General features: G+C 37.7%; 2 protein-coding genes across 2 annotated transcripts; both read left to right on the top strand.

Moving 5' to 3' along the window:
- The first annotated feature begins 16,286 nt into the window (after positions 1 to 16,286).
- LOC107764611 (spermine synthase) lies at positions 16,287 to 24,200 on the top strand. Its single transcript, XM_075255515.1, has 12 exons — positions 16,287 to 16,674; positions 17,080 to 17,189; positions 17,899 to 18,153; positions 18,249 to 18,293; positions 19,106 to 19,182; positions 19,292 to 19,414; positions 21,562 to 21,666; positions 21,752 to 21,824; positions 22,171 to 22,242; positions 22,628 to 22,820; positions 22,986 to 23,115; positions 23,830 to 24,200. The coding sequence occupies exons 3-12, from the start codon at positions 17,946 to 17,948 to the stop codon at positions 23,920 to 23,922; spliced, it is 1,119 nt and encodes a 372-aa protein (XP_075111616.1). The 5' UTR covers positions 16,287 to 16,674; positions 17,080 to 17,189; positions 17,899 to 17,945; the 3' UTR covers positions 23,923 to 24,200.
- A 1,613-nt stretch (positions 24,201 to 25,813) lies between these two features.
- LOC107786824 (protein FAR1-RELATED SEQUENCE 5-like) lies at positions 25,814 to 26,539 on the top strand. The gene has a single exon (XM_016608329.1). It carries the CDS (start codon positions 25,814 to 25,816, stop codon positions 26,537 to 26,539), a length of 726 nt encoding a protein of 241 aa, XP_016463815.1.
- The last annotated feature ends 45,550 nt before the right edge of the window (positions 26,540 to 72,089 follow it).

Genomic DNA, 72,089 nt, shown 5'->3' on the forward strand with positions numbered 1-72,089 from the left:
GTTTTTCCAATTAAAGGACAATCGAAAGGGGATTTATTTGTTTATTTCAGAGTCGCCACTTGGGAGATTTAGGGTGTCCCAAGTCACCAATTTTAATCCCGAATCGAGGAAAAGAATGACTCTATATTACAGTCTGCGTACCAGAAATCCGGATAAGGAATTCTGTTAACCCGGGAGAAGGTGTTAGGCATTCCCGAGTTCCGTGGTTCTAGCACGGTCGCTCAACTGTTATATTCGGCTTATTTATCTGATTTTTAATACAATTATGAACCTATGTGCCAATTTTATCTTTTATCCGCTTTTATCGTTCACTGTTATTTTTATAGGACTTGCAACGTCGTGAAAACATATCTCGAACCACGTTACATCAATGCACCCGTGGTTATTGATATATCTCGACTCGGTTGAGATTTGGATTTGGGTCACATAAATGTGCACCCGAATTAAGAAAAATAAATTATTTAAGACGCGCCTAAAGCAACTAACGTATGGTTGTTTTGGGGAGGGCCGTAAAATTCGCTAAATGACCTGTCCCGAATTCTAAGTGTTTTAATATATATACAGTTGGAGGGCCCCGTAGCTGTGTACATTTTTTATTTTTGACGAGGCTCGTCTCGTTCTACTTTTAAAAGGAATTAGCGACGTCATGGATATGCCTCTCGGATCACGTCACAATCAATGTACCCGTGATTAGAAATACATTTCGAATCCGTCGAGATTTGGATTTGGGTCACATAAATGTGCACCCGAGTTTTTAAGAAGGTAAGGCTTATTAAAGCGCATCCTAAAGAGACTAACATATTGTTATTTTCGGAGGGTTGTGAGATTTGCTAAACAACCCGTCCCGGAAACTAAATGCTTCAATAATATACATTTAACAAGGGCCCCGCATCTGCGCGTTTTGTTTATTTTCGTCGAGGCTCATCTCGTTCTTATTTTTAAAGGATATCCTATAGCAACTACGTTTCTTGTCGTGTTCGTCTCTATCAATTGAAAACAGTAGATAGTCCTAATTAATTACATGCTTGCAAGTTGTTTGTAATGTAATTAGGAAATGCTTAAAAATCAGGACCGAAGCTGCGTGCACAGTCGGCCAAACGAATAATCATGGGCCCAAATCCAGCCCACGCGCGGTTGGCCAGACCTGGGCCGCTGCTCGTTCGATGCGGGCCTGCCTGGTCTGTCTTCGACCTGGGCTCGACCCTTGTGAGGTTGAGGCCGTGAACTTGTTCTGGGTTCTATTGGCGTGGTATAAAGGGATCGCCTATTAAAGGGAAAGAAATTAACTAGTAGTGGATAGTTTTCATGCTTGGCCTACATTAAAGAATATACTACACAGTTAAACTAAGTCTAAGATACAACCTATTATATTGGGAATATTTTCACCTAACAACATACATATATAAACTAACATTCAGCTAATCTACATTGATATATACTGGGCATACAGGCTACTTCCATTGTCAAAACAGGAATGAAAATTATTATACAGTACATGATATCTAATGTAACAATCTATGTATAAAAGTCACTCTTCAGGTCTTTTCTTTTGTATTCATGCTCAACTTTCCAATTACATTTGACAGAGTATTAGTCATGTACCTGGTATAGAGAGACAAAAGAAGAAGGAAATGATCAGCTGGGCAGTATGCAGTAAATACAGCAGCAGCAGACACACAGCAACAACACAGCAACAACCAACTAGACCAAGTGTTTTCCACAGCCACAGATAACCAACAATATCTCCCAGAATACAAGGACTAGCAGATAGTCGAAACCAAGCCAGCAATCCCAGGAAAGAGTAAGGAAATAACAGCAGTAACTGAGGGTTCAAATGCAGTAAAACTAACAGTTCAACAACCAACAAACAACTCAGCCAATGCAAGCAACAGAACTTGGCCAAGACAGCTTTGACCAATATGCACTCTTGTACAACTTTCAGGCAGTGTTTGGTTACAATGTCTATTGGAAACTACCTTGTGTTTACGCTATTGTGATTTGGGACTCACTAGACCTCTCTTCAGACTAAAGTTTTTTCTTTCTGAAGACTCAAAAGTCCAGCCTAAGACTCAAAACTCCAGCCCTCTCTTATGTTCTAAAACAGCTTATTTATAAGCTAATCGACCTAGTGCAGCTAAGCTGCCTGCATCCTCAACTTTGCAGTCTGCCCCTCCCTATTAAGCCCATCCTAAGCATCTTTTGATGCCAGCCCTTTTGTTCCCCACGCCTGGCTTTCTTTAATCAAGAGTTATGGGTTCATTTTAGTATTCATTTTAAATTCCCATGCTCTTATGTCTTGTTCCCCATTGGCATTAATTTAATCCCAAATTAGTACCCTACTTGTCAGCTCATTTAAACTAATCATTTTTGTTCTTTTCAAACCCCAGACTACCCTTGCTAGCCCTTGATTATCACTGCCCTGCCCATTACAGTATCAGGGCACTTTGGGCTTTAACCATTCGATTTCAGAATTGCCCCAGCCTGGCTTTTTTGATTGTTTACAAGGTAGTTACAAACTAATATTCATAGGCAATGCCCAATTCAAACCACAATACAGGCTCATTAGTCACGCGACATTATTAGTTCGTTCGATTCATTAGTTATAGAAAACTAATCGACGACATTTATCGAGTCGACTATACTAATTATAGCAGGTAATAATCAATCGCTCACATAAACAATACATTTAGGGACCTAAAGGGCATCAGCCAATTTTTGTTCAATTACTGGGGCCTATATGAGTTAACTTATCTGACGATTAAACTAATCGACGATCATGTTTATCACAGAGCACATTCAGAATCATACACAGAACACAATCGACCAAATAAAAGGTCTTTACAGAGATGAAAGAAATCCGAATGAAAAAAAATAACAAAAAAATAACAAACAAACACAATGAAACATGTTGACCACTTAATCAAAACTAACACAAAAGAAAGGAAAACTTACCGAAAATGTTTAAATCAAACAGACCCAAATCTGATTCAACTTCGAACTTTTGAGGCCGAACAAACTTTAATCAGGGTGTTCTCACATGAGAACGCCTTGATTAAGGTCTATTAGACCTCAAACCCATGTCCAAACCGGCCGGATTCCCCAGGTGCATGTGTTCTAAAGTCTGGATTTCCAGATCTGATTTTTAGGGAGTTGTGGGTAGATTCGGACCAAACCAAGTTTGGTTTGGTCACGAGGAAGGTCGGGGGAGTGTCTGGTATGAAGATGGGATGGTTTGGCATAGATCCGGGTTCGACTCAAATCTTCAAATGAAGATTCGAGACGAACGAAAGTGATTCGAGGCTCGTGGTTAGTGGATTCGTGTTCAGGACAGTGAGGTGGTCCTAGGGTGTTCAGGAGGTGGTCACCGGCGTTCGTGCCGCCGGCTTTTGGTGGAAGGGAAACTAGGGCGGCGTTAGGGTTTGGGGGTTTCAGGGTTCGGGGAAGGAGATGACTGAAGGGTGGGGTTGGTATAGGGGGTGCGGGGTACGATAGGAGGCTTATATACGGGGAGGCTGATTGGATCTGAGCCGTTAGATCAGATGATCTCAACGGCTTAGATCTGATACTGAGAAATGAGACGGGGTCGTTTGGTAGTTAAACGGGGTCGTTTGGTTTAAGTGAGGGGTTGGGTCAGGCTGGTTATTTGGGTCGGGTTTGAACATGGGTCGCTGAAAGAGGTCCTGAACCGTTGGATCGGCTGGGACGGACGGCTCAGATTGATTTGCCTGAAACGACGTCGTTTCAGGAGGTGCCTGGGTAGCCGGTTTTGGACTGGACCTGATCGAATTGGTTTGGGCCTATTTTTGGTTTATTTCCTTGGCCCAAACCGTTTTCTTCATTCTTTTCTCCCTTTCTTTTTTCTCCTTTTTCTTTTCTTCTCTTTTTTTCTAATCTTAAGACTAAAAATAAAATGAAATTCAAACAAACATAATTATCAAAATATTTAAATAGGTTAAATCGCACCCTAGAATATTTTTGTGAATTTTTCTTTTACTGAATGAATTATGGTCTAATTACCAGATCATACACATTTTGTACTTTGTTTAATAATGTAAAAATGGACAAAATGGACAGACCCACACATGACTAGCAGCACACGTTACGGAAAATTGAAAATTGTACAGTGAGGTCCTTTGTTACTATTTCTTTTGGAGTGACTGTCCGTGAAGCAAAAATCACGTGCTTACAGGTTTCATATGAAAAATTCTTCTTCTCTTGTTTCTTCTAAAATTATCTTTCTTCTTCATTTAGGTCTTCTTCTTTCAACCAAACCATACTTTCTTAATCCCAAATCTTGTATTAAATTATAACTCCCGATGAAAATGAAGGTTATTGGGAAAAATTCAATGTTTAATTAAAGTTTAATGGTAAAACTCACGATTGAGACATGGTATAGCCATTATCGGAGGAGATAGAGAGAATATTTTTAAAACAAATGACCATGTGTTTATCCTTTCATCCTCTTCCTTTGATTTTTTAACCCCCCCAGACATTTACCCATTTAATTTTTTTATTAGTTAAAATTCTTAATTAAATTGATATATCATATTAGGCTGAATAAATAGAAGGGTGTATCACACTCACCACTAAAAAATCGACGAGGGACTTTTAATATATAGGTGTATATAGTTAAGGGAGATTTTAGGAACACTGGTTAGTTTAAGTAGATAACTAACAAAACGTAATACTTTAAGGTTTTGTTTAAGGTATTCACTTTATTTAATAATGATGGTCAAAGTTGATGCAATCTATAGACACAAACTTATAATTAAACTTGTTTTGTGGCTTTAAAGATACGTAATTTAGTCCAATACTAACTAATAATCAAGAAACCAAACGTGTAAATTAAAGAAGCAAGTTGAATCAAACCAATGCTTAAGTGAGTCTTGACCTCGAGCTATGATGGCCTCGAGGTAGGTCAATAAGAACAGTAAATTAAGGACAATAAAGTTAAGAGACAATTCTGATGAATAATGAGCAAGAAAGTAAGAGTTTATATTCTTTTGCTAATGATTAATGATCCGTTACAAATGATTTGGGTCCCCTTTATATAGTAGGGGATCCTAAATAAGGTACAATTCCAATTTTAGTAAGGAATCTTATTATACAGCTGTCTAACCGCTTAGTACAAATCCGTTCCGGAATTTACGTCGTGATTTTAGGGCCACCGCGAGAATCTCGCTCTTTCTGTTATAAAATCATAATGGTATTATCTCGAGGTTGATCATACTCGGCCCCGGTATTCATCGAACACTTTGATCTTCGAGCTTTGTATTATGCCTTCGGGCTCGAGCTCGGTCCATATCGAACTTGTTTTTGACGCGACCCCTTGAGCCTACAAAATCGAGGGCACGTGATTTTGACAGTATACAGATAGTTCCTGCATTTCTTAGAATAAAATGATAAGAAATGACTTGAGCCTCGATTTTCCAGAGTCCTTGATGATGACGTCATTCCCGTGAAGCAGGCACTCGAAGTGACCGAAATGTCCCGTCAGTTCGCTTTCCCAAAACATTAAATGCTTCACCAGTGGTGGTCAGCCACGAGCACCAATCGTCGCCGCTTGCCTATAAATACACGGTTGGATTTCGGAAAAAACTTTACTTCAATCTTCAAACCGCCTTCAAACTCCTTCTAGACTCCCTCTCTTCATCTCTCTCCCTCACTACCCGTTACCTGATTCCTATTAGTGCTGGAAAAACACCAATTTCCGCCTACTTCCGCCTCTACTAATCCAAATCAATGGCCAAAACTTCCAAAATAGTTCCTCAAAAGGAGAAAGCTTCCTCCTCCTCTTCCCGACCGGCCGGTGATAAAGCGCCGACCCTTCACGAGATCATTCCCGGCCCCTGTGTTATACAGAAAAATTTCATAGTTGAAAATTTCCCTGTGATTCCAGGTCGATGTGAGCATGCATCGAGGTATATTTTCTTGATAATGGAGAAGTACCTCAAGGCTATGAAGAAGCAATGTGGCTGGGGGGGACAAGGTCGTGGTACAGATCCCTGCCCCCGAGGAGAGTATTACTACTCATGTGGAGGGGTTCTTAAGTGTTTACACTTACCCCTTCATGTTGGCTCCCCTCTATCTAATTGTGATCGACTTCTGCAAGAGGTATCAGGTCACCCTCGGCCAGATCCATCCTTTTTTCTGGTGTATAGTGATTATGCTTCACTATTTCTCCAGCAAGGCCGAGAGGCTGGAGTTCACCCTCAACCACCTTATCCGATTGTATTGGCCTCAGCTTTTCTGAGGGTTGATCAAGCTCTAATGTCGATCGAGCAAGGCCTTCTTCGCTAGCAATGCCGATGATAATGACCGGGGAAGTATGAGCCGGTTCGTGCGAGTGAGGACCTCGGACATCATTCCCGAGGGAAAAATGTCATTCCCAGAGAAATGGAACCCCGATCATTAGTGAAGTCCTTTTCTCAGTATCCTCTTATATTCCATTTTCGCATTGTATGATGCCTTCATCTTTTTTGTAGAGGTTTCTTGGACGCCTCATGCGATCCCCGTCCTTGAAGACTGGGTCCGAAAATTTGCTGCAACCTCCTCGTATGATGAGCGCAAATGGCGTGACTTGTCGAGGGGAAAATGGGAGGCCAAACATCACGGTAAGTCCTTCTCTCAAGTTTTTGATGCTTTCCCCTTTATGGGAGATATCTCCTGATCTTCATTCATGTAGGTATTGGAGATGCCTCTGAAATGAGGCCAGCCCCGCCCGGGAAAGAGACCGAGTCCCCGATTCCAAAATTGGGGAAAGATAACAAGAGAAAAGGGTCTTCGAAACACGAAGACCCCCAAGACAAGAGGGCCCCTACTCGAACGCGAATGAGGAGACTCATCCATGTGGACATAGACTCAGTCTATCAACTGAATGATGAAGAAGAAGACGAGGGCGAATAATCGGCGCTGGTGACCCGAGCCAGGAAGCCAGTTGAAGCCATCAAGCCCTCCAACCGGAGACCCTGCCTCATGGTGAGGAGGCTCTGAAGAAAGACTTAGGCAAATTCCCTGAATTGCCTAAGGTCGAGATTATTCCTTCACCTTCAACAAGCACACCAAAGGGGACAAGTCCCGAGATCCCTAGAGCTGAACAGAGCGCCCCGAGCAATATGCTCGATGCCATGACAATAGGTCACTCTCCTCCTCTACCAACATATTCTGAGGAGGCAATAAGGGAAGCTCAAGCTCTACGAACGCCTGACCCAAGCGGAGTCATCAGTGAAGAAGATCCTTTCCGGGATTGCTTTATGGGGGTCGATGATGATGCCTACCTCAACAACACATATTCCCTCTTTGAAGAGGCTCACCGTATTTTCTCTCGGGTAAGCATTATCTCCTATCGCTGCAATTTTTTTTTCTCCCCTTACCCTAACTGATATCTCCTTTTCTGTGTAGTCCATTACCAAGTTTAGGGACGAGCTGAGCCAATGTTAGGCTGAGCTCAAGAAGTCCTCGGATGAAAGGAAGGCCCTGAGTCTCCTTTGCAACCAAAAGGAGGAGGAACTCAAGGACCTTCGGGCAGACTTGGCAAAAGCTCATAAAAATGAGGCCAAGATAGACAAACATGTAACCATTATTTTGAAAGAGTATGGTCTACTTGAGCCAACTATGGAGGCTAACACTTCAGTATCTTAGCTGCAGCAAAAATTTGAGATGATCGGGCAGCTTCGAGGGGAGGTCGACCAGGTTAAGGCTGACTGCAACCGGTAAAAGGAAAGTATGGACCGGTTTGCTGCTGAGAAAGTGGCTGCTTTAGCCAAACTAGCCTCGGTTGAGACCCAGCTCCGGGGTGCCAAAGAGAAAACTTCGGCCCAGGGAAAAAAGATTGATGAGCTCGAGGCCAAACTTGCCGAAATCGGAGCTGAGGTTACCGAAGCTAGGGCCAAGGTCGAAAAGACAAAGGCCACAACTGATAAAACAATCGTTGTATACTTAAGGGATGCTAAGGTTGTTCAAATGGAGCTAAGGGAAGCCTCCGACCGGGAGAAACATAGCAATGATTTGGCTAGGTGCCAATCCCAGAGGGAGACCCTCAAAGAGATCCATGCTCGAGGTTTCAACCTCACCGAGGAGATAGCCCAAGCAAAAGCGCTCGAAGATGATGCTAAGTTTCTCGTCTCTTCTTACCATGATGATGATGAAGGTACCCAAGGCGGGTTCGATAATAAAGTTGGGCCCGAAGATGGAGCTTCTCCTGAGGAAGAGACCATCCCTGGGCGTAGATAGAATTTTTCTTTCTCTTTTTATAAGACCTTTCATCGGTCTTTTGTACATATCATTTTCCAAGTATATAAAAGAAGAATTTCCTTGAATGTTTTTTTTATGTTTCCTACCTTACAAAATTCTTGTAATGACTTCATTCTTTGAACTATGTGTTTTGAGGTTTTATCTCAGATGTTTTCTTCGAAATTGCCATGGTCGAGTTCGAATAAGGTTCGAATTTTGGGGCATAGACCCTTACGGGTTCGTGCCAGATAATGGTGAGTCTCTGAGCCATAATCAAGCTATTATTTATTTAGGCTTGGGATAATAGAAACCTTGGATTCGGATTGTGTGAGAACAAGGTCTCGAACCCTAAGTGTATTGTCCCTTAGTCTCTTTTAGATCGAACCATTATGGCCTCTAAGAGATGGCTATCATTTCCCTTTTTTGGCTTAGAAGAATTAGTAAAAATTTACATATGCTTTGGCATGCATTTTTTTTACCCATTGGGTTTTTGAGGTTTCGGTGTCGATTGGACCCCTTTTGTTTTTAGTGCCTTAGCACAAATTTGTATTTGAATGATTCGATACCTCTTAAGGTTTTTCGAGGGCTGATTTTATCGAAGTCATTTGATTATTTTGCAAAGGGTAACCTTTATTTAACCGGTTTTCTGAGAATTTGAAGGCCTATTTTCATTGTGGAATTTGGATGTCTCCGAGCCACGTTATTTCGGTCGTAGCCTTTAATATGGATGTAGCCTTCGGGTGTGTCTCTTGGACTTGTTTCCCGACAACCTTTCGAACTTGTTCGAAATGTTAGTCCCCGAGTATGATGGCCTTGTTCTTTGCATTGAGGATGCCTCTTTGAGGTCTTATAAATTCGAGTTTAGATAACTCGAATATGTTGATTGTCGATGACAGTTCCCGAGTATTCGAGGTGTATTTGCGTTTTGGCCCTTGAGCCATTTTTCACAGAATCACAAGTATGAAGCTCGTATAGTAGCAAATTTCTTTGGGACACAAAATGTTTGATATAGAAAGAATGCTTTTTTGAATAATTCATATATGCGTACATGTTTTTCCATCGGGGCTTGACTATTCTATATGGATACGGTTCATCTGACCGTTTGGCCTATTACAAGGTTTTTTCAATCGAGGCCCTATTTGGCATAAAGTATTTTTCTCGAAAATATAACCTCCGAGGATGATGCCCCCCAATATTCGAGGTTGATTGAAAAGAAGCCTTGGATAGTGTTGAATTCTCCCTAGGTAGAACATAATTGTTTCCTCGGTAAAAACCTCGTCGGAAAAACCCATTTGGGATAAAACCCGATATAAGGGAAAAAGAGTGCAATGCATACTTTAAAACCTAAGATCTTCATGTAGAAAGGTGCCTTCGACGTCTTCGATCGAACATCTACAACGAGTTAGTCTTAAATACAAATGGAGAAAAGGAGAAGGTCATACCTTAGCAGTAATATCGTTTGAGTAGTGATACATTCCAATTGTTTGGCAATTGTTTGCCTTCCATCGTGCCAAGTTTGTAAGATCCTTTACCGATAACTCTGATGACTCGGTACGATCCTTCCTAATTCGGGCCTACTTTCCCTTTATTCTGGTCTCGAGTATTGAGGGTGACTTTCCCTAGAACTAAGTCCCCGATTACGAAGTGTCTAAGGTTGGTCCTTCTATTATAATATCTCTCGATTCTTTGCTTCTGCGCAGCCATCCTAATCAGCACAGCTTCCCGTTTTTTGTCTAATAGCTCGAGGCTAGTATTCATAGCCTTGTGATTTGATTCCTTCGATGCATGTCAAAATCTGGTGCTGGGTTCCCCGACCTCAACTGGAATCAAGGCCTCTGAGCCATAAACTAAGGAGAACAGGGTTACCCTCGTGCTGGACTTCGATGTCATTCGATATGCCCAAAGAAACTCGAGCATAACTTCTCTCTATTTCCCTTTAGCGTCGTTCAACCTTTTCTTCAAGTTTTGAATTATAGTCTTGTTTGTCGATTCGGCCTGCCAATTTCCACTCAGATGATATGGCATTGATAAAATCCTTTTTTATTTTGTGTGCTGTGAGGAACTCCGTTACCTTGTTGCCGATGAATTGATTGCTATTGCCGCATACAATTTCGGCAGGTATCTCGAATCGACACACGATGTGGTCCCAAATAAAGTCAACAACTTCTTTTTCTCTGACCTTCTCGAAGGCCTATGCTTCCACCCATTTAGAAAAGTAGTCAGTCACAAATAAAATGAATTTAGCTTTACCTGGGGTCGTTGGTAGAGGGCCGACGAAGTCCATTCCCCATTTCATGAAAGGCCACGAGGACAGGACTGAGTGAAGTTGCTCTCCTGGCTCATGAATCATCGGTGCGAACCTTTGATATTTATCACATTTTCTAACAAACTCCTTAGTGTCTTTTTCCATGCTATCTCAGTAATACCCTGCTCTAATAATTTTGCGAATCAAAGACTCGGCGCCGGAGTGATTCCCATAAGTGCCTACATGGATTTCTCGTAGAATATAATCGGTGTCCCCCGGCCCTAAATATACCGCCGGTGGTCTATTGAATGTCCTCCTGTAAAATGTTCCATCTTCATCCAATGTGAACCTAGCAGCCTTGGTTCGTAGAGCCCTCGACTCTTTATGATTCGATGGGAGCTTTCCATTTTTCAAATATTCGATATACTTATTCCTCCAATCCTAAGTCAAGATTATAGAATTTATCTCGGCATGACCCTTCTCGACCACAGATCTCGATAATTAGACGACAGCCCCCGTGATAATATCATCTTCTTCAACTGATGATCCCAAGTTAGCAAGTGCATCGGCCTCACTATTTTATTCTCGAGGCACATGATCTAGAGTCCACTCCTTGAAGCGGTGCAAGGTTATCTGTAGCTTGTCCAAATATCTTTGCATCCTATCCTCTCGAACTTCAAAGCTTTTGTTTACTTGGTTCACCACCAATAGAGAATCGCACTTGGCTTCAATGACTTCTGCCCCCAAGTTTTAGCTAGCTCGAGACCTGCAATCATGGCCTCATACTCAGCCTCATTATTAGTCAACCTAGAAGTTTTGATAGACTGTCTAATAGTGTTACCTGTAGGTGGCTTCAAAGCGATGCCAAACCCGGACCCTTTCACATTTGAGGCACCGTCCGTGAAGAGGGTCCATACCCCTGATGATGTACCTGATTTTAGCAGAAGTTCTTTCTCCACTTTGGGTATGAGGGTTTGTGTAATATCGGCCACGAAGTCAGATAGGATGTGAGACTTGATGTCCGTTCAGGGTTGATATTCGATATCGTACTCGCCAAGTTCGACAGCCCATTTAGTCAACCGGCCTGATAACTCGGGATTATGCAAAACATTTTAGAGAGGGTAAGTGGTTAACACACATATTGGGTGACGCTGAAAATATGGCTTTAGTTTTCTAGATGTGCTTATTAATGCAAGTTCTAATTTTCTAAGTGTGGATATCTAGTTTCAACATCTCTTAAAGTCTGACTTACGTAATAGACAGGGAACTGCGTACCTTGCTCTTCTCGAACTAGTACCCCACTTACCGCTATATTGGATACTACCAATTATAAGTAAAGCTTTTCATCTACCTTCGGAGTGTGAAGCAGAGGTGAGATCAATAAGTATCGCTTCAATTCCTCTAATGCTTGCTGGCATTCTGGGGTCCATGCGAAATCATTTTTCTTTTTGAGTAAGGAAAAGAACTTATGACTTCGATCTGATGTCCTCGAAATGAATCGGCCTACAGAGGCTATCCGTCCTGTTAGCCTTTGTACGGCTTTCACACTATCTACGATAGTGATATCTTTGATGGCCTTGATCTTGTCGGGGTTGATTTCGATTCACCGATTTGATACTATAAAGCCGAGGAACTTGCCCGAATCAACCCTGAAGGCACATTTTTCTGGGTTAAGCTTCATGTTGTACTTCCTCAAGATTTTGAATGTTTCCTGCAAATGAGTTAAATGGTCCTCTGTGCGCTAGGACTTAACCAACATATCGTCAATGTAAACTTCCATTGATTTACCTATATGTTCCTCGAACATTTTATTATCTAGGTGTCGGTATGTAGCTTCAATATTTTTTAGCTTGAAGGGCATTACATTGTAACAATATGTTCCGAACTTAGTGATAAACGAGGTCTTCTCCTGGTCCACCAGGTTCATCTAAATTTGATTGTACCCGGAGTAGGCTTCGAGAAAGGTAAGGATCTCGTCGTCGGGCATGTCATCGATCATGTGGTCGATGTTAGGCAGTGGAAAGGAGTCTTTATGAATGCATGCTTCACCTCGGACTAGGGCCTTCTTTTTTGTTTTACTGGTTTGAACCTGGGGTCAAGGCTTAGCCAGTGTGTTGTTATTTTTGGTGGGATCCCTGTCATGTCTAAATGGGACCAAGGAAAACAATCCATGTTTATAGATAAGAAATTGAATGAGTTTTTTCCTGAGTTTGGGGGTTAACCCCGTTCCCAGATATACCTTTCTCTCAGGCATACACTCGATTAGTATGACCTGTTCCAGCTCCTCGACCGTTGACTTGGTTGCATTTGACTCTTCGGGAACAACAAAAGTTCGAGGAGTAAGGAAATCCTCTTCTTCTTCTTCTTCTTCTTCTTCGATTACTTGTTTCTCCGATTCGGTCGAGGCTGGGGACGATGATTGCTATTTGCCCGTTTGCTTATCTTTGGTGCTCGATTTTTCCGAGGTCGAAGGCACTGGTATCGGTGTCAACTCATCGACTGCAAACATTTCCTTTGCAGTGTGTTGTTCCCCGTAAATTGTGTTCACACCATCCACTATTGGGAATTTCATCATATGGTGAAGGGTCGACGATACTGCCCTCATGTTGTGGATCCATGGCCTCCCGAGTAGTGCATTATATCTCATGTCTCCTTCAATGACATGGAATTTTGTATCTTGGATGGTGCCGACCACGTTTACTAGTAGGATTATCTCCCCCTTCGTTATTTCACTTGCCATGCTGAAGCCGTTTAGGACCTGAGATACATGTACAATTTGGTCTTGTAGGCCGAGCTGCTCTACGACCCTTGATCTGATTATGTTTGCTGATCTACCTGGATCCACTAGAATACGTTTAACTTGAATTTTATTTAACAAAATAGAAATTACCAGGGCGTCATTGTGCGGCTGAGAAATGCCTTCCGGTTCCTCGTCATTGAATGATAGGATGCCCTCGGGCACATAACTCCGAGTCCGATTTTCTCTAGTGATCGATACCTTGGTACATTTGAATATAGGCCCTTGTGGAACATAGATCCTGCCAACGATCATATGAATTATATGATGTGGTTCTTCCTGATCATTCTTCCTGTTGGCGTCTCTCTCTTAGAAGTGATTTTTAGCTCGATCACTGAGAAACTCTCGAAGATGACCCTTGTTGAACAATCGAGCTACCTTCTCCCTCAGCTGTCTGCAGTCTTTAGCCCTATGGCCATGTGTGCCATGATATTTACACATCAAGTTCGGATTTCTTTGAGAAGGATCGGTTTGTATAGGTTTGGGCCACCTGGTGTCTTTGATCCTTCCGATAGCTGATACGATCCTCGATGCATCGACACTTAAATTATACTCCGATAACCGAGGTGTTTTTGCGGGATCGGTATGTTTATCAAAACCACTCTTACTCATAAGTCCCCAAGAATTTTGCCTTCGATCTTTTCTTCTATCATTCCGAGGAGGATTACGCCCCGAACCGTTATTTCTTCGATCTGCGACATATGGCTGATACCGTGCGCTATTTGATCTTGGTTCCTTGTCGGTATCTCCGAGGCCTTAACTGCTAATCTATTTGGATGAACTGAACCCGAGGGGTCTCCCAGCCGGTCGTCCTCGACCCTGATCTTCGATTGGTAACGATTATGCATATCTGCCCAAGTTACAGCTGGATACTCGATCGAATTTTACTTCAAATGTTGTGGCGCGATCGAACTTCGCTCGTTCTACCCCTGAGTAAAAGCTTGCACGGCCCAATCATCTGAGACCAGTGGTAATTCCATTCGCTCCATTCGAAATCGGGATACGAACTCCCTTAGCATTTCATCACCCCTCTGCCTTATCTTGAAAATGCCCGATTTCCTTGTCGCAACCTTTATAGCCCTGACGTGTGCCTTTACGAAGGCGTCTGCTAACATAGCGAATGAATCAATGGAATTCGATGACAAGTTGTGATACCAAATTATTGCTCCTTTTGACAAGGTTTCTCCAAATTTTTTGAACAAAACCGACTCGATCTCATCATCATTTAAGTCATTTCCTTTAATCCCGTGTATGTACGAGGTGATGTGTTCATTAGGATCACTCGTCCCGTTGTACTTAGGTATATCTGGCATACAAAACTTTTTGGGAATGGGCTTCGAAGCCGCATTCAGAGGGAATGGCTTTTGTATGAATTTCTTGGCATCCAAACCTTTCAAGACTGGGGGTTCCCCCGGTATTTGATTAACATGGGAGTTATACGTCTCCACTTTTTTGTCATTATCCTCAATCTTTTTCTCCCCCGACTCGATTCTTTTGGTGAGTTCCTCGAGCATCCTCTAATCGTGGGATCAGTCCCCGAGCCATTATCGTTCGATCTTTCTGGCACCGGCTTAGTTCAACGAGTAATTCCTAGTTCGACCACATTTGGAATTTTATGCTGACTTTGAAGCTGAGCGATAGCAACCTGTTGAGCTTGTAGCTTCTCGAATATTACTTGGAGGCTAACTCCCCCATCTCCTATACCCTGTGTTCCTTGGCCACTGGATCGGACTTTCCTACTACACTACCTTCGGGGTCTACGCCTAAGCCGGAATTCAAAGCAATGTGTGAGCTGACGTCGACTGGTTCTACAATCGGCACTTCCCCAAGGTTAATTGGTGGTACACCGGCACCCGGAGCAACTACATTGTTATTTTCCCCGTGAAATCCAAAACCATCATCTCCATGTACGGGTGCGTTTTGTGAGTTTGACATGTTTTAACCTGAAAACAAAAATTCTTGACAAGATAAGTGTAAATAACGTATGTTATCAGAATCAGTACTGAAATAATCACTTTTATCTTTAACCCCCACGGTAGGCGCCAAACTATTTACCCTAAAATCCGAGTAACAATTAAACTTGTTTTGTGGTCTTAAAGATACGTGATTTAGTCCAATACTAACTAATAACCAAGAAACCAAACGTATAAATTAAAGAAGCAAGTTGAATCAAATTAATGCTTAAGCGAGTCTTGACCTCGAGCTATGATGGCCTCGAGGTAGGTCAATAAGAACAGTAAAGTAAGGACAATAAAGTTAAAAGACAATTGTGATGAATAATGAGCAAGAAAGTAAAAGTGTATATTATTTTGCCAATGATTAATGATCCGTTACAAATGATTGGGGTCCCCTTTATATAGTAGGGGATCCTAAATAAGGGACAATTCCAATTGTAGTAAGGAATCTTATTATACAGTTGTCTAACCGCCTAATACAAATCCGTTCCGGAATTTACTCCGTGATTTTATGGTCACCGCAAGAATCTCGCTCTTTCTACTACAAAATTATAACGGTATTATCCGAGGTTGATCATACTCGGCCCAAGTATTCATCGAGCACTTTGATCTTCGAGCTTCGTATTGTGCCTTCGGGCTCGAGCTCGGTCCATATCGAACTTGTTCTCGGCACGACCCTTCGAGCCTACAAAATCGGGGCGCATGATTTTGACCGTATACAAAAGTTATCTGTATAATTAGTAGATGGTAAGTACTTGTTATTTGAAGTGCAAAAAATATTGAAAGATCATTACTCCATTTCTAACTAATCACGTACACAATCATTAAGTAAGTTTTTAATTATTTTGTCGAAGTATGTGGAAAGTTCTTTAATTCCTCAGATTTTCGTATCTACTCATTTTAATTATTACAATTTTTACTTTGTATATTTCTTAAAATAAATTGCTTTTTCTTTTGACACGTTTGCAATAATTGAATATTATTGCTACATTCTCGTGCAAAATGATGGTTTGTGAATATTTTTATAACAAAAATAGAGATAGGAAAGAGAATTTGTAATCATAGAAATCGTGCACCGTCCGCGGACCCCTCCGCAATTTATTCAACTTATTGGGTAAAATTCGAGAAATTTCGATTTTCACTCTCACAAAACTGGTGAGTTTAGTAGTACGATATATAGTATAGGAAAATACGTAATCATCAACGTGGGTATAAAAACCTAATTTGGAAGCGTTAACGCCATTGATTCGTCCAAAGCAAAACCTTTTTCCTGTATAAAACGAGGGGAGAGAGAAGACTCAAACCCAGAAAATTTTTTAATTTACTATTTTTTTCTGTATCTCGCATTCCTTTTTCCCGCTCATCGAATTGTTGACTCGCATTAAACAAGGCGATTGCATTGGTTTTTTTGCGATCAACTGACACTTGAAAGACAGCCGTTTCAGGTACGTTCTTCGTTATTTCTTCTGTATTTATACCATCAGTTATATTGTGTGTGTTAGGTTTGAGAAAATCTAGAAGTCTCTATTCCAGCTACTGTTTTTGGTAATTTCGTTCTACCCTAACTTATTGGTTTTTGAAAGGAATAAAATCCAGTGTTTCCTTTTGAAAATTTAGCTAAAAATTTAGTTTTGCGTAAAGCCAACGCTGCTTTTATTATGTTTCTTTAAAGATGGAGTCTCTTACACGTTTTCACATTAGGTTAGGTTGGTGGACAGTTTTTTACTTTAAATTCTGATTCCCAGTTGGAAAGTTTTTTAAGTACTTTGATTTGGGTTCCATTTGCTTTTTCACTTTAAACTATTCATTCCACTTTTTCCTTTTCGGTTTTCCTCATTTTTTTTTTGCAGCTACCAGCGTTTTGAATACTGAGTATCTTTCAGAGATTGCTAACTTAGTAATAGTTCGAGCAGCTCTTCGGTTATTTCAATCTTTCTATTGAGTTCCGTCCTTGCCTAAGGTGAGCACTCTTCTCATCTTTTCGACTATTTCTTTTGTTAATTAATCTATCAATTAGGCCTCAATGCCAAACTGTTGAGCTTTAGTTGTATGAATCCTCTGTATGCTTTCATTTGGTACAATTTCTTTTCAATTGTACTGTAATGCTTTATAACTATGGGGTGGATGCACAATAGAAGCTAGGAGTTTGGCTGAACTCACTAGTTTGGCTCAAACGTTGTATATGTGTTAAGAAAGCATAGGGGATGTAGCCTTGCAGTACCGGGTTCATCTCAACCTAGTACTTCCTAAGTCTTATGTGTAAAAATCCACTAAAGTTGCAACAAATAGTAGATATAGCCCATAATTTTACATATATAAAGGGTTGAATGCTAAGAATCTAACAATTTGAACCCATAAAACTTAAATTGTGTATCCTGTCTCTGTTAAGATGTCTACTTATTTATGTACAAATGGTAAATTTTGAACCCAGTGACTCAAATGGTTGGTGAGTTCAGTGGCATCCCGAGCCCATAAAGTTGAAATCCTGGATAACCTCTGCTATACCTACTAATTTAGAATGTCTATATCCAGTAAAAGAGAAGTTCAATCTGTTTCTGCAAATTGTGATATCATCTTTATTCCTGAATTTTTGTTCTGTCCTTTAATTCATTTTCGTTCGTTCATTTTTTTCTGTGATCATTGACTGTTATCATATTTTTCTGATGCAGGATACTCTCTGGTAGTTGTAGACTGGATCCTAATAAGATAATTATTTATGGAGCACGACGCAGGAAGAGGTTTGGACAACCTGAAGACTATGGATGGGAAGGAGAGTGAAAATGCTCATGCCAATGGATCATATAAGGCTGTTGTTGTTCCCAATTGTTGCTTAAAGGCTAGGGTGTATGACCCTGAACTTGAAGCCAATTGCCACTCCACTGTCGTTTCCGGATGGTTTTCTCAACCTCAGCGGCCATCCTCTGGTCATTATCAAAATTATTTTGTTCATCTCCTTCGTTTAATCGATTTTTTTTACAATTATTTGACATAGTTGTTCTTCTCGTGCTGTTTGTTACAGATGAAAAGGAGAGGGTGTTGTATTTCAATAATCCAATGTGGCCAGGTTATCTTTTGCTTTGTTGTTATTTCTTTCTTGCTGTTAATAATTGCTGATCTTCCTTGAGAAAAGAACATTTTTTTTCTTTGCTTGTAGTGCTTGGTACACATAATAGAATTCGCTGGCCTTCTCTTTTTATTATTTAATTGGTTAATATAATAATGTTTCTTTTTCTTGTCCTCACCCCTTCCCCTAATTTGCCTCTTATCTTATTTTATGGGGGACAATTTGTCCAGGACGGTGCTCAGTAACTAGAAGTTATTTTTAACTTGCATATTCTGTTAGAAGTGTTAAGCGAAAAAGTTGAAGTAGTTTCCAGAAAGTTGGATGAAAACACGAAATCATTCATTAAACTTGTTGATGCTTTAGATGATGTTAGTGATTTAGCATACTCAGTTGTGTGTCCAAAAATATGATGCTTTTATTTGATTGGGACAGTGAGAGGGCTTCTTGTTTCGTCCTGTAAGCAGAAGGGCTGCTGTCAGATACAGCTGCATTAGTTGGTTATACTATATTTAGGAGGTGATATCGTGTCCTACTGCAACCGAAATTGTCAAATCTAAGTGTCACTGGCTGGGCTTGTGTGCTTGTTTCGCTGAGTCAAGTAATTCCATTCAGTTTGTTAACGTAGCATAAATGATGCTTCAAGTAGAAGTACGATAGCATATGAGCCTTAGTAACAAATTCCTGAACTCTCATGGCCTCGGAATTTTGTCATGGTTGAACCCAAGTCAATGTGTAAAGGTTTACTACTTTTTCCAAGTGTTTTCATGAATATTTACTGATCATAATTGTTGTATGACGGCGTCTTTACACAGGAGAAGCACATTCTCTGAAAGTAGAGAAGACTTTATTCAAGGGAAAGTCAGAATTCCAGGAAGTCTTGGTTTTTGAGGTTCAGCATATTCAACTCTAGATTCTAGTTTTGTCCTTTAAATTTTAGTTATATAATTTCTTTCAAGCTATTTTATGCATCTGCCTTAATTCTGTATCCATTCTTGCAGTCTGCATCATATGGGAAAGTTCTAGTGCTTGACGGCATTGTTCAGTTGACCGAGAAAGATGAATGCGCCTATCAGGAGATGATAGCCCATCTTCCTCTCTGTTCAATCAAATCTCCTAAGAATGTAAGTGTATATATGACCGTTCAGATTCTTTCCCTTCGTGCACACTCAATGATCAAAAAGAGTTTTGCGAATTTGCTTTCTATTCTGAAAAAAATACTGAAAGGAAAGCGCATCTTATTTGCTTGAAGAACTGGATTAGTATGAGTTGAGCTTAAATGAAAAGGTAAGGATTCATAGAGCTGACCCAACTTGTTTGGGACTGACGCATAGCTGTTGTTGTTGTATCTGTGAGTGAGTGTGTGTGCGCGTTTGTGAGTGTGTCAAGCTGAAGACCTGGATTAATATACTCATACTTACTGTTACAGCCAGAATTTGTCAGTAAAAAATGGACAAACTATGTAATAGAACCAAACGGATACTTCTCTTATCATCATGGATGTTTCACTATTCCCATTTCGCCGACCTTTCAAGGTTTGCATGTGTGGACTGATAAATCATTCTCTTTGTAATTTGATGATTCACCTGGTGTTAGCTTTCCAAGTCTTGTTGCTTTCTAGAGTCATATAGAGTTTTCTGGTTGAAGAAATAAAACTTCATGCAGCTGTTTAATTCTTCAAGGAATCTGAGAAATTCTATATACTACTCCCTTCAGGGGGAATTCCTAGTCAGCCTTTTTTCTTTTCTTCTTATAACCATAGTGTCGAGTCAGCTTGCATGCACTTCGACTAATCCCTTAGGATACCTGATGCCTTCCACCAGCACAATATCGGGTGACTCTGTTCACCAAAGCTTGGACAGATGGGAAGAAATTATTTAGTGTTTTTGCCTCCAATAGGATTTGAATCTGAGACCTCATGGTTCTCGACCCACTTTATTGACCACTATGCCAGAGGCGAAGCCAGAATTTGAAATTTATGGGTTCTGATTTTGCCACAGAACCCATAACTCGTCTTAGTTATTGGATTCGCAATTAAATATTTATACATATTAAATGAATTTCGTAGTATAAATATAACCTTTATGCAAAGGTGTCTGGGTTCGGCCGAACCCACACATTACAAGCTAACTCCGCCTCTGCACTAGGCCACACCCTTGGGTTCCCTACTCAGCCTTCTTCCTCTTCTATTTGTATGAAGCCCAATAGCACTAGATAGAAATACTAACTTAAAAGAGTTCCTATGTTTTGAACCCATTTATCGTGCTTTGTCTGCTATAATAACATTCATTTTCCACATAGAAGGACGATTAATGTTTGCGCTGGTAGGAAGAAAGGTATCTGATTATGTTGCTACTTATACAGGGAGAGTAAACAGGTCATGCTCACAAATCTCTTTTGTCAATGTTCTATTCATGAATTTATTGGGGGTGTACCAGCAAATGTGAGTCACCTGATGTTAGATTAAAGCCCCTGATAGGTCTAATGGCATGAAGGAATCTGAATAATCATTTAGTGAAAGTGCATCTGGATAGGATCTGAAAACCTGATGCACCTCATTAAGCAGTATTATTCTACCAAGATGATAACACATCCTTGTCATTTTGAAGTTGGAATTAATAGAATGTCTTAGATTTGATTTGACTGAAAGAATTTTTTAAAATTGAAGTGCATATACGGAGCAGGGTCAGTCATCTAAGTGTTTGGACTATTCTTTCAGAAAAACCTGTTTGAAGTGGGTGAGAATTTGATTGTGCACATTTTGGTGAATTCTTTACTGTTTTATCTGTATATTTTGAAAATAATCGCGAGGATGGGGACACTACACTACCTGCTTATTATCTTCATCTGGCTGTTTCTAGATAAAATTCTAACGTAACTGGTAGTGGATTTTTTTAATGAACTGACCAGAACGCATAGTTTGAAAATGTTGCTGGTCCTTTGCACCAGCTGTGGGCTTCTCATTTGTAACAAGGGAGAGAAAAATAGTTTATAGACAGTAGCTTCTTTATTTTTCTTCAACTCTTTTGGTAATCTTAATAATTTGGTTTTATTCTTTGACTGTTGTATGTAAAGCTAAACATGAAGATACGAGGAGTCTATTTATAAAATATCATTTTCTCATTCAGTGTGCGTATATTATATATCTTTATTTTACCGTGTGTCTCTTGAAAGATCTTTGATATTATTTTACTATTGCCTTCCGTTTCTTTCCCTTCTAAGGTTTACCATTCATTGTTCTCTATCCAATCAATTTGGACTATAATTGCAGGTTCTGGTTGTTGGGGGTGGTGATGGTGGAGTTCTGAGGGAAATTTCTCGACATAGCTCTGTAGAGCTGATTGATATTTGTGAGATTGATAAAATGGTTATAGATGTGAGTAACAGATGCAACATACATGAAGTTAGTGTTTTTGTTGAGTGCTGTCTAAAACCATATATTGTATTTTCTTGTGTTGCAGGTCAGTAAAAAGTTTTTCCCCGACTTGGCTATTGGCTTTGAGGATCCTCGTGTCAATCTTCATGTTGGTGATGGTATGGATGCTTCATGTACTTGATCTTAGTATTATGAATCTTGGGAAGGCATCACCTCCAATATATTTTCCTACTCTTACCATTTGTTTTTTTTGTTTTTTGGGAGAATACTTGGGAGGCTGAGAAGCCTGGGATAAAGATAGCACAAGGCCAGAGCAACATTTTGGTTCCTCTGGCACATAATATATTGCCTCCATACGGATGGGAATGCCTCGCAGAACAAACAAGAGATAGAAATATCTGCCTTTTTTGTTTTCATTCCAGAAATTTTAATTCCCCGTTTTGTCAGTTCTATATCTAGTGCAGCTGTATATGACGGTGATTCTTTTCTGAATGATTTTGACAGCTGTTGAGTTTCTACGGAATACCCCTGAAGGGAAGTATGATGCTATCATAGTTGATTCATCAGATCCTGTTGGTATGTCAGTTTCATCTTCTTAATTGTTCTATACCTTCGTTTTTAAGAGTCAATTTTAGCAGCTCTATGTTGTAGTCTTTTATCCCCTGACCAAAATGGGGCAGTGCTTGTTGCTTAGGTACATGTTAATTTCCGTTTAGAAAATTGAAAATAGAGCCTATTGTTCACTGATTTGCAAGGATGGAAAAATTCTATGCATGTTAGGATAGATATCACTGTCTTTTGTTGGACAGTTCAGTGGTTCTTTTGTTTGATTTTTCTTGTTTCTCTTGGATGTCTTTGACCAGTGTATGAATCAACTCTATAGTATCTACTCTTGTTTGGATTAGGAAATATTCAAACCAATGCGCTCTAGTTTAATTGATCTCAATGTCTTCCATTACAGGTCCGGCTCAAGAGCTTGTGGACAAACCATTCTTTGCAACGTTAGCAAGGGCATTAAGACCTGGCGGTGTACTTTGCAACATGGCAGAGAGCATGTGGCTTCATACACATCTTATTCAGGATATGATCTCAATTTGCCATGAAACATTTAGTACCGTTCATTATGCATGGGCCAGTGTTCCTACATATCCTAGGTAATTCATGAATTTAACAGCAAGAAATTTGCAAGCTAATTTTACCATTTTTTTAATTTAATTGTTTCTCTAGTTGTTTGGGTGGGGGGTGGGGGTAGGAGGGGAATTTTTAAGCATGCTTTCACTTAATGGTTATTGAGGATTTCTGCTGTATATATTATGCAGTGGTGTTATTGGGTTTCTTCTGTGTTCGACTGAGGGACCACCTGTTGATTTTAAGCACCCTGTTAATCCTATTGAGAAACTAGAGGGAGCTCTTCAGCAGCAGAGGGAGCTTAGGTTTTACAATTCTGAGGTAACTTCTTCTCTCCTATTAAGCAATTTCAGATTATGCTATGCTACTCATGAAATCATCAAAAACTTTTCTTTCAAATTGTCTAAGCTGGATTGACTTGTTGTACGCTAAGCACTGAGAATACTTGGCTTTGTGTCTTGTACAATGATTCGGGATAAAGATATTAGTGTATTTTCTGATTGGATCTTGTTGTACTTCTTAATACCTCTTTTTGTAGATTGTCGCGGGAATCAGTCTATGTTAATGTTAGAGGGCTTATGCTGTTACCATTTAGATATAGGACAAAGCTTAAGATAGAAAAATTTGCTCTGAGCATAGTATATTGGTAAATTCCAGCACTGACATTAAAGTTAAATTTAGAAATTTGAACATGCTGCTGCATAATGTCATTGTGCATTTGGTGCTTTGTTGGAAATTAGTCTCCAAATATCTGAAGTCCCAAACCCTCAGGGTTGGCCTGGTGTCAATTGACTTGAGCCTTGGGGTTTGCTCCCTTTCAAGGTCTCAAGTTCGAAACCCACTGGGTGCAAACAATTTCTGAGGGCCATTGGACTGGGTAAAACCTGAATTAACCATGGTGCACTTACGGGAAATTCCTTGCCAAGGGCCTGTGCACCCTCGGGAATAGTCGGGGCTCGAAGAGACTCGGACACCCGGTGCAAATCAAAAAAAAAATAAAAAAAAATCTGACACAATATATCATTCCATTGACAGATGCATGAAGCTGCCTTTGCCTTGCCGTCCTTTGTAAGGAGGGAGGTGAGCTGTCTCCGTGATGTCCCACCTACTGAAGGAGTCAAGATTTAACTTATTTTGCATTTTCTGTGAAGTTATTACCCATTTCGTTTCCTTGCTACTGGAGTTGCACAAGGGTATCAGCGGTAGACTGATGGGACCTGTCGCACGAGTAGCAGCAGGAGATGTAGATGCGGCGATTTATCTGTGTAGCTGGTATTGGTATTGAAGACATGAGCATGTAATATGCAAGTTTTACTACTGCTATATCTATTGTTGACTTTTTGGACTAGGTACTCTTCGTCTCTTAGTTGATATTGAGATATGAATAAATACGTTGTTGCATTTAATGACGTATATCACTCTTGGCTATCTAGTCAAGTTACGTAATTGGGTCTGACTGCAGGCATGTTGTTTAGTGTGCTTTTACGGCTAGGCCTCTCTGACCCTTACGCTTGTGTGTTGCCTGGATCAATTAGTTAAGAACTTAGGTATGCCATATGTTGCTTTGGAAACTGTTAAAATGGAATAAGTTAGTTGTGAATCATCTAATGCGGTCAAGGATTCAGTTATCGGTTATTTCAAGGAACTTACACGCCACAATTATTATTTTTGATTAGAGTGCTGCTATTTGGCCAAACTCTCCATGGCCCAACAATGGGAAATATCATTACAACCCTTCATTTCATATTTGGCTTAATAGCCATTTTTCCTTCCAAAATTAGTTAATAACTATTGATTATCCCAAAACATTGATTCCATAGATCATCATTCTCTCATGCATGGGAAGATCAAAAGCCTTCGTATAGGTATACCTATATTATTACGTATTTTTTTAAAAATACAATTTATACGATGGGAAGATTAAAAGTCTAGTATGTATACATAATATTATTTTTTCATTTATACGGTATACCTTGTTAAGAGAGCTTTCATTAAACACATAATTCGCCACCCTTCCCCTAACCTAAACATGAATGCTAACCTAAAAACTAGTTTGGAGCCATTAAACCCGAATAACAACTTAGAAACTAGGTCGGAGCAACTAAGGAATGCATTACACATATCATTCGGGTTGAATTCGGACATCAGTTTGATGAATGAAGAGGAGTCGGTCAACATTGATTCAGACGACAACTTCAATGATGGAGAAGATCATGTTGACGATGCTGATGATGATGATAATGATGACGATGACAACCATTATTTAGAGGAAGAGGGAGAAGGTGGAGAGGACAAGGAAATGTCTAATGAGTTCAATGAAGAAAATCTATTAATTGGTCCAATTACTGGGTTGCGGTTAAGTAATAAGGATGTTATGTTTGATTTTTACAAAGAACATGCAAGATTATCAGGGTTTTGCATTGTCAAAAGAACATCAAACAAAAAAGGTGGTGATATTGTTAGGTATGTGCAATATGATTGTGATAGGTTTAGGAAATCAAGGAATAAGCATGTTACCAAGAGGAGGAACTGCCGTGCTAGAATAAATGAAATTTTGGAGGAGAATGGTTCATGGCGTATTTCAAAGGTGGTTAAAAAACATAATCATCAATTGGAACCATCACTATCGCGATTGATGGCTTGACACATATCGCTTAGTAAGTCTCTTAAGAGAACTCTTGTAGCCAAAGATATTGCTGGCTTAAGACCCTAAAAAAATATATGAGTCGCTGAAGTACTTGCTGATGGCTCCGAAAATCTGAGTTGTACATCAAAGGACTGTAGAAATTATATTTTGAAGAGTAGAAAGCTTCAGTTGCAAGAAGTGGATGCACAATCATTACTCAAGTTCTTCAGTGACATGCAGCAAGAAGATGGGGAATTTTACTACTCCGTAGATGTGGATAGTTTTGATCGACTTCGTAATATCGTATGAGTTCATTCACACTCTAAGGTTGCATATGAGGAGTTCCATGATGTAATATGCCTTGATACCACATACCTTGTGAATCGATACAATATGCCATTTGCTTCATTTGTTGGTGTCAGTCAGCATAGGAAGTCCATACTTTTGGGACGTGCTTTTATATCTAGTGAGGATATAACAAGTTACAAAATGGTGCTCTCTACATGGCTTGGGGATCTAAACAATGTTCGTCCATTAGCTATCATGACTGACCAATGTGATAGTATTAAGGCTGCCATCAATACATTAATGCCAAATACGGTACATAGATATTGTATATGGCACAAATTCGCAAAGTTGCCTACGAAGTTAAGTAGAGTTCTTGATGGTAAGATTGCAAAGGCAGAATATAAGGCTTTAGTCCTTGATAACATTAACGTTGCTGAGTTTGAGAGAAGATGGACTGATTATATTGTAAAATATAACTTAGATGGAAGGGATTGGTTTTATAAGCTTTATTTGGAGAAGGAAAAATGGGTTCCTGTATACCTAAATGACCACTTTTGGGCTGGGATGTTGTCCACGCAAAGAAGTAAAGGAATGCATGCTTTCTTTGATGGAATCATTACCCGCCAAAGCACTTTGAAGCTATTTGTTCAGCAATATGAGTTAGCCATAAGAGCTAAGTTCGAGAAAGAATTGGAAGCTGAATATAGGTCAAGGTGCTTTAAACCAAAATGTTTATCTGAAGTCGCATCGGAGGAAAAACTTCAAGCATGTTATACTCGTGAAGTGTTTGAATATTTTCAAGTACAGTTCAAGGAAACTGTACCATTGTGAAATCAGCACCCCTCAAGATCATCAAGCAAGCCCTGAAGTGGAGAAATACATTATAACAGATTATTCGCTTAGGAGTTTTAGCACTAGAGATCCATTTGTATTCACGGTTAAATATACACCTATTGGAGAATATCTAAGTTGCAGTTGTAAGTGGTTTGAAACAAGAGGTATTCTATGCTGCCATATACTTAAGGTGTTGTATTATAAGAGGATTAAAAACGTTAATTAGAGGTATATATTGAAAAGGTGGAGAAAAGATATTGTTCGTCCGCAGTTGAAACGTTTCTTTCTAGGAGGTTACCCACGTATGACTTCTAAATACATGATGTACAGGGAACTATTAAAGCATTTTGAACGGTTTTGTGATATTGCATTGGACACTGAAGTGATGAGGCAATATATTAAGTATGATTTGAACAGATTGGAGCATGAACTTTTGAATTGGGATGATGATATGGTAGTTCCAAATTGGGAATTGGAAGATACACATGATGGTGTGGGTGAGGGTGAGGGTGAAGGAAGAAATACAAGAGATCCTAGATACGTAGCTTCTCATGGACGTCCAAGGTTGAATAGATATAAAGGGAGAATTGATTCATACTTTAGAAGTTCACAAACAGGTGGTGGAAGTGGAGTTAGAGGTAATATGAAGGGTAGGGGTGGTGGTAAATGTGGTGCTAGAGGTGGTGGTAAAGGTGGTGGTAGAGGTCGTGGTAGGGGTGGTGGAACTCCTCGGCTAGCTGAAGGAATTGAGGTAAAGTATAACAGTTTTGATTAATTATATCGTTGTGATTCATAGTAATATCAACCGTTTATATAATATGGTTGTAGTCATATAACCTATGCTAATTATATCGTTGTGATTCATAATAATATCGACCGTTCATATAATAGCCATTTATATTAAGGTCATATGTATCGACCTATAGCAACCATATAAGTCCATTGACTAATATGGTTGTAGTCATATAACATATGCTAATTATATCATTGTGATTCATTGTAAAATTGACCGTTTATATAATATCCATTTATATTAAGGTCATACGTATCGGCCTATAACAACCATATAAGTCCATTGACTAATATGGTTGTAGTCATATAACCTATGCTAATTATATCGTTATGATTCATAGTAATATTGATCGTTTATATAATAGCCGTTTGTATTAAGGTCATACGTATCGGCCTATAGCAACCATATAAGTCCATTCACTAATATGGTTGTAGTCATATAACCTATGATAATTATATTGTTTTGATTCATAGTATTATAGACCACTTATATAATAGCCGTCTATATAATTTCATTTATTAAGGTCATATCGGCCTATAACAACCATATAAGTCTATTGAAATACCAAGGTTATAGGCATATTACATATGCTAATTAGATCGTTGCGCTTTATAGTAATATCGACCGTTTATATAATAGCCGTTTATATAATTTAATTCATTAAGGTCAAACGTATTGGCCTATAGCAACCATATAAGTCTATTGACTAATATGGTTGTAGTAACCTATGCTAATTATATAGTTGTGATTCATAATAATATCGACTGTTTATATAATAGCCGTTTATATAATTTCATTCATTAAGGTCATACGTATCGGCTTATAGCAACCAATTAAGTCCATTAACTAATAAGGTTATAGTCATATTTATGTTAGTTAGATCGTTGCGTTTCATAAAAATATTGACCGCTTATATAATAACCGTTTATATAATTTCATTCATTAAGGTCATACGTATGACCTTATTTATATAATAGTAAATATATAATTCTATACATTTTTATTGGTTAATTTTAATTATAATAAAAGGGAAATCATGATTAAAATTTAGGACTAAAATGTATTCTAGCTTCTTTATTAGGAGGGAAAACAAGATGACTTTTTTAGACTAACATGTCCGCAGACATGTGATTTTTGACTCTCCCCAAGATTTTACACATTTTTGTATCTAAATATTTAGTTTAGATCTAATATAGTTAATTTAACTAGTTTTGACCCTTTTACTTTATTTTATCACAAAATGAAAATTACAAAAATATTTCTTCTTTTTAGTTACTTTTAGTTTATATACCTTTCGTAAAACTAAAAAAATATAAAAATAGTACCTTATTTTTATTTTAATATGATATTTGAAAATACCAAAAAATAGGTTTGTTTTAACGGTTAGTCTTATTTTAATAGTTATTTTATTTAAATAGAATTAATTAGTAAATGAAGTCGTATTTTTAGTCTCGTTCGCGAAAAGAATAAAATTTGGGCTCAAATGACCTATTTTTAGGCCTAATTTTCCGACCTAACTCATAACAACCCAAACCCAATAGCCCTAAAACCCTAGAAAAAAAGCTTAAAAAATAATCCTAGACCTAGATTTTTGAATCAGCCATTTTGGGATTTTAAAAAGAAGACACAACCGTTTTCCATTTTTGGAAGGCTACGTTTCTTTTTCTGAAATCTAGCGAAAACCTAACGGACATACCCTAAATGTAATCTTCTCCACACAAAAATACCAAGGACCTCATCTTCTTCTTTACCTTCTCAACAATGGACACAAGACAAAAGAACCCTAATCTCTAGAGCTCCATCGTCACCCTCACCAAGAGAACCCTAGCGAAAAACATTCAGCAGCCTAACCTTAGGAGATCAGCAGCCCAGACCAAAAAAGGAGATCCCTGACCGCCGTTCTTCAGCCTTCGACCTCGCCGGAGAACGAGCCAACAGTCAGCGTCTCTCGCCGATAACCAGAACTCCACCAACCAAAGACCTGAACGATACACACAGTCGCCGTCGCTGACCCCTTCTTCTTCTTCAACTCGCCGGTGATGACCTCCTCAATTCCAGCCAGCGCCAGCTGCTGTCGAACACCATGAACGCCGGCGAGAATAAACCCATGATCCCGCTGCTCGTTTTCTTCTTCCTATACTGCAGCACCTAACTGTCGTTTCTATACCTTCTTCCCCTTCTACTGTCACTGTTTCGCCGGAGTCGCACCATCATTGTCGAACAAACAGAAAATCGGCAACAGTCGTTGAAACTGTCGAAATCTATTTTTGCCAAGTTGTATCAAAATCGAGCTGTTAAAGTCGTGTGAGATCGTAGTCTGAGGTTTCCGGGCAGAATCGAAATATTCTGTCTGTGCGTACATATGAAACGAGGCTTTCAACGTACATATGAAATGCATGTATATAACCAAAATGGCTCTCAACTTTAAAACTCTTGAAACTGTTGTGTGTCGAATTGTATGGCATCTTCGAATAAGATTTCACCAGATGAATATTGGCCAAGGACAAACATTACATAAAGGGACAGAAATTACCATAGTCCATTTTTGCTTGTTATCTAATCTTGTAAATGGTTTGAATTTTATGGAATTGAATAGTCATATTTTCTTGATTGTTTGTCTAAAACTAAATAAGTTAGAGATTATCCCTTCTAGCAAGATATTGCTACTGTTTGATATCACAGTCAGTATAAGACTAGTTTTCCCGTAATGGTTTGCTGAATTGATTGATGCATTTGGCGACAGTTTGAAGTCGTTGCTTCTGTGTAGTAATGAGTATATCACATGGACTGTTTTGAGTAAAATCACAGCATATCTGGTTTATTTCGCATCTTTAGTAGACAGATAGATGTTTAAAGGACTGGTTATCTCTTTCTAGGATGTTAGTTAAAATGATGTTATGTGCTGGTTTAGAAGTATTTCTATTATCGTGACTATGGGTATGGTTCCCGTGGCATGGTCACGATACATAATCTCAATTCGTGTGTGCATTTCATGCGACCCTACCATAATAATAATAATAATAAACATGTTATAAATCGCGGGTGCATTTCATGTGATGCGGTTCGCGATATGTACGACAATCGTGACTGTTCTAGAAAATAATTCTATAAACATTAAAAGCGGTTAGAAAGTAAAAAAATGCACGTAGGTTTAAAATGTGTAATTAATCGGATAATTAGGCCAATGTTAATAGTTGAGCGGCCGTGCTAGAACCACGGAGCCCGGGAATGCCTAACACCTTCTCCCGGGTTAACAGAATTCCTTACCCGGATTTCTGTGTTCGCAGACCATAAATAAGAGTCAACTTTCCTCGATTCGGAATTTTAAAATGGTGACTTGGGACACCATAAATTATCCCAAATGACGACTCTGAATAAATAAATAAATTCCGTTTCGATTGTCACTTAAATTGAAAAAAATTCCCCTGTACCCCTTTCGAGGTAGAAAAAGGAGATGTGACAGATCTGGCGACTCTACTAGGGAATAGAACCCAGAACTTCTAGTTCAGGGTTCAGAATTCGAGCTTAGAATACCTGTTATAGTTGGCTTTTATTTATTATCTAATTTTTATATGTTTAAGCCTAATGTGCTAATTGCCATTTTGTACCGCTTTGATATTGTTTGGACTGTACATAAATTGTTACGAAACCCTCCTCTCTCTGAGTCTTCCAAATCATCTGGGAAGTGTGCACTTCGTGTGACTTCTTTTCTGTTAGAGTCATTCCAATTTTAGAACGAGGTTCAGACAAGTTGCAAAGTCGGTGAAGCTTCTGTATTCCCGGTACGCTGCCCCCCCTCGGCTCGAGCTGTCTGTTCGGGTAAGCCAGGTCTAGAACAAATACACCCAGGTTTTAAACCTAGAATAACTCAGCATCATGCCGGATTCCTAATAGGAACGTTTGTTTGCATCATGTGCATTTGACTTTGGGGACTCAACATAGGGGTTGGGTCCGTCTAGGACAGATGTACCCAAAAATGAAAGACCATCCTGATGCATCCTAATGTGCTACATCTTACAATCTTCAATGGTAAAAGGGGTCATTTGGCGAACCAATGAGGTTTGAGGGTAAATGATAAAGAAAAGAGGTTGAAGTATAAAAATGAAGCAAGTGGGGCCCGGTTATAATTTTCTTTTACACTTTTAAAAAAAAAAACAAAAAAAATGAAAATGAAAAAATCCAAAAAAAAAAAAAAGAGTTTGCACTTTCCTCGTCATTTTTTTTAAAAAAAAAAAAAGAAGAGAAAAAGAAAATCCAAAAAGAGTTTACATGTTTCATCATTTTTCAAAAAAGACAAAAAAATATATTTTCTCTAATTTATTTGTTAATTTTATTTCCCGCCCGTATCCAATCTGCCCGAACTACGCATACCTGATTCTCGTCTTTCGAGTGTGATACGTAGGCAACCTACATAGGGTTCGGTCTTCCTAGTGAGTTTAGGTTCTTAGCTTCGCGGGGTCGTAGCCAAATCTTGCATTTTCAGCCACTTTTAGCCACATAGGTTAATTTTAGAAAAATAGTCACAATCATGTCTTGCATGTCTCCAACAAGAAAGGTTATTGTCTCACATAGCGTTCTAGGTCTTTAGCTTTATTTGATCTTAATTTTCTCATACATGTGTAGATTTACTTATCGGAGTTCGAGCATGACAGACACCCCGAGACTATCTAGTCAGGATCGCTCATTCAGGAGTTGCTTAAAGATATTTTTTTATTTTTATTTTTTATGTTTTGAGTCTGTTTTTCTTTTTATGCCGTCTTTTACCTTCTAGCTTTGTACAGTAATGTCAAGTCTTTTGTTATTATATTGTCTATTTTGTATTTGAAAAAGTGTGTTATAACTCAAAAATTCAAAAAAAAAAAAGAGATTTTGCGTTTTATATTTCCGTTAGAAGTTTTCTTTAGGATACTAATTCTAGAAATGAAAAATAAATAAATTATTTGAGGTGGTTTTCCTTAGGAAATTAATATCTAGAACTCAAAAGAAAAAAAATTGGCTTTTATATTTCCTTTAGTATATTAAGACTAAAAATTTTAAAAATAAAAAGAAGAGAATTTTTTTTAGTACCTCTTTAAAAGTTTTCTCTAAGATATTAATTCCAAAAATCCAAAAAGATTTTCTTTTGAGGTTCTTTTTTGGGAAATTAATGAAAAATGAAAAAAAAAATTCTTTTTATTAGAACTTTGGGACATTGTACGTAGACGAAAAAACAACAACATACTTTATCTTTGAGTTCCTCCCTTAGGTAATCTAATTGAAATCCAAAAATATTTTTTTTATCTTTTTCATTTCTTGGTTCGAAATCTTTCTTTCAGGATATCAAACGAAAATTCAAAATATTTTTCTTTAGTTCATTCTTTGGATTTCCTTCCTAAAAAAAAGAATCAAAAAATATTTTCTCTTCTAGGATTTTTTTTCTTAATAATTTCCCATAGAGTATTTGTTTCAAAACAAAAAAAAATATGCCCGTTAAGCTTGAGTTTAGAATAGGGTATAAAACATTAAGTCTAGAAAATTAAATAAAAATTACTTTTTTTATTATCCTTTTTCTCATCAAAGTAGTCATTAAGCTAATTTTAAAAAAAATATATGAGAACGTTAATTTGTTTACTTTATTCCCGATCTTTCCGAACTACGCAAAGATCTGATTCATGCGGCGTTATAATATGTAGACAACCTACATAGGGTTCGATCCAATCATTTTTTATTAAAAGAAAAAGAAAAAAAGGGAAACAAAAAAAGAGGAAAAATAAAAAAAGGAAAAAAAGAGAGATGAAATTATGGAATGTGAGAAATGAGAGGAAAGAAAAGAGTGATAATTAGAAGAAAAAAAAGAAAGGAAAATGAGCAAGCAAGTGCTAGAAATGAAACAAAAAGAGAAGATTGAAGGGAACAAATTGGGATGATTCCAAGTGACTTGGTGACCCCCGAAGTCATTCTAGAACCGTTAATTGTTGCTAGGTGCATTGCACGCAATGTGATTTTTTAGCTGTTAAATGCCTTAATGCTAACAGGATGACCCCATTTTGTTCCCTTTTGTTATCTTCATTGAGCAGAAGGGTGGTTGGTTTGTGGTTCTTAAGGTAACTCATCCATATAATACAAGGTCAAAGAGCAAGGTAGTCATAGCCGGTAAAGAGTTTAACATGGGTGTTACTGATCCATCTAAGGAGATGGTTGAGTCAGAATCTGAGTTGAAAGAAGAGGTCTTAAGGTTGAAAGGACATATGACCGCAATATACCAAGCCTTGATTAGTGGGCGTCATCCACCATTATTTCCCACTAGCTACCCTGACAGCATTGGCACCATTCCGCCACTGTCACAAATCCAGATTCCCACTGCTGCTGATATCTCCCCACAACCTTTTCATACTCCACCCGCCAAAACCACCTCATATCCCGCTCCTTTGACCACTCATGTTTCTGTAGCTCCTCCACCATCTACCTTTCCTCGATCCTCTAGCGAGACAATGTTCAAAATTCTCGATGCCCAACACTATGCTCCAGAACCAATTTTCAAGGACTCGGGTCCATACTCTTACACTCCTCATTTTGAGCCTCCCGGTGAGATTGCAAAGCCTGCTAAGACAGTGGAGCGAGATAAGATATCCAGAAAGCTGAAAGGGTTTAAGATGCTAAAGTTTAATTTGTATGATGGGCGTGGGGATCCAGTAGCCCATCTGAGGAGTTATTGCAGTGAAAGAAGTGTTGGCTGGAAAGATGAGTTGCTGACGGCGTATTTTAGTGAAAGCCTGACTGGGGTAGCTTTGGAATGACATACTTGTCAAGATGTCAGTAAATGGCATGCATGAGGTGACATGACTCAAGATTTTGTTCGACACCATCAGTATAATGTATGCATTATCCCAGACTCCTCCTCCCTATCTCAAATGGAAAACAAACCCGAGGGAAGTTTTGGGGAGTTTTGGCTCAAATGGAACGAACAAGTTGCTCGAGTCAGCCCTCTGATTGATAAAAAAAAGATGTTGATGAGTCCCGCCAATGACGGGATCCAGTGGGCATTCCTGCTAAACGCTTTCAGCCTCAATACCCACTACAAGAAAGTATGAAATTTGCCACAAATGTTTTTGTTGCCATATATTGAATATTGTTGCAAAAAGTATTTTTGGCAACAACAGAAAAGTTGTTGCATGTCGTTGCAATATATGCTGATGGGAAAAGTTTTTGCAACAACAAAAAATGTTGCACAAAGTTGTCGTAACGCAACAAAGAAAGTGTTGCAATAAATTATTTTTTGGTCACACAATTGTGGTTTATGAAAATATTTAGCAACAACAATTATTGTTGTGATAAAATATTATTTTTTCGCAACAATATTACTTGTGGCAAAAAAATTGGCGGGAGGGTAGTTAATAATCTGCTATAAAGGCTTTTAGCAACAAGTATTGTTGTGGCCATAAAATCACTTTTTGCCAACAATATTACATTTTTTCTTGTACAACTAACAACAACAAATATGTAGTTGCTACATAAACAATTCACATTTTAAATCTTTTAAAACATCACAAATGTATATATAAAAATTAATATATGATATATATTTGCAAAAGTCAACATAAACAATTCACATTTTAAATCTTTTAAAACATCACAAATGTATATATAAAAATTAATATATGATATATATTTGCAAAAGTTAATACAACTGAAGCACAATGTATTTACATACTTTCAAAACCTACCACTAAAACATATGTTTTTACTTGAAAAAAGAACAAGAACATCTCCAGAGTCATAATTTCTAATCAAATAACAACTCTGTAAGTAAATTTTCTTCTAGTAGCTTGTACATCCATGAACCATATTGCCATCTATATTGGTTTACTCATGCTTATCCTACAAAAGAATATAAATATAAATTATATCTTTTATAAATAAAAACTATAAAGTACGCAAGTATGGATCAAAAGAGAGAATAAGACAGAGAAATGAGCAAGAATGAGTGAATCCATTGTCTGGCCGATGGTTATTTAAGAAAATCTTGTTAGGTTAATCACATAGTAGTAGTAGTAGTAGTAGTTGATCCATTTTTACAAGCCTATAACCGATTTAGAAGAGAGAAAAATATTCTTCAAGCCCACGTTGTAATCTGGTATTTACTCTTAAATAAACAAATTTTGACTGAGGATGCTATCCTTTATAGCAACTTTTCTTGATAGATATTACACAATTGTGCTCACCAGTAGAGAAACTATTAGTATCCATAGATTCTCCTTGACTTCATGGCCATGGGTGGGAGTGGGAATGCTATCTTTTGACATATGTTCAGTTTCTAGTAATATACTTCGTCATTAGTTAAGCTTGTCTGCATGTTTTGACTACCCATAAGCTAGTAGACTAGTTAACAGTGGTGGTATTAGACCTTCTTGATGTACACTACTTTGCTAGAATCAGAAAACTGAGAAGCTTCATCGTGAGACCAGAATATAGTAGAAGAGCGCTAACTATGTACTATAGATTTTGCATATCGCCACAAAATTACATTAGATCTAGCTTCTTTATTTTCTTTTACTTTTTTTCTCCAAAGTATAAGATGTTCTTTGTATATAAATTTAGTCTAGAATCTTTTAAAAGTCCAATATCAAACAACTTTTCATTTTGATATGATATGACTGAGAACCAAAAAAATTGCAACAGAAAACTATAAAGCCTAAGAACAAGCACATCACCTTTCAAAGGTCCAAGATCAAGCAACTTTTCTTTTTGAATTGAGAAGAATGCAAATATGACAGCGAACAATATCAACCAAGAAATTTACTTTTACAAGAGTTAGACCGAGTTTTCTTACCGTGATGTCATCCATAAGTCTTGAACAACTTGTACCATCCGAACCACTTAAATTAGAAAAAATATTGAGAATTGCAGCAGGAACTCCATTCTGTTAAACATAATAAAACTACATAACTTAGTTTGTTGTACAAATCAATGGAAAAGAATGATATAGGAACAAGGACGAAACAAAGATAGTGCGATAAGAGTAATTTATGGATTCGACTACTTTAATATCTTTGGTTCCATAATCAAAGAATTTTCTTTTCTCTATATCTTTGTTTAATTCTGTTTAAGCAGAGGGTGTAGAATCATTCACTGTTCAATCATAGGGCATAGAATCATTCGTTGTAACAGTATCACAACACAAGACAATGAAAATGTCAGCCCAGATGAGATCTATTTTACAATTTTATACCACATTTGAGAGAAGCAATGACCCTATAGTCCTAAGGACAAAAACATCAACTGACATTTCGATTGTATCAGCATTGCATAACAATTGCTGCCAGCAGTTATCAAGCTAGACTGAATTCCTAGAATTTTCAAGAGATAAACAAGTAAATAGGACGTAAATAGGCCATGATACCCATAAATATCACATTGTTAACACTTCACAATAACCACTATCACAACCATATGAAAGAAAACCAACAAAATAATACCAAAACCATCTATAGTCATGTATACCAGTTTAACTTTTTTTTTGAACCAGACATGATTCAAGATTTCAGTTGTAGAGTGTGGAAATATAGCTTTTTGTATACTTGGTAATGTTTACCTATAAGAAATAAAATGCTGGTCTTATTTATTTTTTTGCAGAAGAGAATAAGAGATTCAGTTAATGAATTAAGATGTGCTACAAGGAATATTTTTGTACACTTAATAATATTGCAAGATGCAGAAACATCAGTAGTACCACCACCATCACCAATTCAAGCCGTAGAGAATGAAAAGAATACCGCAAAAGAGGAAAGTGATGCTACCACTTTTACTGTTGTGTAGTTTGAACGAAATATTTTAGGACCAAAAGCAAGTAATTGAAATACCTCATTACTTAGTATATGTGATGCTAGTGCCATCATGCTCTCTTTCAATAGTTTTTGGTCACGCATTATGGCTTCTCGATTTTTCCGCTCTTCCTCAAGCTTAATCTTTGCTTCCTTTAGCTGGCATTCTACACTCTCTCGTTTACGACGCTCTTCTTCTGCCTCTTTTTGTTGTGCTTGTAGTTTCTCTTGAATTTCATTCATGGATCTCCTACTTGTTGAATTAACTCCCGAACCTTGACCACGACAATAACTTGACGTTTCTCCAACAACTTTCACAAATGCAGCATTAATAACTGGGTCCAAATCAGTATCTTCTTCAATTTCTTGAATTTGTTCAGCAATATATTCTTTCACCTTATCCTACAAAAAAATTATATAGGCTTTAACTTTCAATATTTATTTCTACGGACTCACATTCTACGAATAAGGATAATAGTCTCGCACGTACATGTAACTCAGCAGATGCATCATTAACCCAATGTCCATTCTTCATGTGAGTTAACTCCCAAAGTTTCTGCAAGTTTTACTCTTTTCCGGTGCTTGTATCTCTCTACCAAAATAAATAAAATTATGTTATAAAATTAAAAATAACCAAAATTCGTCAAAATAAAGATATATGTTACCTGTTCAAAAGATATTGCTTGGAAGGATTTTCTGCCGCAAATATGATTCATTTCTTGTTTTACCTTATTGGTTTTGTTTCGATTACTCATTCTCTGTATTGAATTTGATATTGTAAATATATTTTCTTGATGAATTATAAGAAGTAGAATAAGAAAATAAATAATTTACAAAGTTAAATCAATTTAATTTTGGCGTATTCCTAATTAATTACCTTAAAAGTATCAGAATCGAAATATTCAACCAAGTATTCCTAATTTCTTGTGACCGTATTTCAAGTAAATGGAACAAGTATGTATATGACAAACCAGACAAGCTAATTTACCTTTAGTGCTCCAACCGGACAAAATACCATAAGCTGGAAAGTCATTAATTGTCCACAATAAAGAAGCACGTAAGAAAAAATTTTGTTTCATAAAAGCATCATAAGTCTCATTTCCACTCTCTCATAAGGTTTTCAAATCATCTACCAAGGGTTGGAGATACACATCAATATCCATACCAGGGCCTTTTGGTCCAGGAATAAGCAAAGACAACAAAAGATTTGATTGTTTCATGCATAGCCATGGGAGAGATTATATGGGATCAACACTACCGGCCACATACTATAAGCATTACTCATTGAACCAAAAGGATTAAAGCCATCTGAAGCAAGCCCAAGCCTTACATTACGTGGATCTGAAGCAAAACTTGGATAGTTTTCATCAAAAAAATTTCACGCCAAGGAGTCAGCTGGATGTCGTAAAACTCCATCATCGACTTTCTTATTTTTATGCCATCCCATATCTTCAGCAGTACGTTTTGTCATAAACAATCATTGTAATCTTGCTATGATAGGAAAGTATTTAAGAATCTTTCTAGAAATTCCTTTATTTCTCTTATTCGAATTTTCTGAAGCAACCTCTTCATCAGTATGTTCTCCTTTTCTTACCATCCATCTTTTCTCACCACATTTAGGGAATTGCTCAAGATTCGCATATTCCTTTCTATATAAAATGCAATTATTAACACATGCATCTATCTTCACATAATCTAAATCCAAACCTTTAATTATCTTTTGAACTTCATAGATAGAATTCGGGAGCATATTTTCTTTGGGTAAAACATCACTCAATAGTTTCAATAAAGAGTCAAATGAGGTATTACTCCAGCCATGTAGACACTTCATTTGAAAAAGACGCATTATAAACGAGAGTTTAGAGAACTTTTCACAATCAGGATATAACTTTTGCTCTGTATCTTGTAATAACCTATAGAAAATTTTAGCTTCTGTATTAGGCTCTTCACAACTAGACTCACTGTTCTTATCAAACTCATGACTATGAGTGGGAATACCACGATACAAGTCATGCAACATTTCAAAAGTGGAAGCATCATCATTTCCTATATCTGAATCTGTACCAACATTTGTTCCATCATCTGAAGATGAATTCGACTCACCATGATAAATCCACTAATCATATGTTGAATCTATTCTTCGTCTAAGTAAATTTGTCTTTACTTCTTCTCGCGTTTTCCAAAGAACATTGTTACACCTAATACATGGACATTGGATTCTTACACCAACATTAGGATTAGAAAATGCGAAGTTTAAAAATTGTTCCACACCATTCAAGTATTGAGGTAACACCCTATTCTTAATGAATATTCAGCTCTTATCCAACATGTACTTACCTACAATAAAATATAAAAGTAAAACTATATGATTGTCTCTCTCTATTTTTTATTATCTGTTGTATCAGGAAAAAATAGATTAGAGAATTACTTAGAAACATAAGGCTTTGAGTTGAACTGAAAAGCCAAATAATTAGAACAGATAAGCTATTGATATTAGTGGACAAAATTAGGCAAACAAAAGTTCCACTTTGAACTATGCATATTAGGCAAACAAATTTTTTACTTTGAGACTCTTGTTTATTGTGGGAATCACATAAGTATTAATGTCTAGACAGAGTATGTGCCCTTCTTAAAAAATCGCATAGGAGCACCAACGTGATTCGATTTAGCTATGGTTGGATAATTTTTCTCTTTCACACTTTCTCATGAATTAACAGAGTGCAAGGGAATGAAATACTTATTTTCTAAGAATTTTCTTTTCTCAAAAAATAAAATAATATAAATACTTAGTAAAACAATGCATTTTTCCAATGTTGAAAGCATCTACAATTGCAAATCACTCATACTACAACCAGTGTAACTAGAAATACTCCACGTTTTTGATGAGTAATCCAGAATTTACTTTACGTCGGATTCAATAATAGCAATACACAACAACAAACCTAGTGTATTCCAAGTGGAGTTTGGGGAGAGTAGTGTATACGCAGACCTTACCCCTACCTTCAATAGGTAGAGAGGTTGTTTTCGATAGACCCTCGGCTAAGGATAGAATGAGAAATAATATACTAAATATTCTAAAGTCCAAATAAAGAAATCTACAATTTTTTATTAAAACTTCACAAGATGTTAGTACTAAATGAAGGACACTTTAAATGGATACATATATAGTGGCTTCAATATTCCACCTGACTGTTTTGATGAAATTTTTAAAATTAACTTTCAGAGTATTTTGGGTAGAAAAGAAAGGGTAGAACCATTCGTGGAATACATATATCTATTGAAGATTAGTAATCACCTGCCAAATTATTGAACGATTGTGATATCCAGCAACCATGACATAATCAGCATAGATGAATAGCAATACACATGAATAAAATATTCAAGAACCAAAAATTAGACAGGGGACATAAAGAAAACTTATGAACCAGACCAACACCAGAAATAACATCAAGTAATTGATAAACTTCTCAGAAAATTAGTATTAAAACTTGAAGTGTAAAACTATTGACCTTCAATATATTCTATTAACTTCGAGAAAATATTATTTCACATTCATATGAAAGGCAACAGAAAAGATCCATAATTCATATGAAAGGCAACAGAAAAGATCCATAATGCTACACATAACAATAGAAAAGATCCATTCATATAAAGAACAAGAAATTGGACAATGCTAAAAGAAAAACTTTATGGAAAGTTTCTTTTTGAAAATGGTATTTTCATTATTCGGTGAACCAGCAATCGATAAAGCAATTTGAATAGGGTTCTTACCGGTTCTTTTTCGATCAGCAGTAATACGACGCAGCAAGGAGGATGAAGCAGAGAAGGAGCTCGTTCAAAAATAGCAGATAAGAAAAACCCTAGCCAGATTGGTTACTAGAGAGTGCGCTAAAAATTTGAGAAAAGTTATTAAAAGGGGAAAAGTTTGCCGCGTTTAATTTTGGCGGAAAACTGGAAAGTTTTAGGCCACAACCCACGAACCTTCTTGGTAAAATATTATGTATTGCCAACAAAAAGATTTTGTTGTTGCAAATTCTGTTTATATTTTAAGTTTATATGTTATCTAAAAAGTTCTATTTTTTGCAACAACTAAAATCAGTTGTTGCCATTTATTAAGTTCGGCAACAATACCATAATTGTTGCTAGAATATTTTTAAAATTTAAATTTTATTATCTGAACCATAGAATATGGCAACAAAATTAATACGGTTGGCAACAATAAAAATTTGTTGCAAAAAAGTTTATTCTATAGCAATAAATTTGTGGAATTGTTGCCATTTATCCATTTTTGCCAACAATATTTCAGTTGTTGCTAAAACATTGTTGCAAATGCCATACTTTCTTGTAGTGACTGATCCCATGAATCCTCGTACTCCAGATAATCCTCTCCAATGCTACTTTCCTCCACAAAATCCCCAAAGTCATACCTCACCTTCCTAGTACCCTATCCACAATGTACCGCCATATGATCTACACCCATGAGACCCGCAATTGCCTGCACCACCTCCTCAACTTACCTGCCTCCTCAAGCATATCAATCATCTACCCGAAAGAGGTTCCAACCAAGGCCGAAGTTCAAAATGAAAAGGCAGCAACAAAGAGAAAAGTCTTTCACTCTTATCGGAGAATCATATGCCAGTCTGTTCCAAAGATTGAGGCAATTGGACATGTTAAAACCGATTCGGATAAAAATTCCGAACCCCCTTCTAAAGAATTTTGATTATTCTCAAAGGTGCGCATATTGCTCTAATGTCCCGGGGCACAGCATAGAAAAGTGTTGGAATCTGAAAAGAGCGGTCCAGAAGCTTGTCAATACAGGTGACATTACCATGCAAAATCCAGATGCAGTGGATACTAGACAAAGTCCATTGCATGTTCGTAATGAGATGCATAAGGTGGGCATGATTTGTGTTGAAAATGAATATGAAAAATCTTCTGAGTTCCTTGGAAGGCCACTTGTTGCAAAGTTTTCAGCGTTATCAGTCTCAGTTCCAAAAGTTGATCTTAAGAATGAGTTGGCAAAAGGGACCCAAAAGCAATTTGTTAAGGTCAATGTGATGGAGACTTGTGAAGGTTCTCGTAAGGTTGATGTGGAACTTAGTGGCTAAGATGTCAAGATTGGTAATTGAAAAGACGTTCCTTTCTTGGCTAGCCAGGGAGGAGTCTTGGTGGTTCATTTTGTTTCCATTTCTGTTATCCGGGTTACTTCAGGGTTGTAATCCGGATATTGTCTTGTACCTCAAACCCTTCTATCCTTTTTATTTTGCCTAGTTCCTTTAGTCGTAGTAACTCATTTTGTGTTATCTAGTTTGTTCCAGGGTTGTACCCCAGTTTATTTTGCTTGTCTTGTTATTCAAACCATTTCACCGTCTGTCTAATGCAATTTTCTGTTTTTTGTTATTTCTAGTAATTTTTTGTTTAGTTCTCTTCTCTTTTTATAGTTCTTTTCATGCTGGCTCTAGTGACATGACATGCACGCATAATTCTAGGCATGGTCTTAAAAGTTAGTTTAATCATGATGCAATGAAATAATTTTGAAAATGATAGGGACACTTGTCGGAAATAAGTACAGATTCGGACATTTTGGGATCATTTGAAGCCCGAACTATGTGAAACTGTGGCAGATAATTTGAAAAGTTAATAGGATGACAAGAATTCGTTAAAGGAGAGTACATCCCAGATAATTTGAAGCGAGCAGTTTTGAGTTTAGGTGCACCTCAAGTAATAAGATAAAGCCAAGGGAGTTTGCTCTGAGTTGACGCAAGGTGTCCATTGTGAAGAAGAGATTACCCAATGTGAGTTCTCTACTTGACAAGGCACTAAAAAAGTGAAAGGCATATCAGTGGTATCAATGCTGAAGCCGCAAAAGAAATATTGTGCATGATCTTCAATTTTCATCCTCAAGTTGCATGTGTTGTACTTGGCATTTTCAGGGATTGGGAGGCCCTCTTTCAGCTACCCAAACACTTATACCATTTGATACCCTTTTGGGCCTGTACTAGTTTCTTTGACCTCCCCTCTTTTGGAATCAAGTTATAGTCATACGAAAAAAAAATCATGTCCCCATAGGTTTATTTTAGAAAGTTCATTCCAAAAGGAAAATTCAAAAAAAAAGAGAACATAGAGACAAAGAAAAAAAAGGAAAAAGAAAAAGAAAAAAAGGAAAAAAAGGAAAAAAAAGAGAAAAACAAAAATAGTAACAAAAGTAGTTTTGTGAACTACGTTTGACCTGATTCTTATCACCACAAGCTACGTAGGCAGCCTCACAGTTCGGTTATACCAAATAAAATATTTTATAATCCCACGAAGTCGAGAGTGGGGAAGTCTTTCTTAGTAACTCCATCAAAAAGAAAAACAGAAAAAAGAGAATCAAATTCCATTGTTTTAGAAATGAGGGCAAAGTTTTTAGAATGGATTCCAAAAGTTGTAAATAAATTAACCCCGTTGTCTTAGTTATTTTGAGCTTTATGATATCCTTTCTTTATAACCCTGTCCAAAAACCACATTACAGTCCAGAAAAAACCTCCCAGATACTCTTTGAGAATGCTGAGCTTAGACATGCCAAGAATATATGATGTTTTTACCATGTTTAATGCCTTGTCATCCACAGAATCAGAGGAAATAAGAAGAAAAGAACAAAATGAGAGAGTATTATTGGTGAAAATCTTCACAGGCACTATAAGGTGATGGTGAGTTGAGAGAAAAAACAAAATAAGAGAGGCTTGAAGGTGAAAACCCTTCGGGCACTACAAGTCGAATAAGGATCGTGAATCAGATAGGATAATCAGAGCATGGAAGCCTAGTTTCATGACTTAGAGGTACAACGAGAGTTGAACATTAGACTTGCTTGACAGATTAGGCCACTTAATCCAAAGGTGCATGTCATGGTCATAAGAGTTGGTATCCACATCTGATAAGTTTTTACTTTGTAGTTTTCTTGTTAGGAATCATCTCTTTCCATTGTCCTTTACTCTGTTCGTTTTGTCTTGTTTACTTCCTCTTCCTGAGTCTGTTTGGTCAGAACAAGTGAGAAATGACTTTAAAATTTGCCACCAGCTTTCCAATTGCACAAAAGGGATCTAGCTAGCACATCAAAGTGGCATAAGTCAGGAAAGAACAACATGCGCACTGAATGGTAACAATCAACGTGCCTCGGGATTCAAGTGAAATACAAAGGTTCAGTATATATAAATTCATGAACAATGCAACACATAGAGGGTGTCGGGTTTGAACGGATCAAGGGTATTTTTTGTGATAAGGTTGACAGAGAAAGTGGTTAACCAATAACAAGCAAGGTCTTCCAAGTGGAAATCAAAGTTATCATGGCAAGTGAAGGAGCAACAGACCTCAAGGCCAATGCCAGTGGCATACGTCAGGAAAGAACAACAAACGCACTGAGTTGGTAACAATCAACGTGTTTTGGGATTCATGTGAAATACAAAGGTTCGGTATATATCAATTCATGAGCACAATGCAACAGATAGAGGGTTTGGGTTTGAACGAATCAGAGGTATCTTCTGGGATAAGGGTGACAGAGAAAGTGGTTAGTCAATAAACAAGCAAGGTCTTTCGAGTTGAAATCAAAGTTATCATGGGAAGTGAAGGAATCAAGGCCACAAACCAACCACCATATTTATAAACTCACAAGTTTTCTTTGTTAGAAACAGGGATGAAAATTGTGTCCAAATCAAAGCTTGGAAATTTGATTTTTTTCAAGTGTCGTGCCCAAATTTTGTCAGCACAAAGGCGGTTTGAGAAGGGGAAGAAAATTTGTTCGATCTGCAGGAACCTTCCATGAGGAAAGCATGGTTCAGGGGCAAGGAATTTTGTTCATTCTGCAAAGATCCACCAAAAAGAGAGCATGGCTCAGGTAAGTTCATTCTCAGGTTCTCAGGACCCTCCTGGATAATGAGATTTAATTTTAAGTTTTTAGGACCCTCCTGGATAATGAAACTTAGTTTTAAGACCTTCATTAGATAATGAGATTTAGCATAAGTTTCACCTTTAGCAAGTTGAATTTAGCTATGAAGTTTTCACTTTTAAGATGAGAATTAATTCTAATTTTTAGGGTCGTCCTGTATAATGAGATTTAGTTTTTTGATTTCTTATAGCTCTTTGATAACAAGATTCGATTAACACTCATAGATGTTCCCGGTACCAAACTAGGGCAGAAAAGTTTCTTTTGTTTTGTCTGTTTTGTTGTAATGGCAGGCGTCCAGCTGGATAACAAGGAATACAGTTCAAGCTTTGGTAATCAGGCGCCCACCTAGAGAACAAAGGAATAGAGTTCAAGTTTCGGCAATCAGGTACCCACCTAGAGAACAAGGGAATACAGTTCAAGTTTCGGCAATCAGGCGCCCACCTGGAGAAAAGGGAATACAGTTCAAGTTTTGGCAATCAGGCGCCCACCTGGAGAACAAGGGAATGCAGTTCAAGTTTTGGATATCAGGCGCCCACCTGGAGAACAAGAGAATACAGTTCAAGTTTTGGCAATCAGGCGCCCACCCGGAGAACAAGGGAATACAGTTCAAGCTTTTGGCAATCAGGCGGCCACCTGAACAACAAGGGAATACAGTTCAAGTTTTGGCAATCAGGTGCCCACATGGAAAACAAGGGAATACATTTCAAGTATCAAGTCAGTAGCAGGCACCCACTTAGAGAACAAGGGAAGTCATTTCAGAATTCAATTCAAGTTAGAAGTAGCAGAAGCTCGCGGCAAGAATGCAAGTCGACAGTCCGAGATGATCAAACAGAAGTTAGTCATAATCCAGAATAAAAAAAAGGGAAAAAAAGAAGAAGAAAGAAGTGAATCCAAAATGCAGAAATAGAGAAAGATGTGAACTGCTCAATACATGGCTGAAATCACGAACATTGCATGTCCGGTCTTGATCCGAAGAAGAATGATTTAGCACCTGCAACTAACAAGTGTTGAGGTTCAAATCTAAAGTCTGCATTCAGAACCATTCAAAACTCAAGATCAAGCTTCAAAAGACTTATAGATAGGAATCTTGTAACTCATAGTTGACAGGCTTGGTTAGTCTTTTTCATTTTTTTTGATTATGATGTAATAACAGGATCGCAGACCGGAACCTCGACAGAGCGGCACCTCGACCGGCTCTCCACCTCGGTACACTCCATCATTGTTCCTACTTCTAAACTACACGTGATCTGATTCCTTTATAGCCAAGGATATGTAGGCAGCTCAGATACCAAGACTCGGTCACTTTCTCCTTTCTCTTAGTTTTTGGTCTCCCTAAATAAGGTTCGGGTCAAAAAAACCTGTCTAGTCGCTCTTTGTCTGAAAATACTTCGTGTTTCCAGTCAAAGAGGTGCAGCTGTAGACATGTGATTTTTGACCCTCCCCAAGATTTTACACATTTTTGTATTTAAATATTTAGTTTAGGTCTAATATAGTTATTTTAACTAGTTTTGACCCTTTTACTTTATTTTATCGCAAAAAAAAAATTAGAAAAATATTTCTTCTTTTTAATTGCTTTTAGGTTTATACCTTTCGTAAAACTAAAAAAAATATAAAAATAGTACCTTATTTTTATTTCAATATGATATTTGAAAATACCAAAAATAGGTTTGTTTTAACGGTTAGTCTTATATTTTAATAGTTATTTTACTTAAGTAGGATTAATTAGTAAATGAGGTCGTATTTTTAGTCTCGTTCGTGGAAAAAATAAAATTTGGGCTCAAACGACCCATTTTTAGGCCTAACTTTCGGACCTAGTCCATAACAACCCAAGCCCAATACCCCTAAAACCCTAGAAAAAAGCTTAAAAACAATTCTAGACCTAGATTTTTGAATAAGCCGTTTTGGGATTTTAAAAAGAAGACACAACCGTTTTCCATTTTTGGAAGGCTACATTTCTTTTTCTGAAATATAGCAAAAACCTAACGGACAGACCCTAAATGTGATCTTCTTCACACACAAAAACCAAGGACCTCATCTTCTTCTTCACCTTCTCAACCATGGACACAAGACAAAAGAACCCTAATCTTTAGAGCTCAAGCGTCACCCTCACCAAGAGAACCCTAGCGAAAAACCTTCAGTAGCCTAACCTTAGGAGATCAGCAGCCGAGACCAAAAAAGGAGATCCCTGACCGCCGTTCTTCAGCCTACGAACTCGCCGGAGAACGAGCCAACAGCCAGCGTCTCTCGCCAGAAACCAGAACTCCACCAACCAAAGACTTGAACGATACACACAGTCGCCGCCGCTGACCCCTTCTTCTTCTTCTTCGACTTGCCGGTGACGACCTCCTCAATTCTAGCCAGTACCAGCTGCTGTCGAACACCATGAACGCCGGCGAGAATAAACCCACGATCCCGCTGCTCGTTTTCTTCTTCCTATGCTACAACACCTAACTATCGTTTCTATACCTTCTTCCCCTTCTACTGTCACTATTTTACCGGAGTCGCACCATCGTTGTCGAACAAACAGAAACCGGCAACAGTCGTTGAAACTGTCAAAATCTATTTCTGCCAAGTTGTATCAAAATCGGGCTGTTAAAGTCGTGTGAGATCGTAGTCTGAGGTTTCCGGGCAGAATCGAAATATTCTGTCTGTGCGTACATATGAAACGAGGCTTTCAACGTACATATGAAATGCATGTATATAACCAAAATAGCTCTCAACTTTAAAACTCTTGAAACTGTTGTGTGTCGAATTGTATGGCATCTTCGAATAAGATTTCACCAAATGAATATTAGCCAAGGACAAACATTACATAAAGGGACAGAAATCACCATAGTTTTTTTGCTTGTTATATAATCTTGTAAATGGTTTTTATGGAATTGAATAGTCATGTTTTCTTGATTGTTTGTCTAAAACTAAACAAGTCAGATTATCCCTTCTAGCAAGATATTGCTACTGTTTGATATCACAGTCAGTATATGACTAGTTTTCCCGTAATGATTTGGTGAATTGATTGATGCATTTGGCGACAGTTTGAAGTCGTTGCTTCTGAGTAGTAATGAGCACAATGGTATATCGCATGGATTGTTTTGAGTAAAATCACAACATATCTGGTGTATTTCACATCTTTAGTAGATAGATAGATGTTTAAAGGACTGGTTATCTCTTTCTAGGATGTTAGTTAAAATGAAGTTATATACTGGTTTGGAAGTATTTCTATTATCGTGATTATGGGTATGGCTCCTGTGGCATGGTCACGATACGTAATCTCAATTCGGGTGTGCATTTCATGTTAATAATAATAATAATAATAATAATAATAATAATAATAAACATGTTATAAATCGGGGGTGCATTTCATGTGACGCGGTTCGCGATATGTATGGCAATTGTGACTTATTCCAGAAAATAATTCTATAAATATTAAAAGCGGTTAGAAAGTAAAAAATGCACGTATGTTTAAAATGTGCAATTAATCGGATAATTAGGCCAATGTTAATAGTTGAGTGACCATGCTAGAACCACGGAACCCGAGAATACCTAACACCTTCTCCCGGGTTAACAGAATTGCTTACCCGGATTTTTGTGTTCGCAGACCATAAATAAGAGTCAACTTTTCTCGATTCGGGATTTTAAACCGGTGACTTGGGACACTATAAATTATCCCAATTGGCGACTCTGAATAAATAAATAAATCTCATTTCGATTGTCACTTAAATTAGAAAATATTTCCCTATACCCTTTTCGGGGTAGAAAAAGGATGTGTGACAATGTCAAATACAATTTTCGAAGGGAAACAAAGGGAATAGTAAAAATATGATTGGAGGGGAATTGAAAGTTTTGACTCTTTATATCTCTCTTAAACACAAGAACAACATTTCCAACTCTCCAAACAAAGTAGATACTCTAAACATGATTGCTAACAGATGAATTTTATCAATGGTTTCGGATGAACGTGCCCAGATCGTACATTAAGCGTGATTATTTGGTAATTTTATTTATTTTATATTTTCATGATTTGATAACTGTTGATTATCCCAACTAGCAATGAACCCTGAACCCAATCTTTACATTATGTTCTTGCAGTTTCTTCAAAAGAGTATTTGTGGCTATCTTCCTCGTATTTCGGTTAAAACAATGCTTCTATGTAATGGGAAGGAGTGGGTTGTGACTCTCACAAGTAGTTTTCGGAAAAGACTCGTTAATGGATGGAAACAATTTGTTGTCGACAATAATCTAAAGAAAGGGAGTGTTCTTCTCTTTGAACTAGTTCAGGCTACATCAGGGGCTGTGATCGTCTTTGTTGAAGTGCTAGGATAACCTAATGCTTAGCTTGATATGTGCTTCTCTTTAGTTATATGTACTGACTTCAAATGGATCAAAGTAATGGATTAATACGATTGTTTTTTATAATATTGTTTGTGTTTTTGCCATTTATTATTGTTATATTTATTTATTTTAAGAAGATTACTGATTTAAAAAATGGCCAATTAAAATTGGGAAATCATTTAATATATATTTAGTGCAGAAGTCCCCCTCTTCTTTTCTCTCATTTTATAACCAAGAACAAGACTAGGAAGATTATTTTTTTAAAAAAAAAAGTTTAAAATCGACATTAATTTACTCATAGATGTCACACCTCCTTTTTTTTCCTACACCCTCCGAAAGGGGTATGTATAAGGGAGTTTTTCCAATTAAAGGACAGTCGAAACGAGATTATTTATTAGAATTCAGAGTCGCCACTTGGGATAATTTATGGTGTCCCAAGTCACCGGTTCAAATCCCGAATCGAGGAAAAGATTGACTCTGTATTACAGTCCGCGAACCAGAAATCCGAATAAGGAATTCTGTTAACCCGGGAGAAGGTGTTAGGCATTCCCGAGTTCCGTGGTTCTAGCACGGTCGCTCAACTGTTATATTCGGCTTAATTATCTGATTTTAGTACATTTTAAACCTATGTGCATTTTAAAACTTTAACCGCTTTTAGTCATTTTAGGAATATTGCAACGTTATTAAAACACGTCTTGAACCACGTCACATAAATGCACCCGCGGTCTTCGACATATTTTAACTAACGTTGTGATTTTGGATTTGGGTCACATAAATGCGCACCCGAGTTTAGGAAGGTAAATTATTAACATAACGCGCCTAAAACAACTACGCGTTTTTTAAATTTGCGAGAGCCATGGGTCGAGGTGTCGTTCCGCCGAGGTTCCGGTCCGCGGTCCTGTTATTACATCAAAAATCAAAAGATGAAAAAGACTAGCTAAGCCTGTCAACTACGAGTTACAAGATTCCTATCTATAAGTCTTCTGAAGCTTACTCTTGAGTCTTGAATGGTTCTTCATGCGGACCTTAGATTTGAACCTTGACGCTTATTAGTTGAAGGTACTAACTCGTTCTTCTACAGCTTTTTGGATCAATACTGGACATGTAGTGCTTGTGACTTCCACCATGTCTTAAGCAGTTCACATCTTCCATCAACTTCTGCATTTGGATTCACTTCTTGCCTTTCTTTCTTTTTTCTTTATTGTGACTAACTTCTGTTGATCACCTCAGACTGTTGACTCGCATTTTTGCTGCGAGCTTCTTTGGTTGCTGACTTGAATTGCAATCTAAGATGATTTTCCTTTTCTTTAGGTGGACGCCTGAATGTTGAACTCGAATTGTATTCCCTTGCTCTCCAAGTGGGCGCCTGACTGTTGAACTTGAATTATATTCCCATGCTTTCCAAGCGGGCTCCTGATTGATAAACTTGAATGTATTCCCTGCTCTCCAGGCGGGCTCCTGACTGCTGACTTGAAATGTATTCCCTTCTCTCCAGGCGGGCTCCTGATTGCTGAACTTGAAATGTATTCCCTGCTCTCTAGGCGGGCTCCTGACTGTTGACTTGAAATTATTCACTGCTCTCCAGGCGGGCTCCTGACTGCTGATTTGAAATGTATTCCCTGCTCTCCAGGCGGGCTCCTAACTGCTGATTTGAAATGTATTCCCTGCTCTCCAGGTGGGCTCCTGACTGCAACAAAATAGGCAAAACAAAGAAAAAATTTCTGCCCCAGTTTGGGTATCTGGGCACATATGTAAGTGTAAAACGAACCACATTACCAAATATCAATAAAACTTGAAAACTAAAACTTGAGTTATACTCCCTTGTTCTCCAGGTGGGCTCCTGATTGCTGACTTGAAATGTATTCCCTGCTCTTCAGGTGGGCTCCTGACTACTGAACTTGAATGTATTCCCTGCTCTCCAGGCGGGCTCCTGACTGCCGACTTGAAATGTATTCCCTGCTCTCCAGGCAAGCTCTTGACTGCTAACTTGAAATGTATTCTCTGCTCTCCAGGGGGGCTCCTGATTATTGAACTTAAATTTCTTCTGCCCGTTCTCCAAGTGGGTACCTGATTTCAACAAAATAGACAAACAAAGAAAATTTTCTGCCCCAGTTTGGTAACTGGGCACATATGTGAGTGTTAAACTGAATCATATTACCAAATATTACTAAGAATTTGAAAGGTAGGTCCCCTTATCCGGGGGGTCCTGACAATACTTACCTAAACGACAATTTTAAATCTAAGTTATATCTTCTAAAGGTGTGACTTCCGCTAAATCTTGTTATCTAAGAGGGTCTTAAAGCTACATCCCATTATCCAGGAGGGTCCTGAAAACTCCTAATTATATCCTATCTTAAACATACAAACTTTGAAACCAACTTATATTCCTTGGGGTATATTTATGCTACTTAAGATTGTTTCGATTTTTAAATTAGGTCCCATTTTACAGGAGTGTCCTGAAAACTCCTAATTGAATTCTATCTTAAACATGCAAACTTTGAAACCAACTTATATTCCTTTGTGGTACATTTATGCTAGATTATGCTACTCGTGATTGTTTTGAATTTTAAACTAGGCCACATTTTCCAGGAAGGTCCTGAGAGTTTACGGTCAAACCTGTCTAGTGCTTGTTTTTCCTTGCGGAGGGTTTCTCCGAAACAAACAAAATTTTCTGCCCCTATTTCAATCAAAGAAAAATCTTGTCAGTTTAAAATGCGGTGGTTGGTTTTTGGCCTTGACTTTGATGGCGATTGCTCCTCCACTTCCCATGATAACTTTGGCTTCCAACTGAAGACCTTGGTAACCACTTTCTCTGTCATCCTTATCACAGAAAATACCTCTTCTCCGTTCAGACCCAATACCCTTTATCTGTTGCATTGCTTCATGAACTGACATTTACCAACCTTTGTGTTTTACCGAAAATACCTTTGATCCGTCCACCTAACACCCTCCATCTGTTGTATCGTACTGCACCTTTGTATTTCTCATGAATTCCAAAGCACGTTAATTGCCATCCACTTAGTGCGCATGCTGTTTTTTCCCTGACTTAAATCACTGGACTTGGCCTTGAAGTCTACTGTTCCCTCACTTGTCACGATAACTTTAATTTCTGCTTTAAAGACCTCGCTTGTCACTGGTTAACCACTTTCTTTATTGATCTTATCATAGAGAATACCTTTGACCCGTTCACCCAACATCCTCTATCTGTTACACTGTTCACGAATTGAAATATACCAAACATTTATGTTTCACCGAAAATACCTTTGATTCGTTCACCTAACACCCTCCATCTTGTTGCATTGTTCATGAATTGATATGTACCAAGCCTTTGTATTTCACAAGGATCCCAAAGCATGTTGATTATTACCAGCTCAATGCGCTTGTTGTTTTTTTCTGACTTATGCCACTTTGATGTGCTGGCCAGATCCCGTTTTGTGCAATTAGAAAGCTGGTGGCAAATTTTGAAGTCATTTCTCACTTATTCTGACTAGATAGACTCAGGAAGAGGAAGTGAACAAGACAAAAAGAACATAGTGAATGACAATAGAAAAGATGATTCCTAACGAGAAAACTACAAAGTAGAAACCTATCAGTTGTGGATACCAACTCTAATGACCATGACATGCACCTGTGGCCTATTCTGTCAAGTAAGCCTGACGTTCAACTCTTGTTGTACCTTTAAACAGTGAAACTGGGCTTCAATGCTCCGATTATCCAATCTGATTCACAATCCTTATTCGACTTGTAGTGCCCGAAGGGTTTTCACCAATAAGACTCTCTCATTTTTTATTTTTCTCAACTTTCTATCGCCTTACGGTGCCCGTGAAGGTTTTCACCACTAAGACTCTATCATTTTCAATTTTTCCTGCTTGGACCAGAGTGTTGCCCTTGATATGATTCCCCTCTCCTGCTTGACTCGACATTTCTCGAAGACTGATCAGAAGGTCTTTCTTTGGACCATAACGTGGGCTTTTGGACATGATTAGAAAGAAAGGGTATAAAAGGCTCAAAACAATTCAAGTGGGTTCAAAATTACAACCTTTGGAATCAGATTTCTTGCGACAACCACGACTTCTGCCCCAGTTTCTTTGCTTGGGGGTTTTTGGATTTTTGTTTTGATGGGACAGAACCGTGAGGCTGCCTACGTATCCTTAAAAGGAATCAGGTCGAACGTAGTTCATGTTACAGGAATTACTTTGTTTGTTGTGATTTTTCTTTTCTTTTTCTTTTCTATTCTTTCCTTCTTTTCTTTTGTTATTGTTTTCTTCTCTTTTTTTCTCTTTTTTTCTTTTCTCTTTCTTTTTCCTTTTCTTCTCTTTCTTTTCATTCTTTTTCTTTTCTCTTTTTCCTTTACTCATATTTCACTCTTGCGTTTCTGAACTTTGCTACTGATTCCAAAAGAGGGGTATGAAAGAAAATAAATGAGGCTCAAAGGGGTAACGAAGGATAAAGTGTTTAAATAGCAGAACAAAATGCCTTCGTCATTCCAATCTTCAAAACATGCCAAGTACAAACAACACAATTAAACTAACCAAGGAAAACATTCATAACACCTTTTGATTGTATCAGACTTGATAACCATATCCTCACATTCACCTTCTACATCTGTTAAATACAAAGCACCATTGAACAACACTCTCGTTACCACGAACGGCCCCTGCCAATTTGGGTCAAACTTGCCTTTAGCTTCAACCTGATGCGGTAGGATACGTTTCAATAGTATTTCTTTTTGATCTATCTGCCCCAGTTTCACACAATTCAGGCTTGAAGTGATCTCAAAATGCCTTTACTTATTTCCCTCAAATGTCCTTACATCTTCAACATTGTTTCATTGCTTCGTGATTAAACTGACTTTTAAAACCAGGTTGAGAATTACGCATGCATGTCATGTCACTAGAGTTAACAGGAAAAGAACTATGAAAAGAAAAAAGAACTAAACGAAAATGACTAGAAATCACAAAAAATAGAAAATGGCATTAGACAGATGGTGAAAGGGTTTAGACAACAAAACAAACAAACTAAACTGGGGTTATAAACCTAGAACAAACCTAGACAACACTAAACGGGCTATTATGACTAAACGAACTAAGCAAAATAAAAGGATAGAAAGGTTTGAGTCACAAGACAATATCCGAATTACAACCCTGAAATAACCCGGACAGCAGAAATAAAAACAAAATAAACCACCAAAACTCCTCTCTGGCCGACCAGGAAATGGAGCATCTTTCCAATTACCAAACGCGGTATCTTAGCCACTAAATTCTGCATCAACAATACTAGGGCCTCCACAAGTCTTCATCATATTGTTCTTAACAAATTGCTTTTGGGTTCCTTTTGCCGGCTCGTTCTTAAGATCAACCCCTGATAGCGTTGAAATCTTAGTAGCACGTGGACCTCAGAGGCTCCCAGAAGAATTCTCACATTCCTTTTCAACAAAAACCATACCCACCATATGCGTCTCATTATGCACAGGCGATGGACTTTGGCTAGTGTCTGCTGCATCTGGATTTTGCACGACAATGTCACCTGCATCAATAAGCTTCTGAATCGCATTCTTCAGATTCCAACACTTCTCTATGTCATGCCCCAGGGCATCTGAGCAATATGCGCAACTTTGAGAAAAATCAAACTTCTTTGGAAGAGGGTTTGGCATTTTTATCTAGGTCGGCTTCAACATGTCCAATTTCCTTAGCCTCTGGAACAGACTGGCATATGACACTCCCAATGGAGTGAATGTTTTCTTCTTCTGTAACTTCTCGTTCTTAAAGGCTTGACTGGGCCAAAAACCTGATCCAGGGGGTTTTCGATAGGCTCATGGGGGTAGACAGGTATTTTGTGGAGCTAGGTACTGGGAGAGTGATGTACGACTTTGGGAGTTCTGTGGAGAGAAGTGACATTCGGGAGGATCATCTGGTGCATAAGGATCCACGGGGACGATGTTGAGGCTGGAAGTGTTGATTGGGAAAGCCCATTGGATCATCCTTTCTGTTTCTCTTCCTTCCACCCAAGCTTACTTGGATGTTCTGAATGTTTTTCGAACAACTCATGATTTTGCCTGACTTGATTCCCTCTTCTACTAGCTTCCCCATTTTTAACACATCATTGAAAGGCTTCCCCAGGGCCGGGATCAAATAACTGAAGTAGGTGGGCCCCTGAGCTTGTAGGAAAAGCTCAACCATTTCTTCTTCACCAATCGGGGTATTGACTCGAGCAGCCTGCTCCCTCCATCTGAGCCCAAACTCTCTAAAGCTTTCCTCCGGCTTTTTTTCCATTTTAGATAGGGAGGAGCGGTCTGGGGTAACACCCGATATGTATTGAAAGTATCGAACAAAATCTTGAACCATGTCACCCAATGTAGGCCACTTACCAACATCTTGGCGATTATACCATTCCAACGCTGCCCCAGTCAGGCTCTCACTGAAGTACGCCATCAACAAATCATCTTTCTCGCCAACACTTCTCATTTTACTACAATAATCCCTCAAATGGGCTACCGGATCCCCACACCCATCATACAAGTTAAACTTTGGCACTTTAAACCCTGCAGGCAGACGAACGTCGAGGGACATAGACAATTCTTTGTAAGATATGCTACCTTGGTCTCCCGTTCATTGCTTGTTCTTTAAGGACTGTTCTATGCCTTTCAGCCTCCTGGGTATCCCATATCGCCCTTTTTTTCCTGTGAACTTTTCATTTTCAACATGAGGCTCATCCCGCGGGCCCTGCTTGTATGAGTTGGGAACCTTGTGGGCAACCTCTGAGGGGTAATATTGGGAATCGTGAGCTTTGAGTGGGTGTTCATTGTTGGGGATGGTGGATAAGACAAGAGGGCAATTTTTGGGAAAGGTAATTGGAAGATGAGTGATGGAGCTACTAGGGTGGTTGGGAAAGCCATGATAAGCGGGTGGATCTGGAGAGTATAGGGGATCATCTGTTACTATGACTGGTGTTTGGCTAAGGGTAGTATTTAGGAAGCTAGGTGGTGGAGGGGGTGGTGCCTTCCCAGTCATCCAAGCCTGATACATGTCCGTCATGTGTTGTCTTAACATCTTTACCTCTTCAACCAACTCATTGTCCTGTTCAAACAACTGTTTTCGGGCACCGGTATCAACCAACTCAGTTCTGTTGTTGTCCGCATTGCCTTTTGACTTTATGTTGTGGAGAGGAGCTACTACTTCTAGGACCACAAACCAACCAGCTTCTGCTATGAAGATATCAAAAGGAACAAAATGGGGTCATCCCGTTAGCGTTAGGGCATTTAACACCAGAAATATCACATTGCGTGCAATGCACCTAGCAACAATTAATGGTTCTAGAATGACTTCGAGGGTCATAAGGTCACTTGACATCATCCCAATCTGTCCATTTGAATCTTCTCTTTTCTTTTCTTTCCTCGCACTTCTTAGCTCACTCATTTTGTTTTCCCTTTTCTTTCTGATTGTCGCTCTTTTATTCCTTCTCAATTCTCACCTCCCATAATTTCACCATCTTTTTCTCTTTTTTTTTTCTTCTTTTTTTTAAAAAAAAATGATTCGATCGAACCATATGTAGGTTGCCTACATATCGTGACGCCGCATGAATCAGATCTTTGTGTTGTTCGGGAAGATCAGGAATAAAGGAAACAAACTGACGTTCTCGGTTTCTTTTTCTTTTTCTTTTCTTTTTACCTTATTGACTACTCTGCTGAGAAAAGAGAAATAAATGAAGCAAATCTTTTTTTGAATTTTCTAAACTTAATGTTCTATAACCTATTTTAAACTCAAGCTTAACGGATTTTTTATCTTTTCTTTGAAACAAATACTCTATTAAGGAAAATGTGATGACCCAAAAAGTCATCTTTAAATTAAATAACCATCTCGGTATTTTTAAGACCTTGAAAAGCGGTATCAATAATTCCTCGACTTGCGTGCGCAGTCCATATAATTTTTCGGAAGGTTTTTATGTGAAAAATGGACTAAATTGGGAACTAGAGCTTTAAAACTCAACTGAGTTGACTTTGGTCAATATTTTGAGCAAACGAACCCGGATAAAAGTTTTGACCATTTCGGTAGTTCCATATCGTGACTTGAGACTTGGTCATATGCCCGAAAGCGAATCTGGAGGTCCCTAGATCAAATTATCGCCATTTAACGGAATCTGGAAATCTAAGGCTAAAGATTTCTTAAGTTTGACCGAAGAGTTGACTTTTTGATATCGGGATCGGAATCCAGTTCTGAAAATTTTTATAGCTTCGTTATGTCATTTATGACTTGTGTGCAAAATTTGAAGTCAATTGGACTTGATTTGATAGGTTTTTGCATCGAATATAGAAGTTGGACGTTCTTAGTTTCATTAGGCTTGAATTGGGATGTGATTCACGGTTTTAGCATTTTTTGATGCGATTTGAGGTTTCGACTAAGTCCTCATCATGTTTTAGGACTTGTTGGTATATTTTGTTGAAGTCCCGAGGGCCTCGGGTGGATTTCGAAAGGTCAACGGGTAGAAAAAGCTGCTAAAATTCTCTTTGGGAAGCTGCTGTTTTTTACAAGCATCGTGAACAGTAACCCATGAACAGCACCCCGTGAACAGTACCGTGTACAGTACCCTGTGAACAGTACCTCGTGAACAGTACCGTGAATAGTACCCCACGTGAACAGTACCCGAACGCGTGAACAGTGCCCCCGACATTTTCTGGGCAGATTCTTAATTTCTGACCATTTTCCATTTTTGTCAAATTGGAGCTCGGGAAGAGGCAATTTTCGGGAGATTTTCAGAGAAAACAACGGGATAAGTGTTCTTAACTTAATTTTGGTTAGATTACCCGAATCTATTACTAGTTTTGATACTAAATCTGTGAATTTAGTTGGAAGAGTTTGAAAACTCTCTCAGATAGATTTGAGGATTTGAGGGTCAAAATGTTATCGAAATTTAGTAATTTTGGTATGGTTAGACTCGTGGTTGGATAAGGTTTCATATTCCGTAATTTTTGTCGGGTTCCGAGATGTGTTTTTAGTGCAATTTCGAATTTTAATGGAAATGTAGAATTTTATATGGAATTAATTCCTATAATTTTTATTGACTAAATCGAATTGTTTATGACTAGATTTGAGAATTTCGGGCACAAATTCGCGAGACAAAGACTTGTTGGAATTTTGAATTGGTTGCAAAGCAAGGTAAGTGTTTGGTCTAACCTTAGCTTGAGGGATTAGGAATTGTGTCTTATTTGTTACATTTTAATTGTGGAGTACGACGTATAGGCATGGTGACGAGTATCTATACGTTGGTATCAAGCATGCCCGTGAGTCTTATACTTTAATTAACCTGACTCCGTTTCGTAGTGTATATGCTCTATATGATAATTTCTATTGAGGAGTATGCCTTGCCGGGATATTATTGTTTTGATGTTGTTTCCCTTGCCGGGATATTATTGTTTTGATGTTGTTTCCCTTGCCGGGATATGTTATTGTTTTGATGTTGTTCCCTTGACGGGATGTTATTGTTTTGATGTTGTTTCCCTTGCCGGGATGTTATTGTTTTGATGTTGTTTCCCTTGCCGGGATTTGATTGTTGTACTATTGTTCCCTTGCCGGGATTGAATTGTTGAACATTATAGAGCATTGGCTCAAGTTGAGAATCGAATTGTTGAACATTATAGAGCATTGGCTCAAATTGTGATATTTTTGATTTTGCCTTGCCCAAATTGCTTTGTGATTGTTGCTTGGGTAGGAAGAGCGATAAAGCACGAAGGGTGATGCCGTGCACATTTATATTATTCATATGGTGAGGAAAGAGTGTTAAAGCACGAAGGGTGATGCCGTGTCGCACGACGTACAATGCTGTGCCGATTATATTGATTTTATGGTGAGGATGAGAGTAAAAGCACGAAGGGTGATGCCGTGCAGATTATATTGATTTTTATGGTGAGGACGGGAGTAAAAGCACGAAGGGTGATGCCATGCACTTGTCCTTTATTTTCCTGATTGTTGTTGATAATTGAATTATGGCTTTCCTTATATTCCTTTATTGGTTTCTTGTTAATACCTGATATTATTGACTTCCTTGCCGGGATTGCTTTGTGAATGTTGCTTGGGTGAGGAAGAGTGTAAAGCACGAAGGGTGATGCCGTGTATGGTGAGGACGAGAGTAAAAGCACGAAGGGTGATGTCGTGCAATTTCTATTTGTTGTGTTTTTTTTGTTATTAACATTTCAAGTGTATTAACTGTTTAGAGTCCTTTACTGTGTTGTGATACCTTGTGTTGTAAGCCATATTGTTTTCAATATCTCGCCGCATTTATATAAAGCTTTCAATACTTAAATTTTCAACAATTGTACTTTAATTAAAAAGGGTATTTTCTTTTTTCAAATGATTTCTAAAAATAACTTCATCTTTTCTTGTTTATTTTCTAGTTGGGTTGGAAGTTGTTCTCTACTTTATATTAAGTAAATGAGGCTCTTTGAACATTTTTAATTGTATTGGGTTATGGACCCTATGAATTGAGTAACATGAGAATGTTGTTGCGAAATGTGAGACGGAGACATGTGGGCACAAGGTACCGAGAAAAATATGATGATTTTTATTAATGACAGATTATGATATAGGCACGAAGTACCAGGGAAAATATTATGGTTTTATTTAATAGCATGTGAGTTGTCCGTGCGGTTGTGATATAAATATGGGCACGAAATGTCGTGAAAAATATGATAGTGGGTTGAGACCTATATTAATTATGATTATGAAATGAGGTGTCACAAGATGACCTTTACTCGAAAGAATTATATTCGAAAGATGCTTATTTGAAAGAGATTTATTTGAAGGAAATATATTCAAAAGATATTTATTGAAAAACATATTATCTTAAAGATTATTACTCGAAGGATTTATAGGTGAAAGATTAATATTTGAAGGACTTGATTAGATGATTGCACTTGTATTTATTAATTGTTGAGAAACATTTATGGTATTTTTGTTACCTGCTTTTTATATCATCGGTTGATCATTGTTGCCATCATCGGTACCTGCTTCGTATTATTTTTGTACGCTATATTGCACAGGTTTATTTGGTAGTCTAGTCCTAGCCTCGTCACTACTTCGCCGAGGTTAGGCTAGGCACTTACCAGCACATGGGTCGGTTGTGTTGATACTATACTTCTGTACATTTTTGTGTATAGATCCAGGTATTTGATCGATAGTAGCTATTCGTTGCGGTGGAGACTCAAGGTAAACCTGTTGCAGCGTTCGTAGTCCTCATAGTCACCTTCAATTGTACTTATTTCCATTTGTTCCCTTTGTTTCGGAATAGTGATGTAATTATGTTGTATGACTACTCCTAGAAAGGCTTATGACTTGTACTACCGGTTTTGGGAATTGTAAATTGTTTAGAGAAATTTCATTTGAAGTTAATAAATATCAATGTTATTTCAGTAAATTTTAGGCTTACCTAGTTTAGAGACTAGGTGTCATCACGATTCCTTCTGAGGGATTTTTGGGTCGTGACAGAAAAACTCTAGAAGAGAAAGATATTTTTTGATTCCTTTTTTTTTAGGAAGAAAACCTAAAGAGTGAACCACAGAAAAATATTTAGAATTTTCATTTGATATTCTGATGCAAGGTTTCGAAACAAGCAATTAAAAGTGATAAAACAAAATATTTTTGGATTTCAATTTTGATTGCCTAAAGAAGAATTTCTAATGATAAACAAAAGATAAAGTATGTTTTTTTCTATGTACAATATCCTAAAGTTCTAATAAAAATAAAAAGAAATTATTTTTTCATTTTCCACTAATTTTCCCAAAAAACACCTCAAAAGAAAATCTTTTTGAATTTTGGAATTAATACCTTAAAGAAGGATTTTAAAGAAGTACTAAAAGAAAATTCTCTTTTTTTTGAATTTTGGTCCTAATATAGTAGAGGAAATATAAAAACAATTTATTTTAAGTCCTAGATATTAATTGCCTAAAGGAAAAACAATCTCAAAGGAGAATTGTTTTTATTTCTTATAACAAAACACACTTTTTTTTCTTTTTTTTTTGGATTTTCGACTTGTAACACATTTCCACATACAAAATAAGAAATACAATAACAAAAGACTCGGCAAACTTAACCTGAGTATTACAAACTCTAACATCACCTAAAAGACTAAATACTACTATACATGACTAGAAAATAAAACAAAAATAATTGACTCAAAAACATAAAATGGCTCCTCGAGCAGCTCCTGAATGCAGTGATCCTGGGGTATCTGTCATGCTCAAACTCCAGTAAGTAGATCCACACCTGTATGAGAAAACATAAACTAGCACTATGTGAGACAATAACATTCCCTAAGACACATGCAAGACATGATCGAGGCTATTTTTGCAAAATGGCTTATTTGGCCAAAAGGTGGCTAGAAGTGCAAAATTTAGCTATGACCCCGCAAAGCCAAGAACCTAAGATTTACTAGGAAGACCGGACCCTATGTGGGTTGCCTACGTATCCCGCTCCGAGAGACGAGAATCAGGTTCGCGTAGTTCGGGCAAATTGGATACGGGCGAGAAATAAAAATAACAATTAATTTAGAGAAAATATATTTTTTTCTTCTTTTTTTTTTTTTTTGAAAAATGATGAAAAATGTAAACTCTTCTTTTTTTATTTTCTGTTTCCCCTTTTTTTTATTTTTGAAAAATGATGAAAAGTACAAAAATCCTTTGAATTTTTCAAGCTCTCTTTTTTTTCTTAGCAAAATGTAACAGAAAACATAATTAGGCCCCATTCGCTTTATCTTCACACTTCACCTTCTCTTTTTCTCTTTTTTTTTCTTCTTTCTTTTTTCATTGTTTTTTTTTTCATTTCTTCATTTACTCTCAGCTATCATTGGTCCGCAAAATGGCCCTTTTACCCTTGAATAAATGCAACATGTAGCACATAAGATGCATCAGGATGGTCTTTTATTTCTTGGGGTATACCTGTCCTAGACGGACCCAACCCCTGTGTTGAGTCCCCATAGTTGAATGCACATGATGCAAACAAACGTTCCTACTAGGGTTCCGGCATGAGGCTGAGTTATTCTAGGTTCAAAACCTGGGTATATGTTCTAGACTGTGTACCCGAGCGGACAACTCGAGCCGAGGAGGGGGCTATGTACCGGGAACCAAAAGTCCATCCGGCTTAGTAACTTGTCCGAGCCTCTTTCTTATTTCAAGGTATGACACTAACAGAATAAGGAGCCTCGACCAGCGAGCACATCCCCGAAGATGAGAAGAGAAGGGTTTCGTAGCAGTTTATATACAGTTTCAGATAATATCAAAGCGGTAAAAGTAACATCTAGTAAAATATAACAGATAATAGATCAGATAATGTAAGCACGTGATTTTTGCCCTATATGAGAATTACTCCCAAAAAATTCAAAAATAAAATGATTTTTCTTTGGTGTGCAATTTTGTGATATTTTGAATAATTATTTGTATTTGTCTGTGCGTGTTTATTTGCTAAATTAATAAAAAATACAAAAATATGTCGCATTTTGCATGTAGGATTTAATTCTACAATTGATAGTAATTAAATTTGTTTTACAAAAAATTAAAAATTACAAAAATAGGCATCGTTTGCATTTTTAGCATTTAATGTCCAAATATACAATTTTATGCTTAATTAATACTTAATTGTGCGTTAATTGTTATTGGGAGTTAATTTGCACTTTTATAACTTAATTTAGTTCTTAATAATAGTTTAAGTATTTTTATAATTTAGTTTTAGAGAAATAAAAGAAGAAAGAGAGCGAAAATATAAAGAAAGTCGGAATTGGGCCTCTTCTTCGATTTCAAGCCATAGGCCCAAAAAATGGCCCAATCTTCCCTACAACCCAGTCCATTTCGAACTGGGTTGACCCAGTCCATAACCCAACACCCCTATTATTTTACAAACAAAAAAAAAAAAAAAAAAACCCTAAAACTACTAAGTCATCCGCCACCCCCCCTCATTTTCCTTCTTCTTCCCCAAACTCAAACCACCCCAATGTCCATGGCTGCTGCCATTCACCAGCCCCGTCAACCACCAGCTCCCCCATGCGTCGTCACTATCCCGTCGCCACCAGCTTCACCACCAAACAGACCCCTCCGCCTCTAGCACCACCCGTCCAGCATCGTCAAGCAGCAGCTATTGCTGCTGCATCATCCAAAACCACCACAACCCTTCCACCTCCAGCTGCCTCCCCGTCATCGTCACGGCCCAAACAGTCCAGCAAACACCACCTCCATCGTCACCTTCTCCTTCGTCCAAAACCAGTAACGCCCAAACACCACAGTTCCGACAACCACCCAACCCAGCTCCTTCCGTCATGCCTTCTGTCGCGTCTCCGTTGATTCCATGGCCAAGCTCATCGTCCAGTTCGAAGCCCCCGTCCCCAGCTGTCGCGTCTCCGCTGTCCGTCGACCTCTCATATGGGTCTGTTTTGAAACCTCGTTGTTGTTGTTGCTTCAGTTGCTTCATAGGTTCATGTTCGTCGTCGTTTGCTCGTGTTAGTCGTCGTTGGTTCGAGCTTTGGTCGAGGCTCGTCAAGTTCGTTGTTTGTTTGGTCGTTGTTCGTCGTTTCGATCCGGTTAGTAGTTTTTGCGTTTTATTTTGTCCGTATTTGGTTTTGATATTTTCGAATCTAAAATCGGCAAATGTTTGTTTTGTTTATCGTTTGAATTAATTTTTAGTTCATGTTCATGTGTTGTTTGTTAAATTAATTTTTCAGATTCCAAATGAAAGATTAATTAATTATTTTTCATGTTTATTTCGTGTTCGTATTGTTGTTTAAGTGAATATTTGTTGTTGTTTAAGTGAATATTTGTTAGTTTAATATTTGTTAGATTCAAATTGAAATTTAATTAATTATTTCTTCAATTTGTTTCATGTATTTGATGTATTTTCCGGAAATTGTTAATATTGTTAAGTTCAAGTTTAAATTCATAATTGTTTCTTCTTAGTTTTTGTTTTGTCATTTGCCTAAAAGAATTTAGTTGTAATAAGGGAAGTATGTTGGTTTTAGTCATTTGAATCCGTCATTTTTATTTTTAGATTTAATTCATGTTCATATTATGTTTGTTTGATTTTTGATTCCGAAATGTTTATAGTTTGATTTCTTGTTTACCATTTGTGATTATTTCTTGAATTGGTCTCATAATATTGTTTAAAGTTTAATATAAGAATTGTTTGTTGTAATGTTGTTAGAGTGGATTTTAAGTTCAATATGATTGAATTTAGAAATCTAAATATACTTGTTTGTTGTTGTTGTTGAATCCGAAAATAGGATTGTTTGTTGCTAAAATATTGTTCAATCAAATTTTAGTTGTTCTTTGTTGTTCAATTTGTATTCATGTGATTTGTTGTTGAAATGTTGAAGAAATCATGTTCATGTGATTTGTTGTTGAAATGTTGAAGAATTCATGTTCATGAAATTTGTTGTTTGAACATTGTTAGAAATTAATCATATTGTCTATATTTTGGTTAAGTTTGATTAATTGATGTGTTATAGCTGATGGGTAGTTTGGTAATTTATAGTACTTTCGGGGGTAAAATAGTAATTTGCAATAGGGTCGGAGGGGTAGTTTAGGAATTGTACATTTTGTAATTGTTTATTTGAAGCATGGGGGACAAAATGAAATGGGGTGGGTTGTGATATGGTTATTTAATATAAAGGGGGGACAAGACAAAATTTAGTGGGGGGAATCTTGCATTATTTTATGTTAGGCATGGGGGACAAAATATAATGGGGTGGTGTGATATGTTTATTTAATGTAATGGGGATGAGTGGGAAGATAATGGGTTTGGTAGAGAAAATGGGTTGATTTTAATTGATTAAAAAGATTTATGGGATGGGATATAAGTAGAAGTCTTGAAATCAGATAGACAGACACAGACAGACAGAAAAAAAGAGATATTAGAGAAAAAAAGGAGCTGAACATTTATTCCGAAAAAACATTGAAACTCTCAAGAAAAGAAAAAAACCTACAAAGAAAATTAAAAAAAAAAGTTGAAAATTAGAAGAGAAAGTAGTACACACCTGATAAATATTCTGGTATACAGGTGTAGAAATTAAGGGTTGAAGATTAACTAGCCTTTCAAAAATCTGAAAATTTCCCTTGGTTTCTGTCCGTTATTTTCGGCATTCCTGGATTTTATTTTGAATTTTTCAAATCTGTCACTGGGATTTTCGTTGACTGGTTATTGCTGGTTATTGTTGTTGTTGCTATGTTACGTATTACGTTGCTGACTTTCTTCTTCTTATATTGACAATATCAAGTACACAACTGTAATTTTGGCATTTTGTAAGCTGAAATGAAGAATGGAGTGTTAAATTTTTAATTTAGTTTAATTTTTTTTTGTATTGTATTTAGGTTATTCATGTATTATTATTCTGTAAATCACTGTCATTTGGCATAACTAGGCATATTATAGCGACATATTAAATAACGCCTTAACCAGATTATTAGGAAATATATTTAAGCCTGATTACTAATTAAAACTGTTTAATAATAAAAAAATAGAAGAAATAACGTAAAAAATGGCGTTATTGAATCAGTTTGGCAAAAATTGACTAAGTTCCTTATTCATAAGGTTTTTCGTCAACGATAAGTTAATCGGAATCATGTAGTTAATTTCAGTTAAAACATGAATTAGTTTGCGAATCAAGTATTAGGACATGATGTGAATTAAAACAAAGTTAGTTAAGGTTAAATTGTTTAATTTTTTTAGAAATATGGTTTAGTAATCAAGTTTTTTTTTTCTTTCAATTTTCAGTATTTGTAAATAATTAGTTTCAATAAGCTTAAGTCTTACTAACAATTTGAATTTTAATCCAACTATGGGATAATTAGTTTTTTTTTTATTTTTTTATTTTATTTTTTGACAATTCCATGTTGTATTTATGATTATAATTTTTATTACTTTCTGTTAATATTTGTTTTTCTCTTCTATTTAATATGTTATTTTCAAGAATGTAGATATTGATTTTATATTTATAGACAAACTTAGTAATAATAAAAAGGTAGTCATTAAAGGATATTCTTAAAATAAGGAAGGATTTCGCTAAAAATAAATAGATGTAAATAATAGAAAAATTTACAGGATTCTCCAATCTCATTTATTTATTTAATTATTTTAAAAAAATTACTTAGAATTTGGGATGGATTGTTTAGTGAATTTCACTTCCTTCCCCAAAGATAATGACGCGCTAGACTCTTTAGGCGCGATTTAATTAATTTTACCTTCTTAAACTCGGATGCGCATTTCATGTAACCCAAATCTAAATCCTAAAACATTGAATAAAAATGTGTTCCGGATTGCGGGTGCATTTCATGTGACGTAATCCAAAGATATGTTTTAAACGATGTTCACAATTTTTTTTTAAAAAAATAATAATAAAGTGGTAAAAAGTTAAAATTGGCACATCGATTCATAATTATATTAAAATTAGATAAATAAGCCAAATATGACAATTGAGCGACCATGCTAGAACCACGGAACTCGGGAATGCCTAACACCTTCTCTCGGGTTAACAGAATTCCTTATCCGGATTTCTGGTACGCAGATTGTAATATGGAGTCATTCTTTTCCTCGATTCGGGATTAAAATTGGTGACTTGGGACACCCTAAATCTCCCAAGTGGCGACTCTGAAATAAATAAATAAATCCCGTTTCGATTGTCCTTTAATTGGAAGGAAAAACTCCTACGCCCTTCGCGGGGTCAGAAAAAGGAGGTGTGACAGCTCTGGCGATTCTGCTGGGGAAACGGACCCAGAATCTCTGGTTCAGGGTTCAGAATTCGAGCTTGGAATAATTGTTGTATTTGGCTTCGTTTGATTTTGTTACATGATCTGTGCTTAATGTGCTAATTAACTGCTTTTACCGCTTTGATCTTATGTGAACTGTATATAAGTTGTGCCGAAACCCATCTCCTCTCTGAGTCTTCTAAATCATGAAGAAGGGTGCACTTCGTGTGACTTCTTTTCTGTATAGTGTCTAAATTCCCAATTTAGAACGAGGTTGGATAAGTTGCAAAGCCGGTGAAACTTCTGTATTCCCGGTACGCTGCCTCCCCCTCGGCTCGAGCTGTCCGCTCGGGTAAGCCAGGTCTAGAACAAACACCCAAGTTCTGAACCTAGAATAACTCAGCTTCATGTCGGATCCCTAATAGGAACGCTTATTTGCATCATGTGCATTTTGACTTAGGGGACTCAACACAGGGGTTGAGTCCGTCTAGGGCTAGCAACCTGAAATAAAGACCATCCTGATGCATCTTATTTGTTTTATGTGCATTTATTTGCTCGGTCTTGCATGTTGACCGGCTTCTGAGTCTCGGGAGTGTAAATAATAATAATAATAATAATAATAATAATTTAAAATAAAATAAAATAAAAATAGCAAGTGGAGAGTTAGATGATTAATTTAGAAAAATCAGTGTCCAAGTACTGTCGAAATGCTGCCGAAATTTTGAAAAAAAACATATATATTTTTACTTTTAGAATTGTTTGTTTGCCTAGAAAGCAGAAAGTGTGTAGGAATAAGTCTTTTATTTTAATTTGCTTTATTTTCAAAAAAAAAAATAAAAAAGGAAAATAGTTTTTTTTTTGCTATAAAAGAAAAAGGAAAAAATTTGTTTGTTTTCAAAAATTAGTTAGTTTATAGCCTGAACTACGCGGGTCTGATTCTCACCGGATGTGAGATCAGAGGCAAACCTCTTTGGTTTCGGCTCACTGTATTAAAAAAAAAATCCAAAAATATTTAACATTACTCACTTCTTTAGAAAGTTTTTCTTTTAGACCTCAATTTTTTTTAAAAAAAAAATAATAATAATATTTCCTTTTAATCTCAAAATCCCAATTATTTGTTTAAAAGATATTCAAAAATATTTTTTCTGTAGTATTTCTTTCATAAATTCAGAATAATAGTTCAAAAATATTTCCTTTCTCCTTAAAAGTTTTTTCAAAAAAAAAAATTAAAATCCAAAAAATATTTCTTTAGAATATAGATAGTTTTTAAGTCAAATAAAAGTTTTTCCTTCTTTAATCACTATAATAAATGTGCAGGATGAGCACAAGTCAAAATGAACCATTCTCAGTCTGTAGCGAGGTTCCTTTGCAACTCCACATGTGGTGGAATGATATGGAAAAAGATAGTATAAAGATAATGGAAAGAGTTTTGGGAGGTTTTGTCGATCTGTTGAATATCAAGCCAATGACAGATATCATCGAGGCTCCAATACCGTTCTGGGACCCAACCCGCAACGTGTTCCGTTTTGTTGACTTTGAACTTTCACCTACACTAGAGGAAGTCGCCGGATATGCAGGGTTGAATGGGAAACTAAGAGGGCAGTATTTACTTTCACCAAGACCAGTATCTCCGCACGCGTTCTTGGATTTGCTAAGCATTAGTCGGAAGGTGCAGAATGATGATTTGTCGAAGGGATGTTGTACTCTCCAATTCTTGTATCAACGGTACGGAATTCCTCAAGGTTTGGAAGAACCAAACCTCGGATTAATTCACACTGGGAGCAGAATCAAGTGGGAAGCAAGACGTACTTTGGCATTTATCACAGCATTTCTGGGAGTTGTGGTCTGTCCCCGCAAAGATAAAAAATAGAGATAGGCCTTGTAGGGATGGCCGATGTTGCAATCAAAAGAACCGACAGTACTGTGGTTCCTTTGATTTTGTCCGAAATCTACCGAGCTTTAACTATATGCCGAGAAGGAGGCAAGTTCTTTCAGGGATGCAATCTGTTACTCCAGCTGTGGATGCAAGAACACCTCCATCACCGAGTGGGATACATGAACCACGTGTTGACTGAGAGAAACTGCATTAGCGGCTTTGAGAAACGAATGACAGACATCATATTTCCCGAAGGCGTCGAAGCATGGCTTGCACAATTGAGGTCAACAACAGCCGACCAAGTTGAATGGGCATTTGGGTGGTTGAATGATACTGAGGTAATATACATGGCGGCCGAGGAATGTCATGTTCTTTTGATGGGACTTCGTAGCATCCAGCCATATGCTCCTCATCAGGTACTGCGCCAACTAGGAAGATTTCAGGTAATTCCCACTGATGAGGATCTAAGCAAGCACGCCATTGAGTTAAGTCCAGGAGTCGTGTTCCCCGAAGGAAAAATTAGAAAGCTGTGGCACGAATGTAGATTCCTTGAACCCAAGACTATGGTTCGAGAGCTGGCTAAGGGTGAGGTAGACCCAAAATACGATGTTTGGTTCGGGAAAAGGTTCCATATTCGTCAGAGGCCTGCCAAAAGAGCTCACGTCCAACAATTTACGGATGATTCGCAGGAACAGTGGGGCTGGTTAGTGAGAGAGGAAGGCTACCGGGTTGAAATCGGGAAGCTGAAGCGACAAATTGAAAGGCTTATGTTTGAAAACAACGTTCAAGTAGCCTCAGAGCAGGGTGAAAAGAACAAATTAGCCAAAGAAAACCAGGCACTGAAAGCCCGAATTCGCCAAGTCGGTAAGAGTGATAGCGACCGACAGAAACGTCGCTCTGATGAAAGGTTGATAGCGGAATTGAGAAATCAAGTCAGCAAAAGCCGAGAAGACTTGGAGAGATCCAAGGCTTGTATAACAAGAATGCGGGTCAGGTGGGCCACAGTTACAACATCACGGAGAGAGCACCTATGGCAAGTAAAAAGGGACTACGAAATGAGTGTGGCGACATTGAGAGAGATAAACTCCATTCTCAATAATCGAGTCCTCAAACAAGCCCGGGATGCTAGAACAGATAGAGAACGCACGCTGCTATGAGTTGATAGCCCGGATGGAAGAACAAATGGAGAGGTTCCAAGAGCAGCTCATTGACAATACTCGAATATTGGGACTAAAGAATCAACGGATAGAATAGTTGTGCATAGAGAGGGATAGAATCAGGGGTAGGATCAATGAGATAGGGCGCTATATCACCACGAAGTGCCTAACATGTGAAGAGATGCCTCGTGATATCCTTTTTGCCTCAGTCATGGGTTATGTCCATCAGATCATGGAGGAACTAAAAAGCTTGCAAAGAAGCCTGGCCCCCAAGCCCGCGGAAAGGCCGAATGATGCCTCGCGGGCACCAAAATTCAAAGCTTTAATGTATCCCTAGTTCAATCTTGCACTTGTTTGTTTTTCGAGTCTGTTGTCTACCCATATGTTTTTTTTTCAAACATTCTCAAAAAAAAAAAATTATATATTTTCGTTTGTTTTTTTTTATATATATATATATATATATATATGGAGTCTGTATTTTTTTTTGTGATGGCTTGTAATAGCATTATTTTGAGTAATAAAAAAAAATTTGGTCTTATGGCACGAACTACGCTTGGTCTGATTCGTGCGGGGTCACGATACGTAGGCAATCTCTATAGGATTCGACCGTAATTATAAAAAAAAAAGAAAAAAAAAAGAAGAATATATATTTGTCAGAGCAAAAATAAGCCGCGTAGGCAATCTCTATAGGATTCGACCGTAATTAAAAAAAAAAAAGAATATATATTTGTCAGAGCAAAAATAAGCCGGGATGATGCATGCGGTCAGAGCAAAAGCATGTTAGAAATGATTAACTGCCTAGGAGCATTGCATCCCCCTAACGTGCAATTACAATATCTGTTAAGACTCTAACACTGACAAGTTTGTTGTTTTTCCAATCAATATTAGTTAGTTGTTAGAAGCGTACTGGCACCGTACCATTATCAAACAAGATCAAAAGGTCCTATACCAGAAAGCATGACTGGGTCAGACAACAGCGTTGAGTCAGAAAAAACGGCCAATCAGATGCTGAAGGAAGCCCTGGAGAAAATGGAAAAAATGAGGCTAGAAATGAATGAAATGCAGATAGCCTTAGCTAGAGCCCAGAAGGGGCAAGAACTACCCGTTACTCCTACCCTCCAACCAGTACACACGCCGGAATACCCTTCTCCCGGTCCTTCAACAAGTTTCCCAAGCCATCACTATTATCAGGGAAGAGAGGCTTATGATTCCCAAGCTCCACCACCCACTCAAAACCCTCCTCCACCAAATGTTCCCGTCTTTGTGGCACCTCCCCCAGCCCCATTGCACAGATCATCTAGTGAGCCACTATTTCAGGCTCACGATACACAATATTACCCCCCTGAACTCACATTCAAAGCACCCGAGCCACATGCCTATAATCCCCACTTTGAGGTCCCGGCGGAGATTGAAAAGCCGGCTAAGAGCCCAGAGCAGGACGAGGTGATGCGGAAATTTAAAAGCCTGGAGCAATCCTTCAGGAACATACACGGGTTAGGTAACCAGGTCAGCGTGGCTTACAAGGATCTATGCCCTTTCCCTGACGTTCAATTACCAGCAGGGTTCAAGATGCCCAAGTTCGATTTATACGAAGGGCATGGCGATCCTATGGCACATCTACGGGGGTTTTGTAGCAAAATGAGGGGAGCAGGGGGCAAAGATGAGCTATTGATAGCTTACTTTGGCCAGAGTTTGAGCGGGTCGGCATTAGAGTGGTATACAAGACAAGATCCGAGCAGGTGGTACACCTGGGATGACTTGGCACAGGCTTTCGCAGGACATTTCCAATACAACCTTGAGATAGTCCCAGACCGTCTCACATTGCTAAAGCTCGAGAAGAAACCCGGAGAGAGCTTCCGGGAATTTGGGTTCCGATGGAGAGAACAGGCAGCCAGAGTTGATCCCCCAATGAGAGAAGGAGAAATGGTGGATTACTTCTTACATACTCTCGAGCCAAC

The sequence above is a fragment of the Nicotiana tabacum genome, chromosome 6, assembly GCF_000715075.1.
Source record: "Nicotiana tabacum cultivar K326 chromosome 6, ASM71507v2, whole genome shotgun sequence".
In the NCBI taxonomy this organism is placed as follows: Eukaryota; Viridiplantae; Streptophyta; class Magnoliopsida; order Solanales; family Solanaceae; genus Nicotiana; species Nicotiana tabacum.

What these genes read in the sequence shown, in the direction of transcription:
- LOC107764611 (XM_075255515.1), top strand. Translation starts at nt 17,946, where the DNA reads ATGGAGCACGACGCAGGAAGAGGTTTGGACAACCTGAAGACTATGGAT. An exon ending in CAATCTTCATGTTGGTGATG is followed by an intron (nt 21,825 to 22,170) that starts GTATGGATGCTT and finishes TGATTTTGACAG; the next exon opens with CTGTTGAGTTTCTACGGAAT. An exon ending in TTAGGTTTTACAATTCTGAG is followed by an intron (nt 23,116 to 23,829) that starts GTAACTTCTTCT and finishes TTCCATTGACAG; the next exon opens with ATGCATGAAGCTGCCTTTGC.
- LOC107786824 (XM_016608329.1), top strand. Translation starts at nt 25,814, where the DNA reads ATGCCATTTGCTTCATTTGTTGGTGTCAGTCAGCATAGGAAGTCCATA.